We start from the raw sequence: 70,014 nt of genomic DNA, 5'->3' as shown, positions 1-70,014 counted from the left end.
CTGGCGCCGGCTGGCAGCGAAGTTGGTGGCGAACTGTATTCGGCTTCAGTCCAGAAAACCAAAGCCGAGCGGTCCCTCGGAGGGTCGCTGGGAAGGCCTTGCAGAGTATGGCCTCCGAGGACCCTTGTAGGGCCATGAGGGCCCGATAGCTCTCCAGGTGGTCGAGAGGGTCGGTCGTCCCGTTGTAGGGTTCCACCTGAGGCATTTTGAACCTCGCGGGAACCGGCCCATCCTCGATCTGGCGGGAGAAGGGGGACTTGGTGGTGAACTCAAAGTCTCCCTCTTGTCTTGCCTTCTTGCTGTGGAGCGCCGCAATCTGACGCTCCAGATGCTCAACTTTCCGGTCGAGCTCCCCCACCCGTGGGATTGTCGCTGTGGTTTGCGCCGGCTCACGGTGATCTGGGGCTGACTCTGCCTCAGAAAGTTGGGGTCTCCGATCAAAACCTTCTCCCAGTAACTCCCTCCGGGGAGAAGCTCGTTCTCCGTTGTTGGCTCTAGAAGAGCCATGCAAGTTTTGGCTTGGGAAAACCGGGCCGTTGGGGAGACACTCCGGCGGGGCCTGAGCCCGTGGGGGGAGCGTAGGTAAGGCTTCCTCGCGCCGCAGACCCTGAACGGCGGTGGCCAGGGCCTGGACTTGCTGTACCAAGGCGTCAAACTGTTCCGGCTGGACCTGAGGAACCGGGTCCGCCGGAGTTGGAGAATTCTGGACAGAGTGTCCAGGACTTTGCGGGGGACGCCGGGAGGCGTTAGAGGCTCCCTTACTTCTCAACTTCATGACTGCTACTCAGGCCCTTCCTCTAGCGCCAACTGTTGCTGGAAATTGGACCCGAGGGCAATCTTCGGTCGAGGAAAGGGAGCGGCGAGTGAGTTCTCACGGCGGGGCGGCGATCCGTCGGCGAGCGGCGTCCTCCGTCTAGGGCGGTCGGAGAGAAGGGGCGGCGGGTCCTCGTGGCGAAGCGGCGATCCGTCAGTTGGCGGCGTCCTCCGTCCGGGTGCCTGCACACGAACCGGTGGCCGGGTTTTCCGGCGCCGGCCCTCCGACGCTCAAGTCAGGGAGGGGGCAAATAGTGTAGAAAGGGAGATAAATAATGTCTGTAGAGTGTATCCATCTTCCAACCCCCTCCTGAGAGGCCAAGGCTCCCTTTTATAGGCGGGGGTTGGTTTACCTGCGATGTAACAGGGCGAAGCCGTAGTACGGCTCGGCATGTTGTTCAGGTCGGCGCATGGTCAGGCGAATCATTGCCCTGATGTCGGCGGTGAGGGCGTCGTATAACCCGAACTAGCACGCTGTCAGACGAATTATTGCATTGGTGTCGGAGGTATGGCCGAGATCGGAGACTTATCATAGTTGACTAGACTCTGCTGGGCTGATTTGCCGTGGAGAGCTGAGAGTCCGTAGATGACAGGAGCCATGCGCATTTATGGTGGAGTAAGCTGGAGATCCGCATTTATTGTGGAGTAAGCCGGAGATCCGCATTTATTGTGGAGTAAGCTGGAGGTCCGCATTTATTGTGGAGTAAGCCGGAGATCCGCATTTATTGTGGAGTAAGCCAGAGATCCGCATTTATAGTGGAGTATGCCGGAGGGTTACAGCGACCATGCGCAATAAATGCCAGAGGGGCGTCAGGGTATGGTCCTCGGCCAGACCTCTGAGGCGCACGGCCGTAGTAGGTGGCTGACGAGAGTAGACCTCGAACATCGGGGTTTTTCTTAGGCCGGAGGTCTCGAGGTCGGGCGTTCCGAAGTCGGACGCCGACTACGGCCGTCCGGGGTCGGAAGTTGTACGGCTTCTTAGGGGCATTTATGTTATTTGGGAAAAAATCTTATTCCCCCCAACATCTACTAATGTATTCTGCTTTAATAAAATGTGATACCGCTTGTCACTCAGTGATTACACAATCAAGTTATTTTTCCAAAAGATACTGAGCCTTCAAGCGTTCATTGAGATAAAAGTATAAAAGAAAATATAGAAAAGAAATAAGATATAAAAAAAGCAAGCTTCAAAGAGAAGATTTTGCAAGGCCAATCCACAAGAAGGAAGAACTATAAAAAGAAAAAAAAATCCACATCAACCCAACATAGGGAATAGTATGCTCTGTATGCCTTCCAATCATTCGTCTAGGTAAATCATAAAGAAGAAAAATAGCACTTTAAATGAGCTCTAAGCCTTAAACTCTAAATCCTAAACCACAAATCACTTGTAGCTGATGCTGACTATATAATCCCACCCTAGCATCCGTCTGTCACACAATCAAGTTGCCAAAATGTGTGAACTACGCACTACAGGAAAAAGGACCTTACCCGACGCTTTTGTGGAGCTTTGCCGACGCTAATTAGCGTCGGCTAAAATACCCCCGACGCAAAGCCAAGCGTTGGCAAAGCGTCGGATATACCAGAGTGGCAAAAGTTTTTGCCGACGCTTGAGTAAAGCGTCGGCAAAAATATGGCTTTACCGACGCTTATATAGCGTCGGCGATAAACCGACAGAGCGGTTTCCCCGATGCCTTTTTGCGTCGGCAATTCCTGATTTACCGACGCTTGTATAGCGTCGTCGGTATTAACCTTTTCCCGACGCTTTTAAGCGTCGGAAAGTGCTCAATTGCCGGTGGTGCCACGACCTTTTTTACCGACGCTTAAAAGCGTCGGGAATTTTCGATCGCCGATCGAGGCTAGGGATGGAGGTGAGATCAGTTTGCAAGCCCTGAAAACAAAGAAGAGGAGGAGGACGAGAAGGAGAAGGAGGAGGAGGAGGAGGAGGAGAAGGAGGAGGCTTACCTCAGAGAAGGAGGAGGAAGACGGCAGCGGGGAAGCCACGGATCGCGATGGAGCTGAGAAGTCGGCGATGGAGCTAGGGCATCGATTGATAGAAAGGGCCTCGACCGATAGAAAATGGAGGAGACGGGGCCGGTTGGGGGGTTTAATGTTTCCTAACGACGCTTTTAAGCGTCGTAGATTCTAAATCTTTGACCGACGCTTCAACGCGTCGTCGTTTCTTTGGATTTACCGATGCTTACTAAAAGCGTCGGCAAAGGTTGGGCTGGGCCAAACTTTCCCGACGCTTTCCCTTAGCGTCGGGAAAACACAGTCGCCAAAACTCCCATTCGTTGTAGTGACGATTTGTTCTCACTCAAAAATAGAAAGCGTCGGGAAAACACAGTCGCCAAAACTCCCATTCGTTGTAGTGACGATTTGCTCTCACTCAAAAATATCATCTTGAAGTCACTAAGTTCTGAAATAATAGATTAAAATCTATAGCAAAACCTCCATGTTGCAAGCATGTTTGGATTCTCAATGTGTGATCTACTTCATAACAATGCTTAATAAAAATAAATGTGAAAGAAATGTTTAAGAGAAACTTTCAGTGCATCTTGTCCCTAAACATTACAATAATTTATTTTAATAAAAAAATTATTACGTACCAAAAAAATAAAAATAATTTATTATACTTTTATAAAATAGATTGTTTTGAATTAGGGAAGGGACTCCCATCCTGTAGGTCCTAATTAATCCAGAACTGTACATTAAAAATTCTTGTTGAGATCAAAATCTTGAGAGATGACACCTTTAAAGCTAATAAATTCGCATATGCTTCTAGGGATATGATACCCCTAAATTTCACCTTTATACGAATCAACAATATCAGGCAACAGATGAATCAAGAATACGTGGTCGAGCACGTGGAGGAGGCACTCATTTGCTCGCCTGGGAGGTTCTTTGTCAGCCAACAAGCAGTGGGGGATTGGGTATACATTCTCTCATTACTAGGAGGGAGGCAATGGCTACCAGACATGTGGCTAGATATCTTTTGGAGCCAGATGGACTATAGAGCAGATTGATGAGAGCTAAGTATGGGGGGCGGATTAGAGGAGATGTTTTCAGACCTAGGCGACAGTGCTCTTACATCTGGCAAGAGATGTGTCACGCCCCCGACCCGAGATCGCGAGCCGGGGGTCGCGCCAACCGCCGCACACCCGTAGGAAACTCTCCCCACGAGCATGCAAGGCATCTAAACCAAATATCTCAAATATATATAACTAAAATAATTCAGCTGAAATAAATGCAATCTTATTCCATTGACTGACACAAATTATAAAGTTTCACAGTTCTCAATGCGCAGCGGAACAATAAAGATAGAACATTAACTTAAATAAAACCTAATCTAAGATAACTTGTGTCATAATTCTTGTATTCGCTCTCCCATATTGTAAAACCCCCGGATCGAGCTAATTCTTCGGATCTGTAAAAACAGTAAGAAATCGTATAATGAGCTAGACAGCCCAGTAAGTAATAAACACCTTAACTAATCAATTCATATAATAACATAAAATATAAATACAAATTACGATGAATCAACATAATAACATGATCAATTTCTTTTCAAGCACAAATTCATTGAAATCCGTATCTTTCAAATATCCACATACATAATCATAAATCTGATTCGAAACAAATCACATTCATCTCATCAGCCTTTAGCTACGACCACACTTATACCCTGTGGCTAGGCCAGAAACAGAACCGCACTTATACCCTGCGGAGTGGGCCAGAATACCGCACTTATACCCTGCGGAGTGGGCCAGAATACCATACTTATACCCTGTGGTGGGGCCAAAATTGCCAATGCATAACCCCCTATTGGCAGGGTCCAGAACATAGCCAGGCTGAGAGTTCTAAATCTGATGCACATCAAAATTCTTTTGTAACATAATAGATATATCATAATCCGATCTAAATATGCACATACGATGCAAGAACAGTAATATAACAATAGTCCGAAAAAATATTATTCTAATTCACATATCCATTTTTCATTCAAAGCATCATCTCATAAAATTCATAAATCATATATAAATTCATTAACAATTTACTTGATGCAAAAATAATATTATATAAATGAAGAGTCTAGAGAAGACAGTTCATTACTTACATTGAACGCGATCCACAGTAAATCCAATTAATCTCACAAATTTCTCGCAGAACCTAATATCCAAAAATCATATTTTCTTTTAAAATTCATCACAATATATATTTATAAAACTTAAATTTTAACATTCGCCCAGGGCCGACCCTGCAGAAGTGTCTAGCGCCCCGGATTCGGGTTCGGGTTCGGTTTCGGGTTCATACTCGTAAACCACCCTCTCCCTTTATTTATTTATTTATTATTTTTTTTCTTTTCTTTTTCTTTTCTTTTCTTTCCTTCCCTTCCCTTTTCTTTTTCTTTTGTCCTTCTTCTCCCGAAGCTTCCTCTGACTTCTTTTCCTCCTTCCCCCCTTTCTTTCTTCTTTCTTTTTCTTTCTCCTCCTCCTCTTCTCCCGACTTCTTCTCCTTCCCCCCCTTTCTCTCTTCTTCTTTCTTCTCCCACGAAGGGAGGTCGGCGAGCTCGGGAGACATCCGGCTCTCTCCTTCTTCCCATGGAGGAGAAAGAGAACTCAAGAGAGGAAGAGCCCGCGGCGGGGACCCGCAGCATCGGTGGTGCTCGCGGCCGCACACGGGTAAGTCTCCTCTTCCCTCTCTTCTTCTTTCTTTCTTTCTTTCTTTCTTTCTTTCTTTCTTTTTTCAAATGGTACATAAAGACATAAAGGGTAGAAACCCTTACCTCAGCCCCGGCGAAGATCCGGCGGCTCCTTTCCGGCAGCAACGGAGAAAGAGGAAGACCGGTGTCGTGGCTTCTCGGCTCTCTCTCTCTCCCTCTCTGTGTGTCTCTCTCTCTCTCTTGGGCAACACGAAGAAGAATTTCTCCCTTCTCCCTCTTCTTGGTGTGGCGGCTCTTCTCGGTGGTCTTAAGGAGGAGAGGAAGCCCTAAAAACAGGGCTTCCTTCTTCTTCGGATGGAACCAGTCCATCCCGTCGCCTCACGTGCGTCGCACGTGAGGCTGGGGTTTTGGGACTGGGCCGGTCATTTGGACCGGGCCCAGTTCCGGGGTCTTACAAGATGTGTGCACGAGCCTCACTAGTACACCCTCGGCTTTGCTGGGCAGTGGGGGATGGCCGCTGCATTGATGCTGTAGAGGACAGATGGCTGACAGGACTACCTTTATCTAGATGGCCAACATTTTTCGACCCAGTTGTGTTGGATGGGACCAGAGTGAGTGATCTCCTCACCTTAGGGGAGAGAAGATGGGATGAGGACCGAGTTCATAGGCTTTTCGGTAATGCTTTGGCTGAAAGGGTATTGGCTACCCCCCTACCACATATGGGGATGGTTGATAGGAGGGTATGGAGTTTAACAGGTTGGGCGAGAGCCACAGCTAGTGATCTCCAGGCTATAGTGGACCTGGGGTCAACCCGCCAGCTGGAGGGGCGGTGGATTTGGAGGCTACGGGTACATCCGCAGGTGGCCCTCTTCTTGTGGAAGGTGGAGTGGGGCATTCTACCGACCAGGGGGACTCTGGCTAGGAGAGGGGTTCGGATTCCGGCTAATTGTGAGGGGTGCCCGGGGGAGGAGGAGACTATCAGTCATGTCTTGTTTACATGCCTGTGGGCGCTTTAGGTATGGGGTCTGGCTTCTCCCCACCGGTGGACTTTCACTTCCCCAGACGCATTTCTGAGCCAGTTGAGAGACTAAGGAAGGAGACCAGGCGGAGCAGATAGGGGGACTGTATAGGCTTACATGGCATACCACATCTGATTGGATAGGAATGCGAGGATATTCGAGGACAGAAGATTTTATCCGAGATCAATGATGGACAAAGCATTTGCACATGTAACTGAGCTGGCGAGCGCTGCGGTAGAGTTTTCACCTGGAGAGGACAGGGACATCTGGGGCCCCCTTTTGGCTCTTGTAATGCTCAGACATACTATGGTACCTATGGTATCCTGAGAGCCCTCACCTTCTGGTTTTCTCAAGGTGAACTTTGACGGCAATATTTCAGAGGGCGGTAATAGATGTGGTGTGGGCTTCATGATCAAAGACCAGGAGCTCAGGTTAATTAGGAGCTCAGGTTAATTACGGCAGGGGGACGACGCATATTCGATGAGTCCATCTTAATGGCAAAGCTGAGCACGGCGTGGGAGGGTTTTGTATATGCTAGCGTACACTTGGGGGCCCAGCGGATATTCTTGGAGGGTAATTCTTCCACAGTGATTGAGTGGATTAGGTGCGGACGTGCCAGGCCAGATCTACACCTACTAGTTAGGGATGTCTGCCATCTTCTGACAATTTTGATTCTTTATGGGTCGCACATATTTTTCGGGAGGCGAACAGTACAGCGGAGTGGGTCGCTTCCTCCGCAGCTCATCACTTCGGGGTTTTCATATGTGATGGCACTGGCTCCATCTTGCAGGGCCTCAATTGTATTTTGTATTTTTGATTTCTCATGGCGTACTCACATCTATATATAAGTGAGATATCGGTTTACCAAAGAAAGAAGAAGAAGAAAAAAGAAAGAAAGAAAGAAGAGGCTACTTTGGGACGGTCCAGATGATCTTATTCCGATGGATCCGTTGATTTGTTCTTCGCTTTCCTTGTTCCGACATTCGCTTGCTTTTCTCTCGCTGTCTGCGCCGGTCCTACTCGTTTTCCTTTCTTTTCTCGCCGGAGCTCTTCCTCTTCGGACCCTTGAGAGTGCGAAGAAGATGAGATGGGCAATGGAGGCGGAGGAGATGGAGGTGGTGCTGGAGAGGATCTGGGACCTCCACGACAAGATCAGCGACGCAATACACGCCATCTCGAGGGCCCATTTCCTCAAATCCATCCGAACCCTCGCCAAATCCTCGCAGGATAAGGTCTACCCGGAGGTGGAGGTCGCTCGAGGTGGCGGCGAAGGAGGAGGGGGAGACGGTGAACGCGGCGGATGCTTCGTGTTCGTGAAGGGCTTCAGGGCGGAGAACGACGAGGCAGCGATAGCGGAGGCGAAGGGCCTCAACGCCATCAGGACCGCTCTGGAGAACCTCGAGGACCGGCTTGAGTACTTCCACGTGAGTTCATCTCATCCTTTATTTCATCCCTATCCTTTCAACAAAATCTCTCTCTTTTTTTCGCCTTTCAATTTGTGTTCCACGGCTTCATCCTCCTGTCCTTTGAATTGTTATGATTGCTTTCTTTTGGTGCTTCATTAATTCTTTATTGGATCGCTCAAAGCTCAACTGCTCAAGCCTATCGCTGTCTCTGTTATTCTTGTTCTTTAGGTTAACATAGTATGTTTAGACCTCCAAAATGTTGGATTTTGATTAGATCATAATAGTTGTGCTGTTGAGATGATTAATTAAATGGAATACTAGAAATTCTTGCACGATAAATGACAAATTTTCTTTTTTTTTTCTCCTGAATATATTGGTCGTATCCTTCAATCATTCACTATGCTTGCATACCATCTTCGAATTTATCTGAATTAGTGACACGCAGGACTAAGCATTCCCGTTGGTATAATGTGCAATACATGTTTCTCAATCGACTCCCTTTTTTTGTTTATGGAAGGGGAGGCTAAAAGCCACCCAGTTTATTGAAGGGAATGAAACTGATGGTACGAGAGAAATAGAAGTGGCTGAAAGTTCAGCTTATTACAATGAAGGAGAAAAAAAAATAAAAGGTTAAAACGAGAATATCCAGAATATGGAGCTCAACTACTATGGCCCAATATTATGATGTTAACAATGTTTCTGGCCTAGCACATTCGGAGCATTTTTAAAGCTCTTATTTTTTGAATGCACCATTTGATGTCGCCTATCTATTTGTTAATCAAAGGATACAAAAAGAAAAATGTTAGGGAGCTTAGCTAAACTTCATATTAAACCATTGATGAAACATTTTGAGGAAATTTGGATTTGGCCAGGTGACGTTTTTATCTCAAAGGAGCCTGTCACATGTCTTAGTAAGATATTAAGCCAAATTTGTTGAAGGAGGTTTGATTGAGTGACAAAACAGGTTCTAGAGTCCTTGGTTGGTGGAAGAAATTTAAATGAAAGTGGGATTACAAATGCCTATGGTCTTGATCGAAATGACAGCCTGATGGCCTGGGCTTTTATTGGTTGAGGTACTTATACAATATTGTGGCTAGGGCTAATAGAGAAGCTGATCAGGCAGGACAGGAAAATGGACAAAACATAAATGCTTCTCGTGGATCTGGACCCTCATATATAATGCATAAGAGATTATAGTCATAGATAAGCATGTTGTTTGATAATTTGCTGAATAACAATAGTGATTATGATGATGTATCTTCTTAGTTTGTTTGCTTTACTTTGTCTATCTATTTGTAACAAATTGACTTAAAAGAAGGTTTGCAGATCAGCTTTCTCCCATTTGGTTGAAAAGATTGCACTTACAAAGTAGATTATAATCACACAACTGTTTTTGTCTCTTTAACTGATTTTTCTTTCTTAAATGACTAAATCATATATTCTCTATTTTCTCTGTCTGTGTGTCTGTCTATCTGAATTAGATTCTCTGTTTGTGTGTCTGTCTTTCTGAATTTAGATGCTCTCTTTCTATTTTGCCCTCCACTATTCTTTTGTACATGGAAAATTATGAGAGGTGCACAGGCTACTCCAGTACAAAATAAATAAAATCATGTTACAAGACGTGCTGTTTTTATTGTTTCTTCTTGCAATATACCCAATAGTATGTTTTCCTTGTCCAAAAAATGATTTTCTTCTGAAGTATTCTGAATTTCTGGAAAACAAAAAGGAGAGATCAGGTTCGCATGAAGTCTGATTAAAGTTGGAGAACTGTAAATTCAGTTAATAATGACTAGATTGCAAACTGTCTACTTGTTCAGAAGATATTTTTTACTTACATCATATGTTTTAAACACTTCTCATGAGGCCAAAGTATGAGGAACTTGTGTAATTTTATGTGCTATGCACTAGTAATCTTGCCTGTGTTCTGGTGTAATTTTGATGAAATTTTCATGCTTCACATCACATCTATGAAGGTGGATACAAAAGATATCTATATTTTAAAAGTAATTATAGCCTGCAGTATCTTGCATTCATGGTTTAACCTTTTCTTTTTCCCTCATTTTAAAAGCCTATAGTTTTGAAAGTAATGTGATATCTGGATATAGTTTTTGCTGTTAGAGGCATGTATGAATTAATGTATATCATGGCTCCACAGACTGTACAATCTCAACAGCAAGCAGAAAGAGATGCTGCTTTAGCACGATTGGAGCAAAGTCGAATTATGCTAGCAATGAGACTGGCTGATTATCATGGTAAGAAATACAAAGTCATTGAGGATGCTATGGCTTTTGTTGGCAATGTACATGACACATACCATTTCATTGTACCTGAAAACCTCTTCAATATGGCAAGACGTCAACTTGGTGAGAATTTGGAAAACTGTGAGGGGAAAAGATCGAATGCCCTCATGCATATGTTGATATCTGTTTTCAAATTGGCCAAAAATACTGTCAAAATAGAGAATATTGGTAGTATATTAGGGAATGCTGCTCTCTTTGCCATCAGCATGCTTTCTTTACTGCAGCTGCATCAGGTGGCTTGTGACAGTGAAACTCCACATGTTTATGATACTGCTACTTACAGGAAGAGCAATCAAAAGAATACTTCCTGGCTGGATTGTTCTCAGGGTAATCAGATGAAGCCTTTCAATGTAATGTCAGCTAGAGGCTAAGGGGAAGAAGTTGATGTCTTGGAATGAGGTTTGTAGATGCTAACTGAAATTGTTGCACAATAAGTAAAGCTGTTCTTTGAGTTGTGAGTGGAAGCATGTTACAGCTGTTGTACCACGATATCAGCCAATGTTTTTTTCTGCCCCTTTTCTTTTGGGGGGCTCTGATAATGATTTGTTTTTTTTGCTTTCAAGTAGCATGAATATTACTTTATTGTTCTCAGTATGATTACCACATGTTCATAGTAAAAACTAAGGGTTGGATATGCCAAATATATGAATTCTTGAACTATACATAAGCCAAAAAATTTGACACGTGTTCCGATAAAAGGAGTTTGGATAAAATCCCAATCAAAAATCTCTAATATATATATATATATATATATGATTGAACGAGAGGATGTGCCACCCTTTGTTTTAGTAAATAAAAATTATGTACATATTGGATTGCTTCATCAGCAATATGATGCTGGCCGAACCCATAGATATTGAGAGATGATGTAAGAACCTAGGTAGGGATTAGAAAAGGACTAATCCCGAAGACACGAGTTTGTAGATTTATGACTTCATCCATCTCGTTCTGAGTAGTATGCTTTGTTGTGTTTTGTTTTGCATATCATGGAAGTCATGCATGTAGGCTTTCCTCTGTTGTTCTTGTAACAATATTATAAATTTTCATGGTCGTTTCTTTTGTTGCGCTATTGTAAAAGAATGTCCAATCTTGGAAAAAGGGGTATTGCCTTCTGAGTCACAAGTCCTGGAAATGTAGCTTGAAATTCAAAAATTCTTTTGTTTCTCTCTTTCTATAGGCACCAACAAACTGTGGAGAACACAATAGTCCCATCCTATTTTTTTCTCTTTACCTTTTATTCTTATTCTCCTTGTATTCCATCATTCTTCCATTGTTGGAGGGAGTGGGGGCACTGAAACTTCATTGGTGATTTGTTGCCAAACCATTGCTGTGAAGGAATACTTCAGAAATAGGTGGTTAGTCGTTTCATCTTCTTTGCTGCAGAGAAGGCAACCTAGTGGGGCAGTCCAACTCCTTTTCCGTAAATTCTCAGTTGTCAAAATTATGTTGTTATAGCTTAACCAGTTGAAGATTTTAATTTTTTCCAGGTGTGGGAGCTTCCAATTGAGGGTTGCAAAGTGGGATGTTATCCCTCTATGGCTCAAGAATTGGTAGCAGCTTTCCAACATGCGGTATCTTCTTTAAGGGCAAGCATTATCCTGTCCAGAAGGTCTCCCAGTTGATTCATTTCATTCCTAGCCAGTGTTTAAAATGGGTCTTTCTGAGAGCCAGTGTGCTGAATCTTGAACAAAAGCAGCAATTGAAGAGTCTGGTCTGTTGGTGAGGAGAATCAAGGTGGGAAGAAGGGTCTTTAGGGGCTCTTCTGATGACCAATAATCATGCCAAAATGCAATTTGATCACCCTTTTTTTGGTTGAGTGAGACACTGGCGAAAAACCAAGAGCCTGTTCTCGTTATACTTGTCCATGGTGGGGATGCTTTCTGACTTGTATCTTTTATAGCCTGGCTTGGTGGTTTGCGAGAATAGTGCAGATCATGAATGAGCTTTTTCCAGGGTCTGAAAGGTTCACCATAATATCTCCACCACCACTTTGTTAAGAAGCATTGGTTTAGCAATCTAATGTTGATAACTCCTAGTCCTCCCAGAAGCTTAGGTCGGCATACTTTCTCGCAACTGATCAAACAATGCTACCCTTCTTGAGGAATTGTCTCCTTCTAGAATCAATTCGCTCGATGATGTTTAAAGGCAACTGGAAGGTTGATATCCAATAGGTTGGGAATGCACTCAAAACTGTATTCACTAGCGCCAATCTCTATGCAAACGTTAATAATCTGCCTTTCCATGCAGCTAGTTTTTTTTTTAATACTTTTTCCTCCAAGAATGCCCAATCTGATTTTCTTGGTTTGTTGTAATGAAGGAGAAATCCTAGATATTTTATCGGCAAACTAGTGTTTGAGCATCCAAGCAGCCTGGCTTAGTTGTGGCTGGTATTTTCATCAATGCTTAGTCCAAGGAGGGAGCTGCTCATAAAATTGATCTTTAGCATAGTCATTAACTCAAAAGAATAAATGATGAACTCAAGATACTTAATATACTACATTGAGGTGCCGCAAAAGATTAGGGTATCATCAGCATATTGTAGACAGAGAGTGTCTCCAGTGGCCTGTGGCGAATGGCGATCCGATGCCTGCGATGGGATAGTTGGATGCAGCAAAACTGAGCATTCGGTTTAACACATCTACTACTAGGGTGAAAAGCAGTGGGGATAATAGGTCCCCTTGCTTGGGACCTCTGCTTGTTTTTGTCGCGCCCCACCTGCGCAGAGCACGTCAGGCACCCAATGCCCACATGGGAGCCACATGAGGGAGGAACACGAGGCTTCCCTACCAGATATTGTCCGGTTCCAAGGCACGCGCGCGCACATGCGCCGCTTAGACCCCTCCTCGGTTTTATTTTCCACTTAAAACGCGTCTGCAGGATTTAGAAACACTCGCCTCATATGCCCATGCTCTGAAATGAGTCTAGCCGATGTAGGATTTTTCATTCACCCATTTTCGGACTAGAGCCGTCCTCGGCTCTGATACCAAATATCATGCCCCTGCCTGCGTGGGGCACATGAGGCACCCAGTGCCCACGTAGGGGGCCACCTGAGGGAGGAACATGAAGCTCTCCTGCCATATATTGTTTGAATCCGAGGCCCGCACGTGCGCACACGCACCGTTCAGACCCCTTTCTGATTTTATTTTCGACCCAAAACACATCTGCAGGATTTGGAGACACCCGCCTTATATGCCCAAGCTCTGAAATGAGTATAGCCGATGTGAGATCTTTTAGTTTTGATCCACCTTGCAGGCTTGTTGTTAATAATTGAGCCATCTTATTGGAGTGGAGCAGATTTGCAATCCATGCTGGTACTGAATCCCCTTGCTTTTAGGAGCTCTAGAAGGAAATTCTAGTCGACATAGTCAAACGCCTTCTCTAATATTTTTACTTACTATTATAACACAAATTAATTGGTTTGGTCGATTGACTAACATGTCTTCACTCTCTCAAACATCTATGGATGTTTTAAACTATGTAAATACATCATGATGGGGGGCATAATGGATCGTCCTGCTCACTATAGCAGGGCAACCCAATTTTAGCCAAATAAACCCCAACACCGATTGAGCCGAGCTCGGACTTCGTCGAGCGCTCAGCCAACCTCAGATGGGTCTCTCCGCTGCTACAACTTGCGTCAACTTATTTCTGATGCTTATAGCAACGACCTGAGCTTGAGCTCGAGGCGCCCAACTGATCGGAATATCGGATTACAATCCCAAGGGCTCAGACCACATATATATTCGCCGACGCATCCTGGCCAAGCCTGGGACACCCTTATATTCGTCAACGCGCCCTGGCCGAGCCTGGAGCACCCTTTATATTCGCCGATACGCCCCGACCGAGCCCAGGGCGCCTTATTCAATAACGCACCCGGACCCTCGGGCTCGAGGCGCTCTACCGAACACATCTCGGAACCAGGGGTGCTAGGCCGACCTCAACACCCGACAAGCCGATCTTGCTAAATATATGATGTGACCTCTCACCGAGCTCGATCTTGCCTATGGCTACATCCACGAGCCTGCCTACGCTCGCCTACGTGGCTGTACATTGCAATGCCTCCGCACCATGCTTTGCTTGCTAGCCAACGACAGTCAAGGACAATGTTCTACTGCCCAGCCATACCCTGCTACAACTGTTAACGTCCTATCGTTCACAAGAACGGACTGCGTCGTGCGCCTCAAGCAGGCTCTAGCTACGTGCCATCTAGCTTGAAGCCATCTCCTCTCATGATGAGAACGGGCCATCCCTCCGCCACCTGGGCACCTCTATAGAGACTATAAATAGCCCCGTCAGGTAACGCCTAGAGGACTTTTGATCCATCTGAGATCTACTCTAACTTGGGCGTCGGAGGGTCCTCACCGGAACCACCGGCAAGGCTTTGTGCAGGTACACCGTCGCGCGGAAGGTAGCTCACCCTCTTTCTCAACCTTTCGGCAGCTTGTTCGACTTCTCCAGCGTGGTCACCCTCATGCCAAATTTGAACCACAACACATCAATTGAATCCTCTATCTTTTTTTTCCGGAGGATGTAAACAAGAAAAGTGTAGCGGCTAAAAGTAAACATATTTATTCCATTAAAAATCATATTCATGTATGCTTCTTTTCACTGCAGAGTGACTAGCGGTTGTTGTTGGACAACTTAATTTAATATTTACTATGTTTTTGTTTGATTATTTAACAAATAATTTTTGCACACACATAGAAAATAAAAATAAGTTATAGATGTTACCTGATTGATGGAAGGGAGAGAAACAACCAAACTTTATCCACTTAACAAACTAAGTTATTTTGGTATCTAGGAAAATATTTATATTTAAGCAGGTATTTGTTTAGTTTTATATTCAATATAAAAGTATTTTTAAAACTGCATAATTTTAAATTATTTAATTAATAAACCAATAGTTGTACCATAATTTCTAATTAATGCATGATTCAGTAACTAATTAACATGAATAGCTAGTTGGAAGTTGAGGCAAAAATGCATTTAAAAATTATTTTAAGACGGTGCCAAAGATGTGAACATTAAAAATTATGAAGGAAGGACTAAGTCTAAAACTCACATAAAACTTCAAAAAATAGCAAAAAATCTCTTAAAAAAGAAGAGATATCGGTCCAACTTGGCCTGCATTCACTTCATGAGCTTTTATAAAATAAAACCGACTTGCTTTTGCTAGATATCACTTCTTTTTTCCATTCTTCTTTTATATGGGCTAGGTTCTTAAGGATTGTTTTGGTGACGAGGAAGTTCAAAAAAAAGGTTTGTTTGGTAGGTTAAAAAAAAAATCAAGAGAGATGTTGAAAGTAGAACAAAAGGTCAAGACTTTTTTTTCTATCAACTTTTGTTTCTCCAAATGATGGTGGTTTCAAGAGAAGATAACAAAAAAAATTTGGTTCAAGATAACTTGATCATTTCTTAATTAATTTCTTAATAACTTCCTTTTGTAATACTTTCATATGAATCCAGCCCAAGAAAATGCCTAACTTTTTCCTTCTTTTCCTTTAGTTTATTTTTTATATTCTATTAATTTTATTTCTTCTTTTGTTGACAAAAAGAAAACAAAGCAATTGAGAAAAAAAATAAAATCTCAAAGATTAAGTTTTGAAACCACATCACTGCAATCCGTTATTAGATGACACTTATATGGGATCGGATATGGTCAAAAATCTGCTAATCTAAATCAATCTATTTATTAAATAAATTAAATGTATATAATCAAATTTGATTATTTTATTAAATAAATAATTTTGTTAGATATATATACTAGATTCAAATAAGTTAAATAGATTAAACAGTATTGCCATCGTAGGCGCCACGAGAGTTGACAGAGCAGACGGGTTTCACGCGGGAGCCCCACGGCATCATGTGAAACCATTAACTGAGGGATTTACACGTAGATCTTTGAAAACGTGAATCCTACCCGGACAAGGACTCGAGTGATAGGCCGGTGGTGGTGACGCCTCGTTGCGGTCGGCGACTTGCCCTTATATATAACGCGTAACATTCCATGGGCCGGTGGGGCAATCGAAACGATCGTTGGAGCAAGGCGCCGAGACCGAAACCCTAGATGGCGTCCGCTTCCCTTCTCCGCCACCGCGATTGCTGCCGGCGGTTGCTATCTCCCCTCCGTATCAACGGCGCGGTCTCCAGACCTTGCTCTCTCCTCCCCGTCGCTTCAAGCCTCATCGCCTCGGACGATCGGGGATCCGTAGTACCACAGGCACGATAGAAAACCCTGCCAAATATGGGCACGCCTTCTACAAAACATCGCCACAATAAGGTCTATTTCTCCTCCTCCCTCTCTCTCTTTTTTCTGTTCTTTCTCCGTGGTTCTTGGGTGTTCGATTGATCCAAGGGTTCTTGGCACAGTTCTTTAGAGATCGTCGCTATATGACGCTACTTCTTGGTCAGTGCAATCAACTTTTAAGCATCCTTTCTTTGTTACTTTAGATTCTTGGATTCTAATAATTTTAGGATTTTTCTTGTTTTATGCAGCCATCCGGTGAGAACGGCCAGGCTTCTGCGCATCCTATGGTCGTATTGCAGGTAAGTACATGGAATTTTAGGTTGTCGTGAGGCCCCGGGGGGGGGGGGGGGGGGGATTTCTTACTAGATACTGCAGATGACGTACTAGTCCTCCAAAAGATGCAATTTTTTGACCAAATGTATTTTTTATGAAAGACCCTGATTTGATTTAGGTGTGAACGAGGGATGAGTTGATGTGGCGAGTATAATATGTTAATATGACCTAATTGCAGGGATTTTTTACATGTATACTTTGTGCTTTGTACCGTTGGGTGTTTGTTTGTCTACCAAACTACAAACATCACCAGAATAAGGTCTATTTCTCCCCCTCCCTCTCTCTCTCTCTCTCTCTTTCTTTTCTTTCTCCGTGATTCTTGGGTGTTCGATTGATCCAAGGGTTCTTGGTACAGTTCTTTAAAGATCGTCACTATTTGACGCCACTTCTTGGTCAGTGCAATCAACTTGTAAGTATCCTTTCTTTGTTACTTTAGATTCTCGGATTCTAATATTTTTAGGATTTTTCTTGTTTTATCCAGCCATCCGGTGAGAAAGGCCAGGCTTCTGCTCATCCTATGGTTGTATTGCAGGTAAGTAAATGAAATTTTAGATTCTTGTGAGACTGTGCGCATCTTGATTTGGTGCCTTGAAATGCAGAGCCTTTTCAAGATCGTTACGCCATCGGCCTTCTTTTCTTTTTTTCCTTTCTTTTGGTGGAATTCTTACTAGATGCTGCAGATAACGTGTTAGTCCTCCAAAAGATGCAATTTTTTGACCAAATATTTTTTTTATGAAATACCCTGATTTGATTTAGGTGTGAACGAGGGATGAATCTTGGAATATTTGATGCGGCGAGTATAATATGTTAATATAACCTAATTGCAGGGATTTTTTACGTGGATACCCTGTGCTTTATACCATTGGGTGTTTGTTTGGAGATTTTTCTAATATTTGGTTGTATGTTCTCTTGTGGATTGGATAAATTTATGTTTTCTGCATCTTCTCGATTTGTCTTTCATGTTGTTTATTTATTTTAAAAAGGGGTATATTTAGTAGAACTGAGGCCCTTAGCATGTGCTTATTTGTTTCAGCAATTATTGATATTGCATAATTGTTTTCCTTAATTTGAAGCATGTGACTAGTGGAGCCCTACCAACTTGCGCCCCACTCGTGCTTCCACCACCAGCAAAGGCCACTACTTCTTCGCCTATAAAGAGATTGACTTGCGACGAGGTGCAACGAAGATGTGCACAAGGGCTTTGTTTTAATTGTAATGATAGGTTTATGGCAGGACATAAATGCCAGGGACCTCAAATATTGCTGCTAGAGAGCCACACTGAAGCCAACGGAATTGTTTGTGAGGAGATTACCGAGGAGAACCCAATAGAAGATAAGCCAGAGGAGCTGCCTAAACCAGAGATCTCTCTCTACGCTCTAACAGGATATTTTCATCCAAATCTGTCTTATGGTTCATTCTCACCCCAAGAGAATTCTTATTATCCGCGATTGTCAACAAGGCTACTGATTGGGACCTATCTTGGGGTGAGAATGAACCACAGGACAGATTTGGATGAAAATATCCTCCCTTTTCCATTGATGTCCATAGACTATAAATAAGACAAACCTCCTAACAAACCTTCAGCATATGCAGCCGAAATTAAAGGTTCTTGAAGATACAAATTAATGTAAACATGCAACAGAATAACGTAACAGAATGCTAAATAATCTCAACAAAATGCAATGGCTGCCTTATATCTTCTACAACTACTAGGACTCGGTCATGTAGCACGTGAACGTTAAAGCTGCCCAATATCTGGAGCTTGACTAGTTCTCTCCTTGGACTAACTCAACAAATCCACCCTTTGCATGTGTATGTGAATGTGTCCTCATGCAAGATACTTGGGGTTCCTCTTGATTACATGTTGAGGACATCGTGGCCTTGTATCATTACCCCCTCCTCCAAGTGGATGCTTGTCCGCAAGGTCCAAGTTTGGATACTGCTGCAGGAGCTCGTTGGTGCTCTCTCACGTGGCGTCTTCTGCAGCCAACCGACGCCACTTGACAAAACTTTCTTCAATGAACTTAGCTCTGCGTTTCACCCATCGTGTGTCCAAGATAGCTTCAGGTTCGACCACAATTGCACCATCATCTGTGATAGGTGGAAGCTCCGAGCTGACTATTGTGTTATCACCTATCTTCTTTCTCAGCAGCGAAACATGGAAAATAAGATGTAGTCGTGCACCCTCCGGAAGCTTGAGTTTGTAGGCCACTGCACCGATCTTTCTTTCAATTATATATGGCCCATAAAATTTGCTCGCAAGCTTCTGATGGGCACGCTTAAAAGCAGAGTGCTGCCGATAAGGTTGGAGTTTGAGGAAAACCATCTCACCTTCCACAAAAGAAATGTCCTGCCGACCACGATCTGCAAATTGCTTTATTCTATTTCTCGCGGCTTCTAAATTTTTCTTGAGGTGTTTGAGCAACACATCCTAGGCCGCGAGGCTCTGATCAACTTCACCAACAGGTGAAGAACCAGTCGGATATAAGGGAATCGCAGGTGGAAGTCGCCCATACAGTGCCTGGAATAGCGTCGTACCCATAGAGGAATGATAGGCAGTATTGTACCATAGCTCTGCCGAGGGAAGGAAAGAACTCCATTGGCGTGGCTGTTGGTAGACAAAACAATACATATATTGTTCCACGCATCTATTAACAACTTCGGATTGACCATCCGTTTGAGGATGATAGGCAGAGCTCATTTTCAATTGGGTACCTGATAGCTTGAAGAATTCTTGCCAAACTTTAATGATGAAAATAGGGTCCCTATCACTAACAATCGATCTTGGCATGCCATGCAATTTTACCACGCCCTCCATAAATTTTTCTGCCACTACCTTTTCTGTAAATGGATGAGTCAGAGGTAGGAAATGGGCATATTTGCTCAGGTGGTCCACCACCACCAGAATTGAGTCCCTACCGTGAGAGGATGGTAAACCTTCAATAAAATCTATCGTAATGTTGTCCCACACCTGGCAAGGAATCGGAAGAGACTGGAGGAGTCATGCTGGAGAAAGATTGTCAACCTTGTTTTTCTAGCAAGTCTCACAAGATTGAACATACTCCTTAACTGTTCGGTGCATGGATGGCCAATAAAATTGCTGTGCCAGATGCTTGAACATCCTTAAAACACCTGAATGACCTCCCATACGAGTATCATGGAATTCCTGGAGCAATTGAGTAACCAATGGCATGTTGGGTGGCACCACTACCTAAGTTTTGTAGAAGACCAGCCCGTCTCGCCATGTGTATGGTTTTCAGCAACACATCCCAGGCCGCAAGGCTCTGATCAACTTCACCAACCAGTGAAGAACCAGTCGGATATAAGGGAATCGCAGGTGGAAGTCGCCCATACAGCGCCTGGAATAGCGTCATACCCATAGAGGAATGATAGGCAGTATTATATCATAGCTCTGCCCAGGGAAGGAAAGAACTCCATTGGCGTGGCTGTTGGTAGACAAAACAACGTAGATATTGTTCCACGCACCTATTAACAACTTCGGACTGACCATCCGTTTGAGGATGATAGGCAGAGCTCATTTTCAATTGGGTACTTGACAGCTTGAAGAATTCTTGCCAAAACTTACTGATGAAAATAGGGTCCCTATCACTGACAATGGTTCTTGGCATGCCATGCAATTTTACCACGCCCTCCACAAATTTTTCTGCCACTACCTTTGCTGAAAATGGATGAGACAGAGGTAGGAAATGGGCATATTTGCTCAGGTGGTCCACCACTACCAGAATTGAGTTCCTGCCGTAAGAGGATGGTAAACCTTCAATAAAATCCATCGTAATGTTGTCCCACACTTGGCAAGGAATCGGAAGAGGCTGGAGGAGTCCTACTGGAGAAAGATTGTCAATCTTGTTTTTCTGGCAAGTCTCACGAGATTGAACATACTCCTTAACTGTTCGGTGCATGGATGGCCAATAAAATTGCTGTGCCAGATGCTTGAACGTCCTTAAAACACCCGAATGACCTCCCATATGAGTATCATGGAATTCCTGGAGCAATTGAGTAACCAATCACATGTTGGGTGGCACCACTACTCGAGTTTTGTAAAAGACCAGCCCGTCTAGCCATGTGTATGGTTTTCCCAGATTATTCTGAGCATGGTGATAGATATGCTCCATATATGGGTGGCTTTTGGAAGGCGCCTTGATGTCCTCCCATAGCCCAACCTGCGGCACAGATAAAGTATTAAGTATAGGACTCCCCGATACTCGGGATAATGTATCCGCCGCGAAATTCTCACGTCTTGGGCAATACACGATCTCATAGTCGTACCCTAACAGTTTGGCCACCCATTTTTGTTGTTATGGGATCATAATCCTTTGCTCCAATAAGTAGTTAAGACTCCGTTGGTCTGTTTGGATGAAGAACTTTTTGTCGAGTAAATATGGTCTCCAAGTTTGTACCGCCTGTAGTATGGCCAACATCTCTTTGGCATAGGTGAACCAAGATAGTTTGGTAACCCCTAGGGCCCGGCTCATGAAGGCAATCGGCTAGCCTTGTTGAGTGAGTACCGCACCTATTCCGTCACTAGAAGCATCTGTTTCAATTGTAAATGGTTCATTAAAATTTGGCATTACCAAAATAGGTGTTGTGGTCATAGCGTGCTTGAGCCCAAGGAAGGCCTCCTCGGCCTCATTATTCCACCCAAATTGGCCCTTCTTCAGTAGGTTGGTGAGGGGTCTTGCTCGGAGCCAATAGTTTCAAACAAACTTCTGATAGTAACCTGTAAGGCCCAAAAACCCACGTAATTCCGAAATATTATTAGGCCGTGGCCAATTGACCATTACCTCAATTGTGGGAATGGAAAACCTATGCTTAATAGTCACAGCATTAAGTGCCCTATAATCGGTGCAAAAACGCCAAGTCCCGTCTTTTTTTTTTAACTAGTAAAACAGGTGAAGAAAAAGGACTAGTGCTTGGTTTTATAAGCTCCAATTTAAGCATGTCATGAACTTGTTTCTCAATTTCAGCTTTTTGAAAATGGGCATACCTGTAGGGCCTAACATTGATGGGCTCCGTAATAGGTCCCAATCAGTAGCCTTGTTGACAATCGCGGATGCTTTAATAATTTGATTTATCTGATTATTTTATATAACTGTTTTTTGTAATATGTGCATTGTCGATAAAGTTACATTCTGATATTTTTGATACCTCTTGTTATGTTTGTTGTAGATTATATTAAACTTTAACTTACTACTTCACAATTTCATTTAATGCATTGTACTTTTCAGATGTAGAAAAGGAGAAAGATATTAAAAACAATAAAAAAGGGACTAAGATAAAATGAGTACATCTAAAGATATAAATCATATTATACTCTATAAAATTTCAGTTTTGAGATTCCACTTGTCAGAGATTCTACGGAAAAAACCATTAGATTTTAAGTAAGAAAAATTATAGTTTTAATAAAAGAAGCTTTCAGTAAGGTTAGCTTTCTTATATTTGAACTCCGCATGCATGATCCATGACTACATAATGATTTCGTTGATGTTGCAATCTTATAATCTGATGATATGTTACTTAGCTCATGTAATGCACATAAATCATGATTTTTTCTTGTTTAATTTATTTTCTTTTGTTTTTTTATTCATTTCCGTATATTTAGTTTTGATTTAAGAGTAGTGTTACATTGGTACCTCTTAGTCACGCAATAAGTTCCTTGCACCACATGGCAGGGTGGATTGGTTTGATTTTTGAGGGGTTGTTTAAATGAAAATGTGCTAGCGCTACAGTGGCATGGGCCACTTTTTGTGTGACGAAATGGTGCCCTTAGCATTTTTTTTTCCCAAATTCAGTTATTTATTTTCTTTTATATATTATTGTGCTTCCATCTTTATTATTCCTTCATGAATTCAGCTCTGTATATTTTGTTTCTGTTTCTTTTTCATGTTTTTTGTTTTGTTTTCTTTTTATTCTTTTGCATATATTCAATGTTATATTTTGTTTTGCTTTTTTCTTGTTTTATAATCTGGTTTTATATGTATATGATTTCAATTATTTGTTTTGTTTTACTTTATTATTTTTTGAAAGAGAATGCTTTGGGTTTCGCCCCATCATAGAAAAATTTCCTTATGCCACATGATAGAGGGTAACTCGTGCAATTCATGGAGGCTGGTGCAATTTCTATGGGTTTGGTCAAATGTGGATATGCCATGCCAATGCCATGTTTGTGCAAGGAATGATGTGATAGAGTGCATGCCCTGTAGCATTTCTCTTTTTAAGTCTTTGGTTTTTTACTTCTTATTCTGTTTTATTTGAATTTTCTATTTATCTTTTGCCTTTATTCTTTTAGTTTTACTAGCTCAGTTTATTTTCTTTTGTTTCTATTATCTGTTTCCTTATATTCAGCTTTCCATTTTTTTTTTGTTATTTAGCCATGTAATTAGATTTCTTGTACTCATCTGTTATCTCATTTGCTCTTATCTTATGAAAGAGTAATGCTGTGGGGACCCACACTGTAATAGAAAAGTTCTTTTTGCTGTCTTGTAGATAGGAATTGGCGCAAGTCAGGGAGGCTGGTTCAAGTAGTAAGGGCTGGTCAAATAATGATATGTCATGCCAATTTCATGTTGGTGCAAATGAACTTTTGTGTGGCAGAGTTGCACTATGTAGCTATTCTTTTTAAGAATTTGATTTTATGTTTCCTTTTTATTCTGCTGTCTTTGTATTTTCTATTTATATTTTCCCTTTATTTGTTACTTTCACAAGTTCATTTTAGTTATCTTCATTTTATATTATCTCATTTTGTATATCCTCTTTCCAATTTGTTTTATTTTATTTTTGGTTTTTAAAATTCTGATCCGGTTCCATACACTTTTGTTATTTCATTCTATTTTATCTTGCAAAAAGAGTAATGCCATGTGGCTTGCTCAATATGACAAAAAGTTCCTCCTGCCGCGTGGTTAAGAGGATTAGCATAATTTTTGCAGATATTAGATTGGTGCAATTTGTGAGTGATTGGTCGAATAATGACATCCCATGCCTGTGCTACATTGGCACAAGAAACTTTTGTGTGATAGTTTGGTGTCACTTCTTTTTTTCGGAGATAATGTCACATAGCATTCCTCTTGTTGAAGATTTGGTTCTGTATTTCTTTTTTTTATATTTTGTTTCTTTTCTTTTGTTGATTTTCATATTTGTTTTTACTTTGCATTTGGTCTGCATTTCTGTTCTTTAGCTTTTTTTTTTTTTTTTCTATTTCAATTGCAATCTTTAGTTTATTTTGTTATTTAGTTCCATAATCTGCTTCTATACATTTGTTTCGAATTTCATTTTATTTTTGTTTATTGAGAGAGTAATGCCATGGATAGCAGCTTGGTCGCACAAAACATCCTCGTCCTATGTGGTAGAAAGGATTGGTGTGGATTCATGGGGCTGATGCTGTTCGAAAGGGGTCAGTCAAATAATGTTGTTCCATGCTGGTGGTATGTCAGATAGGGAAACTTTTATGTGACACATGGCACTTCATAGCATTTTCTTCTTGAAATTTTGTTTTTATAGCTGCCTTCTAGTTGTATTTTGCTTCTGTATCCTGTTCACTTTATATTTTCCTTTATTCTTGTTGTCATTTTTCTATATATTCAGTTTTTTCAGTTTGTTTCATTTTCTCTTTGACTTTTGTAACCTGGTTGAAATTTCATTTTATCTCTTATTTTCTTTTTGAAAGGAATGTTGACTATTGCTGCTCTGGCACGTGTAGAGGGGTTGTGGTGCTTCAAGGGGGCTGCTTCAGTTCCTGAGGGATTGGTTCATGTTAGCGTCATGTCAATGTACGGAACTTTTGGTGTGATGGTGCACACCCTCCAACAATTTTCATTTTGAATTTGGGTTTTATATTTTCTTTTCTATTCAATTTTGTTTGTAGTTTCTGTTTATTTTTCTTTGTTTTAGCTTTTACAAATTCTGTTTTGTATTTTCCTTTTTTGTTGATGTTCTTTTATTCCTCTTATTAGTTTTTATATATTCAGTTCTTCATTCTTTTCGTTTGTTTTATTTAGTCTTCTGAACTGGTTTTACATATTTGTTTGAAATTTCATTTTATTTTTACATTTTGAAAGAGGAGTGCTACGGGGAACCATTTAATCACATGACAAGTTCCTGGTGCCACATGGTTGAGGAAATTGGCGTGCTTTATAGGAGCTGGTGCTATTAAGATTGGCCAAATAATGATGTGCAACACCAAAGCAATGTCAAGTCCATGAAACTTCTTGTGTGAGAGTGGTACCCAGAGCATTTTTCATTTGAAATTCAAGTGCTATATTTCCTTTCATATTCAATTTTGTTTATATTTTCTGTCTATTTTACTTTTTAAATTTCACTTTCATGAATTTAATTTCGTGTTTCCTGTTAGTTATTTTTTATTTTTATTATCTTTCTTTATAATTTAGTTTTTTCAGTTTATTTTAGTTTAAGATTTGTTATTAGTTTATTATCTGGTGTTGTCTATCTGTTTTTATATATTTTTTGGTATTTCGTTTCTTAAAGAGTAATGTAACAGGCTGCCACTTAACCACAAAGCATTTCTTGTTTCATGTTTTAGAGAGATTGTGGGCACAGGTGCAATCAATTGGTTGGTAGCAATGTGCCATGCCAGTGTCACATTGGCATGGAAAACTTGCTGTGGCAGGGTGGCTCCTGTAGCATTTTTTTGCTCTTGAAAATTCAGTTTTGTTTTTATTTTGTCTCTTTCTTCTTATTTTCCAATCTGCATTTCACTTTCGCAAGTTTAATTTTGCATTTTCTGTTTTTTGGTTTATTTTCTTTTATTTTATTTGTGTTATCTATATGCATATGTTTAGTTTTTCATTTCATTTCATTTTATTTTTCATTTAGTTTTGTAATCTTGTTAGATTTTCCTTTATAGCTGTCCCCTTATATGATGGGAAGACACTTGGATCATGATGATGGTGATACGTCATACCATGTTTCGATATTTGCTTAAGAATATGCCATAGGAAGCAGTGAATGTTGTAGCAATGCTTGCAAATGCCATAGGAAGCTGTGAATGTTGTAGCAATGCTTGCAAATGCCATCTTTCCTTTCATTTCACTGAAGACTTCCTATACGATAGCAATAAACTAATAATAAGAAATTATACCCTTCTGCAACTGATTGAATGGGTGTGTTTCATTATAGTATTCAATCTTTTTAACATGACTTGGCCTTGGATTGGAATTAATGGTGAAGTAGGACCTCTATCCATCCTAAAAGTGATGGAATAAGGCCTCATTTTAATGCCTTAATGTGTCAAAACTAGCATTAAGCATGTATTAATATATATGCTATCATATGGTGGCTATCATTAAATTAAGGTTATTGTGGTCCTATTGAGGGTTTCTAAAAGATAAATTTCTCTCTCATTGGATGTGCATTTAGCATGGCGACCTCTTTCAAAATATATAATATGATAACCTAATAGAATGGTTGCATGGCGTAGAGATGGTTGCACAGTTGTACCCCATTTTTTGGTTTATAATAGTTGAGTTTTTCAATGCTTTTGTAGTAATACCTCTGCTTGTTATTTGTGTGTGTCAGGTTGATGTTACGTCATTCCACCTTGGTTGCAGAGATGGATACACTCTCTTCCCACTTGTAGTTTTTCATGCATGCTTGTCATTTCTCACACCTCTTGCAATTGCATTTGGTAAAGGCATGTCTTTGCTAATACTGGATATAGAGACTTGGTCTCTTTAATAAAGTTGGAGCCTTGGAAGGATCTTTCAGCGACTTAAATTGTAGACTGGATCTTTTTGTCCTTTTCTTTCCTTTTATTTTTGTATTTGTGATTTTCTACTCTTTTGTAACTATTATATTTGACTTGAATGTGTCTGATAGAACTATTGAATGCCTTCAAGCTTGTAATCTGATGACATGTAACATAGTTGGTGCAAGGTACATGAAGTATGTATAAAATATTTTGATGAGTTGTTGATCTATCTGAATATGCTTTTATAACTCTTTTTGCCTTTAACTCTAGGAATAATGCTAATCATGATCTATCAAATGGCTCTCTTACCACATTGTTGACCAGTTTGAATCAGGATCTCTCACACACACACTCTCACCTTGCGTTTTTTATCTTCTGCTTGTTTTAGCAAGATATATAGGGGTTACTCATTTATATTGCTTGGTAGGCTCACCGGTTGAGCTGATTAATTCCAATCAATTCCAATGTCATTCTTGAAGGAGATGAGTACACATTTATATGAACTACCAAGTTCACGAGGTGTATACAGTTGTAATGCAATTAAGATTGGCATGAAATCTCAATATTGCATGCAATGGTTCTGAAGATTCAGTAAACAATATTATGAATAGCATAATATTTTCAAAGTATTGAAAATACAGTTGGTACATGAGAGTTAGCATAGCTTGTGATTACAATGGCCTGATTCCTGTTAGAATCTTGTGGTTTCTAAATTGACAGGAACATGGAGCTTTTTTAAATCTGATCGGTTGCATGCTTTTCTTTGTGATGATGTCATAATGGATGATTTGCAAGATATTTATGGTAGTATATTTCTGCAGCAGTAATTAACAGCTAGTTGACATTGATTTCGTTCATACTTTGGGCACCTCTAGGGTATATTCTCAGCCACTGAACAGAAAGTTTCTGTTCAGCCCTTCTTTTAGTTATATCTTTGTTTATTTATCCATCTAAGCCAGGGTTTCTGCTTAAATTGCAGCCCAGGTCTCTAAAAATCACATTGGTTTTAAGAAATATTTCCTTTATTTGCTTGAGTGGTTATCAGCACATGCTTATTTATTAAAACAGAGACCTTTGTAATAACTGTATCAAGTCAGCATTCTCTACCAAATGGCATGTGCTTTTTATAGAGGTGAAGTTGCAGCTTCTTAGTAGGTTTAGATTATGTGGAAACACTGGAGAGAGGGATGTCAATCATTTTACCTTGAGTTATATGTCGGCTGGAGTGTGGTGTTGATATGTGTTTTGGCTTCGTACAACAGGAGTTTGTAGTGACCTTTGCCACATTTGAAGAACAGTTATCTATACGATTACATTAATCATCTGGAAAGAGCAAGATAAAAACATCTCTACAAGAACTTTTTGGTCAAAACTACTTGAGTGATTTGCTTTACTGTATGGTTAGTTCATTTCTAGATTATGGGACTTATCACAGGAAATGTCAAATAAGTCTTAGATAAAGACATGCTTATTTTGGCTAAAGGGACGTTACCCAGGTACAGTCCCGACAATTCAGGATCCTAGGAGGGGCAGACAGGGGGCATACTTATCTTTGGCCATTTTTTTTGGGTACAAAGTGGCTATCCTAGGACTTGAACTCACGCCATTGCCCTTTCTGCCCAATCTTTTGCGATTGCACCAATCATATGTGCTTATTTTGTCTATTTCATTTTTCCAATTGCTTTTTTGATCTTAGTACTTTTATGTGGCATTTCCTAGTCTTCCTTCGTCTTCTTGTATGATGCTTTTGAGTTGTCAGATTTATCAAGCCTTCAGCATGACAATTTCAAAAGCACCAAAACGAATATGTTTTGATATAAGAATACATAATTTTTTTGCGTAAATATTTAGCAATGAATTTTGGTGGATTTTATATCTTGTGAGATTGTGAATTATCATGTGATGCTATTGGAGAACCAGCAACATTGCTTGTAGGACTGGAGTTAATAGAAGAAGTTTTCCAATCAAATAGTGGTCCTGTCCATTTGAGGCAAACCTTGCATAAAATCAGTGCTTAAAATTCTTAATCCAAGCTCAACTGGTATGTAATGTCAGTATGCACCTTTTTCATGAAAAAAAATGATTCTGTGTGTGTTCCATCACATTTGGCATGCCAACCAGATCCTTGTCTTATTTCTTATTATTATGTCATTTCCTGTTTGGGAGTGACAGCTTAAGCATCTTGTCATAATTGTTGTTATCAAAATTAAACCTTCTGCTTAATTGTTCCAATCTAGTATTCACTCATCCCCTCTCTTTTATATTGTGGGGGTGTATATGTGGTGTGATGACTGTGTGGATGACCACTTGACGCATAATAGATTGTTATATTATCTGCATTGTCTCCAATTGAAGATGCCTTTGTCATTACAGAACATGAAAAATATTATTATGGTGGGTATTTCACTGTTATTAAAGAAGGGGTACGTATCTTGCAAGTTTCATGCTTACCTCTTCTAGTTTGTATAGGCGCAGTTTCATGGCTTTCATTATTTTCCAGCCAAAGTGGAATCTTGCTTTTCTGAGATTATACCAGGGGGGATTTTGCTCAATGCTCAAGTAAGTGTCATGATTATTTTCTCTAATCTATTTAGATTTTTGTAATTGACATGGGTGGATGATGTTTATTTGTTATTTAGTGTCGGTGTTCTGTCCGCTCTCTGTAATTTTTTTAAATCAAAATGATCAACTATTGTGGTAATGGTTGCTTGTGCATAAATACTACTAAGCTTGTTATAAAATATAAAATAGGTCCTTGTACACGAGTTACCACAGTTTCATTGCCTAAATGGAAATTTTAATTGGCTTCAGCAATAATTTGTAGTCTTTTTTGAAAAAAGTTGGTCTAACTCTACTATATGCCTTTTTGTATGTTAACATCAAAAGCATGTGATTATTGATTAGTAGTTCTGCTAGAGACAGCGAGTCTCTTAATTGCATAATAACGAATTGCTTTTCCTGATTTCTAACACTTTGAACAAGCCTCTTCAGTCTATGATGTGTTGTTTCACTTGCTTGTATATGCATCTTATTTCTTCTAGCACCGCAGGCTCCCTAACTTGGATCTTCTTGACATTCAAAAAGTTTATTTTAAATTTTTTCTTGTCTATAGCTGCCCTTAAGTGAGGTTTAAAACCATAGTGAAGCAGGGTCATGAAGTTGTCTGGAACATTGTGGTTAAGGCACTGAGTCCTGCTTATTTATTAATTTTTACAAAGACGAAGTCCAAAGTCATGCACTAAGGAAAGACAGATTTTTTGTGTGAAAGTTATACATAATATATTACAATACATATATTTATATATGTATGAGTGTATGTATACATGGGTATAAGTATACATGAATGTATATGTATACATTGATTCTCCAATACTACTAAAATCTCCTTCATAGACGACTGTGTAACTGTCATGCTTTTGAAAATATAATGCTCTATCATTTTTGAGGAGGAAAGCAGGATAAAATGGAATCCTGTAACTTGTATGAGCTCACTTGACTATGCATTTTATATGTTTCGGGTATATTTTAAAGAAAAGCAACCGTATCGAGTTAGCTCCTAAAGGGAATGAAGCAAAAGGGATCAAGGATAACCACGGGTATCGAGTAATTGAGTTTGCTCCAGAGGTTATCTGGTTGTAGATTTGCTTCCTCCCCTGCATTTTTATCCACCAGACCTATCCTCCTATCTTGAAGCCTTAAGAAACAAATGGAAGGCCCTTCCTTTTTGTACCGCCACAGCCCACAGAAGAGTCTTGCATCATGGATTCAATCTGATCCGCCACCCTCAAAGGTACCCGGCAATGTGCGAGCAAAATAAACAGGGATGGCAATAAAAAATTTCGAGTGAAACTACCCAACTCAACAATGCAAGAGTTTTCCAACACCACCCTTGTAATCTCTCCCTAATTGTCTGAAGAAGAGGCTTAAGATTAAGAGTCTACAAGCGGATATAGGAACACCAAGATAGGTCCAGCCTCCATCTCTAACAGACACTACACAAGAAAACCAGCAAGCTCTGTGTTCCTTGTGGTGTCCGGGGACTGAAAAGGACAGATGATTTGGATACATTCATGCTCTACCCTGATTCCATAAAGCAATAGCCACAACCTCCTTTAGGGCCATAAAATCCTTACAAAGTGATTTTGAGGGGAAGTTTACCATACCTATCCAGTTGTTTTGGCTGAACGATTCACAGTCTGTTTGCGGTATACACTGGCTTCTGCAGTGCTGAAGCCATTTCTTCAAAGGAGGATAATAAATGAATCTTCAAAGAAGTAAACAAAAGCAAACTGTAATCACCATACCAGAACATTAGAAGAGGATGCAATCAATACCAGAAGAAATATTACCATGAAATGAGTCACCAGACAACAAACTACCCATAGTGCCATCACCTCAGACATGTAAGTTATTGTTAATTATCAGACCAGGACAGATGATGAATGTCTTTCTGTATGTGTGAACACAAATACATAACAAGCATAAAAAGTAAATGCTGAAGAAACAAGATATCTGGAGAATAGAATGAAAGGTCAAGCTATTGTAGCTCAAGACCTGAGCATTATTATTTATTAGCATTGCTGAATATTCTGAAATTTAATAACCAAACAACAGTTGTTAGGTTATTGGTGCAATACAACTGACACACGTGAATCAAGAAGTCAAAAAATTCCACATGTTCGTGACAATTTTGATGCAATATTTTTGTTCTTCAATTCTCTGATTTGTGGACTGAAACGAAGCAATGGAATCTTGAGCTAGGTTGGGCTATATCCTATGGCAATGGAATCTCGAGTCAACTGTTTAGGGATAACCTAGCTAGAACTATAGCGTTGGTTCCAATTCTAAGAGGTCAATGGGAGGACAGGTTAGGTTGGGCTATGTCGCCGGTTTGAAATGATTTGCAGCATTTGATTGGACCCTTGAAGGAGGACCCAACTCTGAAATCAAAACTACGGTAATCTATGCTGGCTGATTGCTCTGGAATGCCTGGAAATGAATTAAACTTTTTCAGACTTGGAGGACAATGCCTCGACTCATTGCAGAGAAGGCTATGGGCTACGCATCAGAATCTATGGTTGCTGTTCAGTGCACAGTACGGTCTGTCTGGTCGCTGCATTCATCTGGACTTTGATGATCAGCTTCATTTTAGTGCCACAACCAATGTTGCTGGAGCTGGTTTTGTCATCCGGGGTTGCAGAGGCTGTCATCTGCGCCAATTGCACCAAGGCTGTTCTCTTGAATATTATGTCTGTTTCACAACAAGAGCTTCTGTTAGCCTGGTGGGCAATCACCTCTGCTATTAACACTGCAAGCAGACCAATCTCTACGTCAAGGGTGAGCTGCCTTGTCCAATGGTTTGTTTGCCGCTCCCCAGCTTTGATGTCATATTTCACCTTGTTTCATGGATGTCTGCGTGACCTCTTACAAAACCTTCGGTCCTTCAGTCTCACACCTTTCGCAGAAGGCAAATCGCGTAGCAGATCCTCTCTGATCTATGCAGGCGGCAATTTAAGCCGCCAAGCTGGCCTAATCCCCATGGGATGGATTTTACTCGACCTGTCTAGAATCAGCGGTGGTGATGGGTTTTGATTCTAAAACCTGCAACCGATTCAGGGCGGTGCAGGTGATGGTAATGCTCGTCCCGAACCCAACCCAATTCTATAACCCTAAACTATTCGTCGAATTTCCCAACCATCCACTTTTCACTAAACCATAACTTTACTGACTCAAGAGTTTATTTTTCTTCATTTTTTTCAGATTAATCCACACCACCTTCGGATTATCCTTGATGATTATAATGAAAATGGAGAAGAAATTTTCGCGATCCATTGTGACAAAGGTTAATGAAGTGAAGAGTTAAGAGTTTAACATAGTTGTTCATTTCTTTGGATTGATTGCTTTCTTACTTTTAAGAAAGATTTGAGTTGCTAAAGAATAATATATCTGTTTGTTGGATTTATATTATTGAAATACTTTTTTCAACAAGGTGTTTTGATGTCAAACATTTATAGATGCTTTGATCCTTGATAAACACATTGATGTCAAACATTTTATAGATGTTTTCAACAAGGTGTTTTGATGTCAAAGGAAGACTTCAATATGCCACATGTAAACAATCGATCAACTCACAATGTAAAATATCTGATATCTGTTTTGAGAAAAAGAATTGGTCAAAAGCACAATCTGAAAATCTCTCTTTTTAAAAAAATATTTATTTAGTTTTTCTTGAGGATAAATATACTTATTCACTGTTACTATGCGTACTCATGGGCTTGGATAATTGACTGCACCCGTCTCCACTCTCACACATTTATAGATGTTTTGATCCTTGATAAACACATTGATTCAATCATATCTGTTCTGAACGGAGGTAGACAAGAAAAGTACAGTGACAAAAAATGAGCATATTTATAGAAGAATCTCAGCCGTCTAAGCTTACAACAAGTGACTAGCGGTAGTAAGGAAAGTTTCATTGAGCGATTCACAAGACTGCTTTCCACGGAATAGCCAGTCGAAAGTCACGGCAAAAAATGCAGGTAAAAATCCAAAACCCAGTGAAGTGGTGCTAAAGTTTCGTGAAGCCAACAAAGCTGCAGATTGGATAGCCGCCTATGTGGCCAGTCATGCGGATAGCACCTTATGGGCTGGGATAAAGAGTTACTTCGGGCATTCCGAAATATTCTATTTTTGATTTTATTGGATTCACTCGTACTCGTGAGGTATGACTTGCCCGTCCTAGCAAAAAAATAAAAAATAAAAGTGGTGCCAAAGTTAACCAACTACAGATTGTGAAAGAAGGATCGATTAAGGTTTAAAACCAACACAAAACTTCAGATCAGTCAAAAAGCCCCTTAAAAAGAGGAGATATTCGCCAAAGATAACGTGCATCCACTTCATGGACTTCCATGAAACTAAAAAAGTGACCCCAGAACAATAGCACTTTTCTTTTCTTATGGGCTAGCCTCTCAAGTCTTTACGTCGGTACACAGAAGAAGCCCAAGGGTTTGATTTTAAAAAAATGAGAACAAAATGAAGCTCATCGTTTAAAGTTCCTGTGAGCACATCACTGCGACCCCTCGTGGGAGTTCAAAAAAAAAAAAAAGGAATAAGCTTCACGTGGGACGAGCGGTGTCGTCGCCTGCAGGCCCCGTGAGACGTAGCCACGCGCTGGCCCGTAAAGCGTCCCCTGAGACCATGTGCATGTGGCCATTTGCTTGGATGCCACATGCCCTTCACGTCATATATAAAAATAGGAAAGGAATTCGCAATTGAGTACTCTAATACAAAAAATACTGACCCAGCTTACGGCAGTGGAGCTTCTCTATTGCTCCACGTCCGTCGCAACATCAATCTTACTTTTATAACTCCTTGAAGGGAATAAAATTATATATTCAGAAAAAAATATTGATGGAAAAAAAATATCGGACATTTTGACCTCGACTGGAATCCACTTTTTTTTCCGCTCATATCCAAAAAAAAGTAAAACTGCAGTTAATGCATGATCGGCGTAATTGCTATCGGATGATGCTAGCATGGGACGGTTATCATGTTGTTAACGTATAGCCGACTATTGTTACACAGTGTACATAGCGCCAAATTAGGTAATCCTATATATATAACAGGGTAATCATGGGATTCTCTTCATTCAAAGACTCCTCTCGATGCATTTACTTTCTTCCATTATTGTTCTAGTATTCTGACTTAAGTATCGGAGAGTTCTGTTAGAAATTTTCCGCCCAACGGACTTCTTACAAATTAGCCTCAGTAGCAACCAGTTTCTGTTCTCCTTAGTCTCACCCGACTTTAATTCTTCTTACTTCTCATTGACCTCAGCTTAGAATCTATCAACAACAAATGGCATGACACTGGCTAGTCACACAAGGTTATGATCGCTCATGCGAACATTTTTACCAAATAAAAAAAAATACCTCCTACTTATAGACTGCTAACTTGACATGGGTAACCTCTTGTGTATATTATGCCAATTCCATTAACCGTGCTATCTTTTTCATGCCATATAAATTTGGAAAAAGTATTTTGTATTTATTAGTTCGCTATTTTTTAGGATCAATCCTCATATAAGAATCAGTCAAGTGTAGAAGTTTTGGTGCCCAACAACTAAAAGTTATCTAATCATATATGGCATCATGATATTTGGACATCCTTGTTTCATACATGTGACACCATACATGGAAGGCAAGATGACTTCTCTTGCACAAATGCACGACAGATTCAGTTTCCACATAAGAATTATGATGCCCCACATCTGAAAGAAAGTGTTATCTTTATTAACACATTTTGCCAAATATGCGTGTCCTACTTAGATGTTGCTTTTCCTTGAAAACAACATAGCATACAACACAACAAACAAAGAAATATCATATAAATGCAATTGATAGCAATCCCATGCATGCATACAGACCTCTTTAAGCCATTTTAGCTTCTTCTTAAATATGAAAGAATTATCTTTTTAACCAACAAGCTGAACTTTCAAAAAATGTCACAAACTTAGCTTATTGCTATCATGACATAGAAATGGATAGCATTCGAAGGCATATATTAGACAGTAGATTAGTTCCAGCATATACGTTATAACTGAGTTCAACAAAAACTCGAACTTGTAAAACGGCTAACTCGAAAACACATCAAAATTTTAGTACAGGAAAGACAAATAAAACGAAGGTGACGAAAGAACAGAAGCAACCCCGTTGCGTTTTCCCTCCGCCGCAACAAAATCGGCAAAGAAGTCGGCGTCGTCGAACAACGAATCGACACTTGTTATATTATAGCGGGAAGGGGATCGAGCGGGAATAAATCGCCGATCTCTCGGAAATAATCGTCGCCCTGCCACGGCGCCGATCCGAAGTCCCACGCCGATCCGAGCACGACCTCGTTCGCTTCGTCCGCGGAAAACCCGATCCCCGCCGCGTCCCCCAAAATCCTTGGCTCCGACACCCCCAAGTCCAAAAAGTCGCTATAGAGCGGCACGTCCTCGAACGCTAAGAACTCCTCCAAGTTCTCCGGTAACCTCACCGCCGGGGTCTGGTCACCGCCATTCTTCTCCGACGAGGACGCCGCCGAAGAGAATCCCCGGAGAACGGAGGTCGGCGAGGACACACCGTGGGACTCGTCGCCGGACTCGTAGCCGCCGGAGACCGAGGCGGGGTTGGCCTCCGGAGAGGTCTGGACGGCCGAGGCGACGATGGCGGAGGGGAAGTTGGTGGTGGCGCCGGGGCCGCGGAGCTGGATGGCGGCGGAGTCGTAGACCATGGCGGCCTCCTCGGCGGTGTCGTAAGTGCCGAGCCACACCCGGACTCCCCGCCACGGGTCGCGGATCTCCGCCGCGTACTTCCCCCACGGCCTCCGTCGCACGCCGCGGAACTTCGTGCCCCCCGCCGCCGCCCCCTTACCCACCGCCGCTGCGGCCTTCTTCCTCACTCCACCCTTTCCCGGGAGGCTCCGGCACGGTGGCGGCGCCCCCTCTCCGTTGCCGGCGCTGGTATCAGAGCAAGGGTCCGCTGCAATCTCCCTCACGAGCCGCGCAAGTCGGCGGCCGGAGAACCAGCACTCCTCGTCACCGGAGGAGTCGGTGCCCTCCGGGTCGTTCCAGAAGATCCTCAAAGTTCGCGGCTTTGTCATCTCTTCGTGTCTTTGGAGAGGTATCTCCACTACCGGTGACGGAAAGGCAGAAGCTTGACGATGGATTCGACTCAATCCCTGCTCCCCTGCACCTTTAACTATCCCTGGGTATAAAACCCGGTAACAAGATCATTTTTTTTTCCGCGGACAAAGAGTATAAATGAAGGTAAGAAAGAGGGATTCCTCTGAGATTTGGCAGGCGAATAAAGACTAAAGTGCGAGGGGTTTAAAAAGGAGAATAGAAATGTAACAGTAAATTTTTCCAAGGGGGAAATTCGGGAGAACGTGGGAGGGAAAAGGGAACAAAGATATACGGAATACGGAGTGGAGACAGGGGATAAGGAGCAGAGGATCGAGCGGTAGACGTGGGAGGAGGAGTAAGAGGAGAAATTTCCAGGAAAGTGAGAGAGTTAAAAGGAGTAGATAGAGCAGAGAAATAGAGGAGTTGGCCCAAATAGAATAGAAAGGATAAAAGAGATAACGGCTATGATCTTCGCAGGGAGAAGATAAGATATCAGCAGAGTACTTACTACTCTCCTGGTGAAGAAAGGAATGGAACAACAGCACAAACTTCCTTGCGAGAGAGAGAGAGAGAGAGAGAGAGTCAGCAGAGGCAGAGTACTTACTACTCTGCTGGTGGAGAAAGGAATGGAACAGCTGCACAAACTTCCTTGCTAGAGAGAGAGAGAGAGAGAGAGAGAGAGAGAGAGAGAGAGTAGCTGCGGAGACTGGTTTGAGAGGGACGAAGAGTAGAAGGATGCAGTGGTGTGTCTTATAGGATCTCCCAACGGCCGAAATCGGACCGCACGCTCGATGAGATTTTGTATTTTAGTCATGTATTTTATTCACTCGTTGTATGAAGTGGCTGTCTCCTAGAACACATCAAACAGCGTTTTTATGAGCAAAAACAAACAAAAAAAAAAAAAACTTATGTGCTGCACCTAAACTGCTGTTTTTGTTTCAGTTAAAAGATGGCTACTGTTTAAAGACTCAGGTTATCTTTTAAGACAGAGGTTATCTTTAGTGGGATAATCGAATATAAAAAAGGTTGGTAACTTGATGGCTTTCTAAAATATTGGGCTCGCAAGCTTTTTATTTTACATGCCTTCTAAAAGATTGGTAGGCGTGTTATTTAGAGATAACAAGCACGAAATTTGTGATGATATAAGAAAGATTAGTATTTAAAATTAAAAACACAAAAGCCATAAAAGTAATAAAAATAAAAGCTGGATAATAAAATAAAAAATAAAGAATATATAATAACAAAAGGAACACCACCATATTCAAATAAGGCTTCAATAGCCCGTGAATAAAATTATATTAAACAAAATATTAAATATAGTTTTATAAACTAAAGTTTTCAAATTTATTAATGTAATTTTGATGACGCTCGATTTTTATGTTTTATTTTTTTTAAAAACGAGAGAGAGAGAGAGAGAGAGAGAGAGAGATCATAACTTGGATTGCTGTTATATAGGATCTCTCAACTGCCGAATTGGACACGCCGCGGGATTAGATTTTATGATCGACACCTTTTAACCACCTCGTTTGCCTCCTCTTTTTTAAACCTATTATTTTGTTTGCTCCCTATCCATCCGAGCAGCTGTCTCATTGAGAACAGCAAACAGAGACGCAAACGTCGGAAACATGGGACCCACGTAATAGATTTACCCGGTCCCACCGTCTCTAGCCAACCAGATTCTGAAGCGTCGGCAAAGAGTAATGTTTGCTGTTTGGAAGGCCACAGCTCTTTCGCCGCGACGATGTGCTCTAAATGGCGGGAAGGAAGCCGGCCGACCTGACCTCGGGGCCCGCGGCCGAGCCAATGGGAAGGCGACGCGCGCGCAGACTCGGACCCCGGCTCGCCCTCGGGTCTCGAGACCACGAGAGGACGGTGTGGTGCGGTCACGTGACGAAGGGTCCCGGCTCCATCACCGCCTGGGTTAAATAATAACGGTCAAATCCTTGGGTTAGGCACCGCGTCAGTGCCGTTTGACCGTAACGTAATTTAGCTTCTTCTCACTCTCTCTCTCTCTCACTGCAAATTTGTGCATTAACTCGTCTGTGGGGATACTTAGGTTAAAGCCTTCCCCTCTTTATAACTTTTTTTCCTTCAGCACAGGGAGTGGATTAGTTTATTATAGGTGTAACTAATGTTCAAGGGGGTGTGGTGACGAGGCTTCTTGTATGAAATTAAACATCACATGGGAATGGGTCATCACAAAATATATAGGACTGTCATGTTACTGAGCCCTGCATTTATTCATGACAAGTTTTATGTCTTCTTTAATTAATAGAACTTATCTTGACTTCACATTAAAATTGATGCTTCATGATGACAGGTGCTAGATTAGTAGTAAGATGGAATCATTTTAACTATTTGCAAAGAAAGTTGGGTAGTCGCTTGGTGTGCTTGCGCTAACTAAATTTGATTTGGATGTTGCATGACTCAAGGGGTATGTATGTGAGTGCATTTGATATGCTTGGGTAGCTAAAGCGCTATCGTTGGAACAATTTTAGAATGTATAAAGTTTGGCAAAGAAGGTAAACTATTTTATGCTCAAGAAGAAAAGTAGAATGTGAATATTATTGGGCTATCGGATGTGGTTCACCAATTGGTGGTAGCTCTATGTCACATTCAACAAATGGCCATTCAGGGTAACTGCCCCGGTTCCATGGATGACTTGAGGTGGTAGGTCCCACGCACAAAAAAAAAGCCTAAAAATGGACCCACCGGCAGGCCCAGCTAATCCACTGGGTGCTGCCCACATGTGGACCTTACAAAAGCCATGCCATCTACTCCACCAACCACTCAGATTTTTATCTTCGGAGGTCCAAATGGGTTGGGTTAGACCAAGTCATAAGTGACCCCGACTCAACCAATTTTTTGTTCGGGTTCTAATATTAAACCCAGATTCAATCCAATAAAAGATCAGGTCGGATCCATGACTAAAATTTTTGACCTAACGGATCATTTGGGTTGGGTTGGGTTCATATATAATCCGATCTCAATCCAAAAAATTTGATCTAGATCGTGTATGGTTCAGATCCAGATCAACTTTGTCCAATCTAGCTGGGGTCTCTGCAGCTTAACTAGCTACCTATACCATATTGGCCAAAGCTACAAACACTGGTGCTCGTTGCAGAAGTTCAGACATTATGTTTATAGATTTGCAAAATATGTAATTATACAAAGTAAAGTAACCCAAAGAGAATGATTGCATAAGATTCGTGGATCTTATGGTATCTAGTTTGCAGAACAAGATATAATTTACCCATAAAACAATTTAAAAATGGCATTTGAACCTTGCATCTCTCTAAGGCGAGTGACATATAACTAAACGGCCCATGCCACAAGATCCAATCCAAAGGATAAGACTGTTCTTCTTAACATATAAGATAACATTGTTCTTTATTTTCTTGACGAAGTGTGTGATTTTAATAGATTTGGGCAGATAAGGATCTGCTTTCTTGCACTAATCAGTAATCATACAAGATGGAGAAGGACATGGGAATATTAAGCTTTTAATTTCTCCTGGCTATCTTGCTTCTCGTTAGAGCCAATAATTTCTACTACTGAACATGATGACGCGATTTGAGTCGTGGGAAGTCGATGCATGGATGGCAGGAACATGAGCATGGTGATGGGTCTCCAGCCAGGGAGATGGTCTGGGAGAGTTATCTTGTAGTCACTAATCAGAGGCTATACGATGCGTCGGTCACTGGTTTCTTTTTTTTTTTTTTTGGTGTTAAAATGTGAGAATGAGGAAGCAGGAGGTGAGACATTGACTTGGATGGTGAGACCTGTGCTTCAAGAATCAAGATTGACTGATTTTAATAAATCTCCAATATATTCCAACACAATCTTTGGATTATGTTTTAGCATTTTGATGGACGACGGACCGCAAGAGTTTTAAAATCTTCATGCTCCAAATGCATGAGAAGTAGTCGAAAAGCTTCACCAAAAGCTCTTGATGGCCTATCCTTTGCATTTAATACTATTTTCACGTGCAGTTCAAGGAATTCTAGCTGCATTAAGAAAAAACCCTAACCTAAAATCTTCATGTGGGCCCTAAAGGTATATCCGGATTCTGATCGGATTAGATCGGGCCATTGAGTAAACGACCCAAAATTGATCCAAAAAATAACGTGTTGGGTTAGATCACAATTCAGTAAATCCAGATCCGATCCAAAAAATGGAATGGATCCAATTTTAGAATCCGACATTACCCCATGACTCAACCCGACCCATTAGCAGCCTTACTTGTCTTATAGGGGCATCTGGCTTTATGACTCATGATTCGATTCGATCTATCTGTAACCTTACTTGTCTTGCTGGAGCATTCGGCTTTATGGCTCCTTAAACTTTTTTTTTTGTTTGTTTGTTTGTTTTTGGCCTTCTGTGCAAGGCAAATGGCGACCTCTCAAAGAAGTCGTGGCATACTTAAGAATGTGGGAGCCTGTTTTCAGGCTTTTAGGTCCCCACTCATGTAAAATAGTTCAAGCATAGTACGGAAACCGGTAGAGCAATTCAGAATTACTTTACCTCTAGACCGTTAAAGTTTCAATTTAATTGGAAAGCTGTTATACCATTTGAGATTTTAATTAATATTGTATCAGGTAACGTCATGAGAAAAAGTGATGGCTAGCCATGCCGTTTTGAGGATGCTAACCAGTTGAGTTAATAAAATAACAGGTATTGAATACCAGATATCTAGTGATCTAGATTTGGTCCCACCCTCACCTCGATTCTAAGGAGCTTCTTCTTGTCCTAGTTTTCAAAGAAAAGGAGAAAAAAAAAAAACTTATTTGCAATTTATTTGGTTGTTAATTGTGGACAGTTTAGGCCATTTGAGATTAATAAGGTATAAAAAATAAAATAAAAGATATAATAACAGATGGTTGGCAACGATAGTGCTTATCCAACTTGTCATCAACTTATCAATGATAGTTTTCCGTGCAGAGGAAACTGCTATCAACTTGCCATCCGTAGGATAGCAGATTCCAAACCACAGGATTGATGACCAAACTGAACTAATTAACTCCTCTTTCTTTCTTCTTAAAATATAATAACCAGAATCGGGCTAAGGTATCCCAAAGTCTCCCACACCTACGGCTTCACACAATTAACTTTTATTCATGCTCGGAAAGTGAGCCCGGCCAGACAAAAATATGAGGATGATATTAGTAGATTACAGCGAACTTTGAAGTTATAATAACGTATTAGAGAGGCCTCCTCTCGGGGATTCTTTGTCTGGATTTGGTACATGGAGGTTAAGATAATGTGGAACAGGACATCAGTCTCTTTCCTCGAACCAAGTAATAATAAAAATCGCATCTCAAAAGCTTGGGGACATTGGTTTTAGGTGGCGAACATAGAGGTCCTTAAAAGCAACGGCAGCGGCAATCCTGTAGGTGGCGCCGTGTCCATGCGCCTTGGTTTCCGGAGTTGGACGCCCAAAAGCTCCGCTGTCGCCGTTTAGCCGGGGGGTGACGGGCGCAGAACGGTCCCGTTGCAAGCGTCTTGGGAGGCAGCGGATGGTGTAGTAGTTGTGTATTATTACCATCTTTACAGATCATTGGAATTTTTCAGTCTATGACTTGTTTGATAGTTGTTGAAGATGGCCATCCTTTAGCCATATAATGCTCTTCATAGATGAGAAATACGAGTATATTCTTATATAACGTTCATATCTTATTTTAGTTTGTATTATTTTGTTGTACTTTTAGGGAGAAAAAAATAGGAATAAGCTAAGAATACGTTCTAATATCAGTTGTTCGCATAAAGTAGCTCTTTCAATCCCTCGTTAACATTTTCTTATTAATGAATTGACACAAGCTCCTTATGCACGTTCCTCCAAAGCCCAAAAGGACCACATGTATTTAATATTTATGAGTCCTCCTTATTCCTGGTAAGGTCTTAAGAGTCCCATCCCAGGCCAACCTTTGGCGTACTAAAGGCATTCATCGGACACTCCTCGATAAATAATAATTAGAAAAGACTACAAACTAAAATAAGAACATATAAAATGAATTTATTTCCAGCAGCTGATTGGATCATAACCATCCATCAATTGCAACTGGAATATATCGCATGCAGTGTATTTATCATCTAGTGTTACGAAAGGACGGCACTGTTTTTGTTGACTGCATTAATTTTCTTTCTTTTAAAATAGCGATAAACATATACATTTATTTAACATATAACCGTGTACCATATAGTTGTTTTGTTAAGTATCACACATGTGACATATAGCTAGGAGCCAGTATTATAAATAAACTCATCATGGCCTTTTTTTTTTTAAACAGATAGCTGGCTTGCTCAGTGGTCCAACAAGTGAAGACTAGTTCTCATAAATCAGCTCAACCTAATAAGTAGAATCCTACTTAAAACAAGACGCGAGTTTTCAGCTGGCTTGGTCATACCTCGCATTAGATTGTACTGTAAAGAGACACACCCCCCAGGAATCTCACCTACTCACCAGTTTGAAGGTGGTATAGAACCAATCAAATGCATAGCGAGACTAAGAGCTCTGCAACTTAGAAAAATCCCATATTTATGTTTTTGTTTTTCTACAAATTAGTACGATCCCAAAACGGAGAGAACATTCTCCCAAAACTTCTGCTACTCCTTCCGTCCATCCATTTTTGCTCGTTTCTGGAAGCAACAAATTTTCGCTTCCCAAGCTTCCAAAGATTTCCACATAAACAATACTACTTGAGTTTGTTGAAAACAAAAATATAAAGCAAAAGCTTTAAAGTAGCTCAGCTGCCTAGGATACTGAATGGACGGGAAAAAAAAACAAAAAGCAAGAGCAAGGCTAATTGCAGATAAAAAATTAAAACAAGACTGCATGTACGCATGTAGTAAAATTTAAATGCAAATTTGCCAAACTGGACGCAAGCCATGATATTAGGATTTCTAATCGGCGCTGCAGCAATGCGCATGAGTTCACATCCCTTTATTGGCCTATCAGTACTGTCTCTGAGGACGATCATGAAGCCCAGATTATCTGCACAAACCACAGGCAGCTTTAATAATTCATAAATCTAAGCAAACAAGGAGAAATGAGGGGTTACAGGATCCGTTATCAAATTGTCATGCAAACAATCAGATACGCAAATGTTTCGTCTCTTGGGAGAGCTTGTCGAGGCTTTCCTTCCTAGACTTCCAGTAGGTCAAGGGAGAAACACAAGACAACTTCATTTTACATATAACAGATGATACAGCCACCAAATGTAATTAACAACAGACAGACAAATGACCTCAACAACCTCCCACTGCCACCAATGCTAGCCCATTGCATACTTCTGGGTCCAGCTCCTCGCAGTTGCCTCATACTTCGCCCGATCGGTTTTGTACATGTGTGCAATCTCTGGAACCAATGGATCATCTGGGTTTGGATCCGTTAACAGGGAACAAATTGACAGCAGTACCTGAAAGTGGACAGAAGAAACCCCTTCCCATTTGCTTAAACAAAAAGTACTCAGAGAGACAGAATAGGCAGGGTAGAGAATTGACAATAAATGCATGAAATATGCACTCGTTTCTGCACCTCATTAGGATCGACCAATCGATAACTCCTGAAGTGGGCTACAGAAACGAGTCACTGTCTGGAGATGGTCTAATCTACCAATCGTAGGCCTATCCTTGAGAGCTTCCTAGATTGCAGAACCAAAATTACTTCTAAGCTTATAGTTAATTAGGTAATTTTACCAAACTAGTGCAAGTCCTTGTAGTTATTCTTTCTAGATCACTGCATGTGTGACACACAAGGATGACTGAATACTCTCAGTTTTGGGACGTGCGCTGCCTTTGTTACAAGAACTGAACTAGGTAGGATGCATTTACCCAATATGGGAGTAGTTATACTTATAGCATGTGGAGCCTCATGGGAGTAAATGCACATGACTGATTGAAGAGAGTGAACCATTTCTTAGTTGTGATTCTAACATTATGCAAAGATAAATTATTTGAGAGTTGATAAACGCACACTCCCAGTCTCCCACTTATCACTGATGCACTACAGTGTTCCTCTAAGAAGAGAGGAAGTTGAGAGTGTACATTAACAAAAGGGGTACCTGTGAAGGGAAAAAATGGAGCAGCTGTGATGGGACACGGGTTTCACAGCCTTAAAGGCTCTGAGAACCATGGAGTCGAACGAACTCACAGTCCAAAGTTTTGGTTTAATTTCCTTGTAGATAATGAACTTGTGATGAGCATCAAATTGAGTAAAAGACAGCGTACAACCAAAGAAAAAGGAATAACCTTGGAAATGGTAAGCGCAGGACTCCATTGCTCCTTTAAGATATCAAGGCAAATGCTTCCATTGCTGTTAATATTCGGATGGAAAACCTTTGTCCTGAATGCCACCTGCAAAACACATTGGAGAAATCACACCATCAATTCTTCGAAATAGCCATTTAAACAGAAGTTAGTATCGTTTTACACTGCTCAAGTCAACCAGAAATTCTTTGAAAAATAATTGCGACAAGAGCTCAACACACCCACACCCCCAAGCACCACTTGGCATCTTAATTTAAGAGGTGATGGAATCTAATTAAGCAGTTTCTTGGTAACACCAGACAACAGTAGATGGATGGCTCAGATTTTGTGTGCAAACACTCCGTCCATGGTTTGCAAACAGCAGCTAGAGAATTTTGTAAATATTAGACAAAAAAGTAGTGATTGTTGTCACTCTGGTAGTTTATGAGTAATGTCAGATGCAGTGTTGCAAATAGAGAAACTACCAAGGAGACTCTCTATAAAATTAGAATGAAAGGCTTTGACATTGGAGTACAACAATGCACCAAATGCCAAAAAAGTTGTACTCTGATGTCCTATAAGCAACCATCTTGAATAGGCAGGCATGAATTTGCTTACAGGGCCAGATAATTGAAATTCACTACACCTAGGAGAGCTTAAACCAATATTGTAAAAAAGGATTTGCACGAAGAGAATCATGGATTCAAAAACTCCTGAAACAGGGTGGTATGACAGATGCCGTACTGTCTCAGCATGAAATCGGCACCAATACAGGCACTTAGGCACTGAAATAGCTGTACCAGTACCATACCAGCAATACCAGTCTGTACCACTCTGTATTGGTGGTACCATAGCTATTGGTACCGATGGTTTTTTGATTTTTTAGAATCTTTCAGTTTCAGTATCTACCAGATGTACAGGTACCATAGGTACCATACTAACACCATAGCGCTATGATGAAAAAAAAGTACGGAGTTCGATACTGCTATTTGAAACCTTGAAAAAAATATTTGGCCCTTAGTAGAATCCAAATGTGAAACATGAACAATAAGACAAACAAGATAATTGGATAAAGCAGAAATGATTGATTATGTTACTGACAGAAGCAAGTTATAATCATTGTAATAGTTTGCCACAAAGAATCTCATCCAGTAGCACCAACAGTTTGCTTCTAGACTTATATAATTCGAGAACAAGGACTCACTCTATTAGTATGCATTATACAAGCTGAGATTGAAGCTAAAGATACAGTGCTCAAAATACTTAACATCAGAGCGTAATAATGATTTGGCTTACTTGTTTTCAACTGGATTAAGCTTTGTATACTATTTAAACTTATACACCAAAGTGTTACATAGTTTAGTAACCTCAGTTACTATTTATTTGTACAAAGTTACTATTTATGTCTAAAAGTTACTATTTATTTTAAAAGTTACTACTTAATTCTGAAAACATCCTCCGTTTCAAATAAAGAAGAATTTTGCAAACATTAGGTATCAATTTAATGGTTCCAAAATGTTTAATTGCCAATAAAACATAACAGTTGTTAAAATGAGATTTAATGACACTGCAAATAGCTCAATTAGGGTCTCATCAATCCTTGAACAAGCTGTTCGGAAAACTAAAGTTCAGCTCAAAGTTGCAGTAGTCAAGTCTAAGCTTGAGATATGGGCTTGAACTATGATTTAGATGGTGCTGCACAGTTTCTGAGTATGGCCTAACTCACTCAAGTTCCACTAGATTATATTCCTAAAAATCACCCAAGAATACAGACATCAAAATTAGCATCATGCAAACAAAGCAGAATGTGAATATAGGGCATTTTGGTTCCAACAACCACCATAAGTTGTAGGAATTCGCTTGGACAGCTAGAGTTCGATCACAGGTAGAAAGTATAGAACAAAATATTTCTTCATATTACAAGGCATCAACAAGTAGCTCCATCACCAGCCTATGCTTGAAACGTTAGCAGCGGTAATACCTTTGGTGGCTTAAATGGATAATCTGGAGGGAAATGGATGGTGACTAGAAAGACTCCACCTGCATAAGGACTGTCAGGTGGGCCCATTATTGTTGCTTGCCAATGAAACATGTCTTCAGCCACAGGGCCTGTCATGGTCAATACATGCACACGTAATATAAGCTAAAGATTTCATTTGAAAATTTATTTGCAAGTAGGTCCATATTTACAACAACAGTGTAATTGTAAACTTGATACATTGACCCACAAATCAATTGAGTCTGTAAAGTATGATAGCAAGTCCCTATCCAGCCAGAAGCATTTGATCATTGGCAGGGTAGCAGGTGTTAGGAACACATGAGAATATTCACAAGGCCATTAAAGTTGAAATGCAAAACTGCTGGACGGCAGCATATAAATGTTCAAATTTGTTCAAAACCATGAAAAACATTAGTGTGCCAATTCATACTATAAAAATCCGTACTACAATTAATTTATCATGTGGAGAAAGTGTTAAAAGTGCTTATCTTGTTTTCATCAAGCTTGCTGGAACACTAATGCAGCTGACTAAATGAACAAAACAAGATTAAGAAAAATAGAACAAAATGCAAGCCAACTACTGATTATATTTTAAATCTGTCAAAGATTTCAAATGGGGCACAAGAAAAAAAGGAAAGCATTGTGTCTCAGACATCATTTCAGCAGAGATTGCCTAACAGCGGCAGTTTGCATGCAAATCATCAATTACCAAAGAAAATATGAAACCAAATGTTTTTACCATGATGTTACTAATATGTTCATGTTTCCCTAAAGCATTAATATAGCACAGGCATGCTACATTGCAGATTAACTTATAGATTTATAGAATGCATTTGCAACCATCCACCTTAACATAAGTAGACGAACTAACTCAAAGCAATAGGTCCTCTCAAGCAAGCCATAAGACCACACAGGATAGAACATAAACTTATTGCAGAAGCTCCTGAATCCCAATACTGTATATATATGCATGTGCACGCGCACGTGCTAATCTGCAAAACATCTGGACAGACCTTATAGACTTATAGTCCAGATGAATTTAAATACTCGCACTCTTACCCTGAGATAAGCAAAATGGAAGACCAAATGATGCTAAAAGATACCCTTATATCTCCAGGTCAAGTATCATTGACACCACTAACTTGTAGTACCTTATAATCCTTCTTCTACAATGTTATAAAAATCTTCATTTTCCTCAAAAGCTAATTTGGAGGGAAAAACATGCTACATGAAACTGTTCAAGTGAATTTATACAAATTAACTTAATCACATAATACATGAATAATTTTAGATCACAGAGAAAGATACTGAATCCTAAGGATGAATATTAGATTAGAGTCTGGAAGGAAAATAATACACAAAGGATTGCAAAAACATAACTCAGATTCAGAAAGACTGAAGACTATTTATCTACAATAGAGTCTCAATTAGGTAAAAAACAAGGGCAGATTTTACCTCAGAACTTGATTTTCTGCAAACAACACATTGTTCATGGAAAAATCTACTTCACACTAAAGGACTATTGAGCATCAGTTTGAAAAATACCTCACATCAAGCAGGTACCTAGAAGAATCGCAATTTATGCTGAACATACTGACCAACTGCTACGAGAAGTGAGCCATCTTACTATGAACTGACTATACCATATACAAAGAAATCATGTCCATAGACCTTGATATGTGATCAGATGGCAGATTTGGAGCCAACTTCATTCCATTGGATAATTCACATGGACTATCATATCATTACCTTTGTGATCAATGCATGAAATTTTAAAGTAAAACCTAACTGAGGATGGACATCCATAGGACTTAAACTTGATCTGACAAGTCGAAGTTACTTAAACATCACCCTGTAAGTGATAAACTTACAGTATCATATCTGATGGGGGGGGGGGGGGGGGGGGGGGCGAAATGGATCGTCCAAGCCCACAGATAAAAAGCCGCCCAGTTTTGGCCCAATAAACGCCAACGCCACCCGGTTGAATTCTCAGTCCGGCCCAGAACCAGTTCAGCTTCGGACTCCACCAAAAGCTCCATCGACTTCAGATATTCGCCGACTCCCCCAACCAAGTTCGGGGTGTCTCCAATGTACACCGACCTGCCCCGACCAAGCTCGGGGCGCCTACTTCAGTAGTACGCCCCGACCCTCGAGCTCGGAGCGCTCCACCGAAAACACCTCGGAATCCGGAAAACCGAGCTACCCCCAGCGCTCGTCTAGCCGACCTCGTCAAACGCATGATGCGACCTCTCAACGAGCTTGGCCTCGCCAACAACCACACCCATGTGCGCGCCTACGTCCTCCTCCATGGTCGTATTGCAACACCATCGTGCCATGCCTTCATAGCTGACCCTCGACAGTCAAAAGACGACATCAAGACTACTCCGGCCATACCATGCTGTAACTGTCAACACCTTACCGTTCTCAAGAACGGACAGCACCACACGCTACCAACCAGCCTAAGCTGCGCACCATTCGGCTCAAAGCCACGCCCCCTCATGATGGGGGCGACAGTGCCTCTGCCACCTGGGCCTCTCCACGGGGACTATAAATAGCCCGATCAGGTAACTTCTAAGAAACTTTTTGGCTGGACCAAATTTATCCCATTCTAACTTGATCGTCGGAGGGCCCTCACGGAAAACACCGATAAGGCTTTGTGCAGGTCCGCCGCCGTCACGCAGGAGGTGGCCCCCGTCTTCTTCTTCCAACCACCGGCGGCTCCCTCAACTCCTCCGGCGTGGTCACCCCCAGACCAAATTTGAACCACAACAATCCTAGCGCTAGAGAAAAGGCCTGAGCCGTGACCGCGAGGATAATGAGCCAGGGAGCCCCAAACGCGTCGAGCAGCCAGAAATCAGCGCCCGACTGCTCCCTCCAAAGCCCACCCACTGCACCGCATGTACCGGCAGATCAAACTTCTCAAATCCAACCAGAACAGTTTTATTTGTTCGCCCAGCAAGTTCAAGCTCTGGTTGTGGTTATTCAAACCCTTCATCCCGCCGGAGCATCATCAATCGCTGAACTCGATAGGAAAGCCGAGGAAGCGGGGCGACAAATCCAGATGCTTTGGGACCAGGTTGCGGAACTCCGCGAAGAGTGCTATCGATTGAGGAGCAGATCCCCTCGGAGGTCTGTAAGACATGTCTCCTATCGAAGTTTTGAGGAGTACACTCCTCTCACGTCCTTCCGGACCGAGATCCTCACGAAAATTGAGGATTGCGGCTACCTCCAATCTCCTCCGAAGATGCGACCATCCAAGTCGCGGAAGCGTTTGGGCAAATACTGCCGCTTCCATAGGGATCACGGTCACGACACGGAGGATTGTTACCAGCTTCGTGATAAGATCGAAGTGATCGTCCGCCAAGGCCTCCTGAGCCGGTTCGTCGGTGGATCGACCAACATAGCGTAGCTCAATGTACAGACTTCGAGACCATCTGACGGGCGCGACGACGGACGCCCCGACGTGGGTACTATCAACGCCCCGTCTACGCATCTTATGCGTTAACGCCGCCTTGGCCCCAAAGGGCCGAGAAGAGTCTACACTCATCGGCCCGGGACTGGCGACTCGAGATGTAAATTACTTTCCCAGAAAAGGACCTTAGTCTCTTCAGGTCAGGGCTTTTTTTTTTACAGGCCATGTAAATTAATGAAGTTATCCTCCGAGACTTTCCCAAGGCGTCTTTGAAACCCCCGTGGGCTTGACGCGCTCTAGATGCCCTGGCGACATGAGTGATATGCCAAAAAATCTATAAAGTCGCACCTGGAGCTCGCCTCGGAGCGCCCTGCAAGACTTAGCGAGAGCCCGAGGGCCTCGCAACTGCAGGTTCTATCTATAAAGTCGCCCCTGGAGCTCACCTCGGGGCCCCCTGCAGGACTTGGCGAGAGCCCGAGGACCTCGCAACTGCAGGTTCTATCTATAAAGTCGCCCCTGGAGCTCACCTCAGGGCGCCCTGCAAGACTTGGCAAGAGCCCGAGGGCCTCGCAACTGCAGGTTCTATCTATAAAGTCGCCCCTGGAGCTCGCCTCGGGGCATCCTGCAGGACTTGGCGAGAGCACGAGGGCCTCGCAACTGCAGGTTTTATTTATAAAGTTGCCCCTAGAGCTCGTCTCGGGGCGCCCGGCAAGACTTAACGAGAGCTCGAAAACTTCGGAACTGCAGGTTCTATTTATAAAGTCGCCCCTGGAGCTCGCCTCGGGGCGCCCCGCAAGACTTAGCGAAAGCCCGAGGGCCTCGCAACTGCAGGTGCCATCTACAAAGTCATCCCTCGAGCTCGGCTCAGGATGCCCCGCGGCGTCAACGGAGAGCCAAGGAAGAGCACCCCTGTCCGCAGGATTCTACAAATATGCCTCTGATCTGAGTGGAAGGCATCTACAAAGTCATCCCTCGAGCTCGGCTCAGGATGCCCTGCGGCGTCAACGGGGAGCCAAGGAAGAGCACCCCCGTCCGCAAGATTCTACAAATATGCCTCTGATCTGAGTGGGAACATCTACAAAGTCATCCCTCGAGCTCGGCTCGGGATGCCCTGCGGCGTCAACGGGGAGCGCCAAGAAAGAGCACCCCTGTTCGCAGGATTCTACAAGTACGCCTCTGATCTGAGTAAGGGGGCAATTGCAGGGTTCGTTTAAATCTCGAGTTGGCATTAGCCCTCGAGTGGATTTTTTACTCTCAGGTAGATGTTTATCCCTAAGCTCATTATTATTTCCGAGTTGGCGTTGTCCCTCGGGCGGACTTCTAATCTCGAGTTGGCATTAGCCCTCGAATGAATTTTTATTCTCGAATAGATGCTTATCCCCGAGCTCATTATTATTTTCGAGTGGGCGTTGTCCCTCGGGTGGACTTCTAATCTCGAATTGGCATTAGCTCTCGAGTGAATTTTTACTCTCGGGTAGATGCTTATCCCCGAGCTCATTATTATTTTCGAGTTGGCGTTGTCCCTCGAGTGGACTTCTAATCTCAAGTTGGCATTAGCTCTCAAGTACATTTTTACTCTCGGATAGATGCTTATCCCCGAGCTCATTATTATTTCCGAGTTGGCGTTGTCCCTCGGGCGGACTTCTAATCTCGAGTTGGCATTAACTCTCGAGTAGATTTCTACGCTCGGAAGGATGCTTATCCCCGAGCTCACCTGTATTTCCGAGTTGGCGTTGGCCCTCGGGCGGGCTTCTATCCTTAAGTTAATTTTCAGTCAGTTTCTTCCTCCTCCGATTTCGCTCTCCTGGGCAAGGCTTAAAGCGGCCCGCACTATTAAACAAAGAGCTACAAGCTCACTCGATGTAAGGTTTATCTTCGAATCGGAGGTATATGCCGAGCCAGAAGACTTCTGCAAATGCCAAATGTGGCTCCTGCTATGTGAGATAGGCCTAGACCTAAGTTATACAGTTCGGATCTCGACATTCGAGCATAAAGCGGGATGAGCTCAAATACTTGATCCAGGGCAAAACATATTGAAAGAAATATGAACTTCATTGATAAAGGCCGAAGGCCAAATACAAGGGTGCCCGACCTTGAGATCGGATTAACTACAAAGGGCCCAAACGGCCGACTTCACAAAAATAAAAACAAAAAAAATCAATCAACATGGACGACTTCCACATTGGCGTCAGTTGCGGCCTACGTCCTAGTCGGGACCTCGGAAGCGTCGTCTTCGCTAGCCTCAGAGGCGGCTTCAGCTCCAATGCCGGCACCAGGAATTGCTACTGATTCCATCCCGTCGGCAGCTTCGGGGGCGATCTCTAGCCTGACCTCAGCATTGACCTCTGCAGCATCCCCGTCCGCCTCGGCAGCCCCGTCTAGGTTTGGCTCAAGGCTGCTAGGATCAACTCCAGGGCAGAACTGCTAGAATTGAAGGTGACAATTATCGAAGCCTTGAACCATTGCAGCAGCAGCCCCTTCCGCCAGTTCGGCGAAGTACTACGACCGGCGAAACTTCTCGATGGCCTTACGGGCGGACGACTCCACTAAACTCTCGAGCCGCCCGATTTTCAGCTCCCGTTCCTCCACTTCGCCCTGAAGGCTAATCAGGGCGGCTTCAAGCTCGAAAATGCAGCTTGCAGCAAATGAGCAAGCCCGGGAATGCTCGGCCTCCATGTCTTGGATTTGGGCGAGCCTGTCCTTTATCAGGACTTCGGTAGCCCGCACTTTCTTCTTGGCCTTCCGAAGCCGCTGCGCGGTGGCTGCAGCCTTCTCTTCGGCCTCACGTCGCTGCTGCTCAACGGCCGCCGCCCGATCTTCGGCCTCTTGCTGCCGCTGCATAACAGTTGTCGCCCAGGCTTTGGCCTCCTGCTCTTGGAGCTCGGCACACTCCATCCTCGGCCTGAGCGCCCTTAGCTCCCTCCGGTCAACGAGCATACTGAACATTAGCACGTCGATCATGTGAAGAGACTGGCACGAAAAGATAAAGTGTCAACAAAAATCGAGCATTCACAAAGAAAATAAATAAGAAACAGAAGGGAAGCATCACTCACCCGCACGCTCGCCGAGTAGACGTGATAGACGAGGTCGCCAAGGTTCCCCTCCATCAGTGCGCGGTCGCGCGGGAGCATGATGCTGCGCACGAGCCCGCAAGCAACATCTTCAAATTCGAGGGCCGAATCGCCCTCAGGTGCGCGACGTTGATGCCGCGATTGTTCCCCGCCGGACTCGGGAAACATTGGCTCAACTCTTGCCAAGGCCGGAACCTCGGAAAAGGTCGCAGCCTCGGCGCGCGACGGGACCATGGAGGGGACTGAAGTCCCGGGCCTACACCCCAGCTCGAGATCTGATCCGAACGGCTGGGTGATTGCTCCGACCTTCGGGACTTGATCGGCGAGTGCAACCGCCGCTCAGTCGGAAGGATCCCTCCCATCCCTCGACCGGGGCACCTCAGCCTACAAGCCCCTGGCTGGGTTCGACCTGGGCAGGGGCGATGGCCTCAAGCTCTCCCCGCTCAGTCTCGAGGCTAGGGGTGACTCTTGTTTTCTTCGGCCTCCCCTCAGGCCGGACCCCTTTGGAGACGGCCCTCTTCTTCCTATATACGGCCATCAGCATCTCGGTATTGAAGATCATCCATGCAATGTCTGGAGACAAAAGGTCTTATCAGAATCCGACATAAAAAGGAAGAAAAAGCTAAACTACTCTTACCCTCGAGACGAGCTGGGCTCAGACCAAAATTCACTAAGGCCTCCTCGCTGAGCAGGTCAGGGAGCCAAGGAGTTTCTTTCAGTCCGAGCAAACTATCTAAGGTCCCCTGCTTGGACTGCGACAATTGCGGGAGCCTATTGTTCGCTGAAGCCAGCGAAAAGCTCCAAATCGGATTAAATCCCCACGGCTGCTCGGAGGAAATAAAGAAAAAATTATCCTTCCATCCGTGGATGGAAGTGGGCATGCCCCAAACAGCTTGCAGCCTCCTCGAGGGGAGAAGTACCACCACCCTTTGTCCACAGGGTTGCCTTTTAATATAAAGCAACTCTTGAAGACATTCATTAAGGGGGACAGACCATGTGCCAGGCAAAGGGCGAAGAAGCCAATGATTATTCTCCATGAATTTGGGGCGAGCTGCGTAGGCACCAGGCCATAGACCGTCAAAAGCTCCTCCACGAATCCGTGCAGAGGGAACCTCAGCCCTACTTGGACCGTATCTACGTATGCTCCGACCCAACCACTAGGTGGGTTGGTAACTCGTCCCCTGAGGTCCGGGAACTTAAGGACGAACTCCAGAGGAATAAAGAATTGGGCTTGAACCGAGCCCAGATCCTCGTCGCTCATGAGCAAGCCAGTTCCATACGGGCTCGGGCCCACCTCGAGCTTAACCTCCCCCACATCGGAAGAGGCCTAAGCTCGCAATGGACCTACATCGAACATTGATGCCCTCGTCGGCGAGTCCATTACCTTGGTCTTAAGATTATAAGAGAGGGGAAGATGAAAGACTCTCCGAGCGACCGAAAGAAGGGATAAAATCAAGGTCCGCCGTACCGGTACCGGTCGGCGTACCGGTGGCCGGCCGGACTGGTCTGGTCCGGTACGTACCGACCGGTACGCGGTGGTTTCAAAAACCACAACGCGCGACACTGTGGTTCTTAAAAAAAAATCGTACCGGTTCGCACCGGTACGAGGCCGGTACGGGCTTCTTAAAAAAAAAATCGTACCGGTTCGCACCGGTACGGGCGGCCGGTTCGGATAAAAAATCGGAAAATACCGATTTTTTTGTCGTTCCGGTACCGGTCTAGGACCGGACCGGTACGTACCGATACGGCATTCCATGGATAAAATGCTTATCCGAAAGCTCGCCGAAAAGGGTGGTCAGGAAAAGAAAGAGAATATCCGTCGGGAAGTGAAAGTAACACCCGATACGAACGTTGACGGAAAGCTCCTAGAGCGCTTGGAGGAAAGCTCGAACACCACGGTAATGGCGGCTGAAGGAAGAAGACCAGGAGCAGGGAAGGGTCAAGCAACGATCCTAGGGCCCCCCTTTTCAGGCCTTATATAGCCCACTGCAGCGGCTTCGATCAGGTAGCCTAAACGATCAGACAAGCCGGGGTTCGCCACGTGGCGGGCCTTAAGACGGCCTCAACAAATCTTTCCGAATCGCCACACTAAATGTTGATCATTATGGAGGGCACTCCGGAGCTCGAAACATTGATGGCTGGCCTTTTGCATTCCATCAGGCGAGACGCTTTGGAGAAGGGAGCATTAATGGCCGGCTTCTTGCATTCCGCCAGACGGGATGCTTCAGGGGGTAGGGTATTAATGGTCGAAACCCTCCTCGTCCTATTCCAGCAACCCCTCAGAAAAGAATGCCCACATGGAACACCGAAAAATTCCTACAGCGGATTCTACTCAGGAAAATGTGGCGGCTTAAGCCTCCCAAGTCCGACGCCAAGCTTCCAGCTATAAAATGTGCCGAGGTATATCTAGCTTGGTATGCACCTCTTCCTAAACACTTGACTAAAGCATTGGACGATCAATGGTCCGGCTACTTCCATCGCCCGAGCTGAAGGGCAACTCGACCTTGGAAGGGGGGGCAAATGATGGGGGGGCGAAATGGATCATCCAAGCCACAGCTAAAAGGCCGCCCAGTTTTGGCCCAATAAACGCCAACGCCGCCCGATTGAATTCTCAGTCCGGCCAAGAACAAGCTCGGCTTCAGACTCCGCCAAAAGCTCCATCGACTTCAGATATTCGCCGACTCCTCCGATCAAGTTTGGGGTGTCTCTAATGTACGCCGCCCCGCCCCGACCAAGCTTGGGGCGCCTACTTCAGTAATACGCTCCGACCCTCGAGCTTGGGGTGCTCCACCGAGCATACCTCGGAACCCGGAAAGCCGAGCTACCCCCAGCGCTCATCTAGCCAACTTCGTCAAACGCATGATGCGACCTCTTAACGAGCTCGGCCTCGCCAACAACTGCACCTGTGTGCACACCTACGCCCTCCTACATGGTCTACATTGCAACACCACCGTGCCATGCCTCCATAGCTGACCCTCGACAGTCAAAAGACGGCATCAAGACTACTCCGGCCATACCATGTTGTAATTGTCAGCACCCTACTGTTCTCAAGAACGGACAGTACCACACGCTACCAACCAGCCTAAGCGCCCGCCATTCGGCTTAAAGCCACGCCCCCTCATGATGAGGGGTGACAGTGCCTCTGCCACCTGGGCCTCTCCACGGGAACTATAAATAGCCCGATCAGGTAACTTCTAAGGAACTTTTTGGCTGGACCAAATTTATCCCACTCTAACTTGATCGTCGGAGGGCCCTCACCGAAAACACCAGTGAGGCTTTGTGCAGGTCCGCCGCCGTCACGCAGGAGGTGGCCCCCGTCTTCTTCTTCCAACCACCGGCGGCTCCCTCGACTCCTCCGGCGTGGTCACCCCCAGGCCAAATTTGAACCACAACAATATCATTATGGTAGCACTGATGGTTCCACTTTGATTAATGATAATAGCATAACAAATTATGTCAGAAGTTTCACATTCTTTTGCAATATGACAAGTCAGCCTAATGACAAACAACCATACATAAACATATAATTTTCCAAAAAAAATCTACTCTTTCCATCTCCCTCATGAGCAGTGCTTCTAAATGGATTGCCACACACAACTTTTTTCCTAAGAGGCGTTTTTGCAAGAAAAAGGTGCCCCCATTATCCATGTTTCCTCCACACATAACTTGACCCATACATTAAACCATAAGAAAAAGGGGTTGGCCCATGCATGTTCTAACTGAACAACAGGCACATACAATCTGAACATCTATGGTTGATTGTTGCCTACTATAAACATATAAAAAACTCTCTCTCTCCAGCCTTGAACTATGTGCATCAGTCTACTTGCAGGTCGTGGGAAATGAATCTAATGTGACATCTGTATGAATGGATATCATATATACTGTGCATGATGCTATGCGATGACATCATTTCCAAATATGGACACATCTGAACAGGTGATATCAAAATCGTACAAACCTGCTCCTAACAGAAAGAATCTAATGTCTTGATTCAATCAGCAATCATACACGAGAAAGAGCTAAAATATTTGAAAATGGCTAAACCTAAAAACCACACGTATCAACTGCATCACTTGAAAGACCCTTACAGACATTTCCAAACGAACCTAGAAAATGGGCCCTGTATATCTATCATTGTACACAACATACTAATCAACAAGCAACCAGGCTTTCGGGGTAAAGGCAGCCTCAAATTCTATTTGTCTTTTTTTAAAAAATCTTTTTTTCTCTTATGGAAACCCATCTGCTTCCACCCATCTATGGAACGATTGACACCAAGAATCTAGATAGTCAAGCAAATAGAACCGCCCTTCGAGCGCCTATTCTATATACATAAAGAGGGGAAAAAAGAAATCCAAGACACTTGTTTCACAATATTCTAAAAATACAACACCAAAATCCAGAAAATTTACATCTCTGATCAGAAAACAATGACGGATTGTTTAGATCCAGGTCTCATACCAATGAAAACCTCATAACACGGCGGAATCATGAAGAAAAGCAGCGCAAAATGGAGGGTTTTGAATCTGGGATACCTGCGCTGCAAGACGTGGGGGGATCTTTCTGGAGATCCTTCAGCTCCTTCAGGATCCGCTTGGAAGCCATGGTCGCAGACCTAATCCCTTCAATACCAAATAGATCAGAACGACAGAAGAAGAGAGGAGGAGAAAGAGATCAAAGCTAGCAGGGAGGAGGGAGGGAGAGATGGAGTACCGTAGGGCTGGGGATTTCTTGGATCCTTCGCTCTCTATCCCTTCCTGAACGCGGTTTGCGAGGAACGAAAAAGGGGAAAGGCGAAGAAGGGAGAGTTTTATAGGGAGTGCTTTTGTTTTCCCCTACTGAATTTTTTACAAGCACCAGGGAGAGGAAAGGAATCGTGTTCCAAGGGTATTAACGGTGATGGCGACGGTGATCATCGCAACGGAAGGCATGCGTGCTTTTGACGGGGCCTTATATAGCATAGGTTCCATTCCTACAACAATCATTGCCTGGCACGTGATCGAATTATAAATTTATTGTGTTCGAGGATACGGTTTAATCAATTAAGACACCAAATTATACTGGTTTCTTCGTTTTTAAATTTAATCAACGAGAAATTTGCTTTGTTAGCCAAAAGTGTTGGTACCTTGACTTACATCAACTTGTTAACCATTTTGAAGGGAAGCCGCATTTACCGGCCAACTTCCAAACTTACTAACACAAATTAAAAAAAAATCAAATAATCAAATGATTCATGAAAAAATTTTAATCCTATATAAATATCTAAAATTTTCTCAATAAACAACCGATGTGAGACTAAATACACGACCGCACGAGACCTCACTCAAAAAGGTTAGCCAAAAGATATTTTTTACATTTCTTAGTCCTATATAAGTATTTAAAATCTCCTCGGCAATTAATCGTTGTGGAACTAAACACGCTTCCACACGAATCCTCACATACAGAGATTATACAAATAAAAATTAAATAATAAAATGATCCAACTATTTATGCTTTGATTGCTTTCACTTTCTAGTCGAGACCTCTCATCACAAATATATCTTTCAGGAAAAAGTTTCAACAATTTTGACAAAGGGGACTCAGGCAGCTAATTAGGCTTGCTGAGGCTGCTGGAATTGGCTAGATTAGTTCACAAACTGGTAGGTCTCCCATGAAACGGCACAGGAAGTTGGCGCGTGAATGAAGGAAAAAAGAAGAGACTGATAAGAGATTGAAGAAACAATTTTTTCAGTTCACCAGAAAAAAAAAAAAAGAAACAAATTTTAAAAGCAGATTTGTGTACAGAAAATTGATCCAAGCAAAGTAGTGACCCTCTGTAATTTGTATTATTGCCATCATTAAATAGAAAAAGAAGTATTTCATCTGCAAGAAAATATAGATAAGGAGGAAATTATCTAAATAAATTGTTAAATGACAGCATTCATGTCTTTGCGCAAATCAGAAATACTATAGCAACCAAACAGCTGCATTTTTAATAAGCCAATCCCTGGTAGTATCTAATTCAACCAAAACAATTATATTAAAGTTGAGCAAGAGTGGCAATCCTTAACCATTTAGTCTATTTGAATTGTTTCAACAGGTTGTAGATCGGATTAAATTATCCATTTAATGAAATAGTTAGGTACGTTTAATAAAGAAATCAAATTCGAATTGATAGGTTTTTAATATAACTTGTATCTGACCTGACTCGTATCTTGTCCAACCTGTTCCAATTGAGCATAAAATAATGTCGTCCCCACAATAGAGCCATAATGTAAGCTAGGAAAGGAATAAAAGTTACAACTCATACGATAGTGGCCGGCACCTTGATGCCCTCTTTAAGAATTAGTGTGTAAACCTCTAATCCAGCTAACATGAATCAAGGATCAGGTGTTCCAAAATCAAACGAGTGTGGTGTTCATTTGCACATTTTAACAGCTACCACACACAGCAACAAGTGGCAACTATAATGAAGCCTAAAATTCAAACGAACCTGGTCCCCAAAAACCAGCAAGCACTGAGCTCACTCAGACTACAGTCTGGCCTTTTTTCGATATTCTGAGGAATGAGATATGGACTTGTATACATGTTCCTTGGATTTAAAGCATCAACAAATTATACTCTGCAAACGGCTACTCATACACACTTTATTCATCAATCTGATAAACAAAATATAAAATGTGAAGATTTTTGAGGATTAGGAATTTGGTTGGTAAATGGGAATGATCAACCATCTGTCGGGAAACAGGATATGTATAATTTAAGCAGAGAATTTCACTCCTTCATCATCTGTTGAAGTCCCCTTGAAAATTGCTGCTTTACCCTTCTGTTCAAGTAACCTCAGGGCACGCATCAGCACACAACGATCAATCCCCGCAAGCTCTGGAAGCATAGGAAGTAAATGTCACAGAAAAAAGTTGAGGATCGACATTCGAGCAGAAGTTCAGTTATATGCTAAGATGCATCGTGGTGTAACCAACAGGAATCCTAGATATGGGATGTCAGCTAGATTTAGATGAATGTCAAGAGAACAGAGTTACCAATAAGTGAGACCACAATAATCAAAATATTTGAAAGTTTTAAGCAAATAATGCTATCAGGTGCATGCCAAAAAAAAAAGTCAATAAAATTGTTGCATTTAAAAGACAATTCAAACATTGAGGGATTTGGGATTACCGGTCCCACGAGTTTCAATTCCTGATCGTATATCCTCGACAGTCATGACGCTGTCTTCAAATCCATTTTCTTTTACCTGATCAAATCAGAAAAAAAAACCCGGAAATGATTGGCACATGCTGAATATTGTTGTAATACTTTGGAGATTGAATTAAAGTTAACTCACAAAGTTCAAAATATAATCTGCCCAAGCTTGAATTCTTAGCCACAGAATAAGACATTTCTTATGGCTTTTGTCCATCCATTCTGCACGGCCTGCAAGAATACAAGTTAAGAAAAGCCATTTACTTTCATGATGATGTAATTATAATGCGCTCAACCTTTTTTTCAAACTTCTTCACCAAACAAATACACTATGTTTTAGCTTTCAAATAACTATCATGACAAACCTTCAGCAACCAGAGCACTTAGAAATACCTCTCTTGCCTCATGGCTTAGAGATCCTGCAAGCCCACCATGAAAATTCAGTAACAAAGTTATGAAAAAACTAAGAAACCACCAGCAAATGATAACTAAAGAACCATATGTTTAATGCAGCATGTGAGGCCAAAAAGAATAACTTGGTTATTTTCTCATATGCTAAACGAGGCCCAACCAAAAAATGTTTTAAAGAAGCAATATATATCTTATAATTTTTTTTTTATTTAACATGTTTCTGAACTGTTTGACATCTTTCCAACACTCAGAAGTATTCACATATTCCATCAAGAGACATGACTTACTTTCAATGACTGGATTAGTAAACAGGGGAAAATCTTCTTCCAGCCCAATAACAAATATTTTTTGACTTCTACAGTAATCAAGTATCAGTTCCTTCCATAGTTGCACTTGCTTCTCACGTGTTTCCCTTACTGGCTGCAAACTACAAGGACAAATATAATAAAAGTTACATGCAGGTGGCCTCCTGCTGAAGTGGAAAAGGAACAAAATTCCCATGACAAGGACAAAATCTACGATTGAACAAGTAATACATAATGTTTTTTCTTTGGTAAAAATAATACGGGGTGTTTCATTAGTATAAAAAGCCAGCAATACTTACTAAAATATGGAGTTAAGCTAAAAACTGTGAATTTATTTTCCTTAGCAATCAATAAGTTGTGTAATTAAAACAATGAAGGCATGTTTTTTATTGGTAATTTCCAGCAAAAACCCATCAGGCTGACCAAAATAAGTAGATTTCATAGGGGTTTGCATAACCAGGTTAGGTTTGGGTTTTGCTGCTCAGGAACTAACAACTTAAGAGAGGGTGGATCTGGTTTAGAAATTTAAAGCAAGGTCCAGGGCTCTCCACTCATGATTAACTCAAAGGAGGAAAGACCCTACAGAAATGATTTTTAAAAGGGCGAGTCTATATTATATACTATGTCTATGACAAACATACTTCAAGCTACAAGACTTATCCCACCTACAATCTGCTCTATAGAATATAAGGGGTGGTCCATCAAAGTTTGAGGACAATATAGCAAGTTCTTAGCTTGACATCAAACTTTCATCATTAGGGAGCAAAGTTTCAGCAGCACAACTTTTAGCACGAGAGGGGTTTACCTTGTGGGAAGTAAAACTTGTTTGTTGGCCAACCAAAGCTCATTAAATAGAGGAGAGACCCAAGGTTTTGTTATACTTGAAAAGAGGCTAGATAAAGATGATGAGGCAAGAATATAGGTATTTGTGTTTATATATGAGGAATAGGTTGTAAGGAAAAGAGCAAGTTTGGCACAAAACACCAAAAAGGTATCAGATAAGATTAGAACAAAAAAGGCTTTCCTCAATAATAATTCGCACAACTTTGCTTATGAAACTTGACAATAGAATAAACGGATATATGGTAATATTATCTGACACCGCTAAGGCTAAGAGGGAAATTTCCATGTGAAAAGAGTGCAGGTTTAAGATTGAGCATGGTGATAATCTTTGAGAAAGTAATGAATGCAAAACAGAGAGAAAAGGGAAAAAAGAACATAGGGCAATTGGTTATAAGCTAGAAGACCAAACCAATAAGACAAACATGCCTACATCCAAATCCATGTCAATAATTTCAGACCAAATAAGTCAGCTGAATGGATTATTTTGATGTGTTAGCACTTGCAGAAATTCACAATATCTAACTATAGTAAAGTCATCTTTGATAATGAGTTGTGACTATAGTCCAGTTTGGACATTAATCAGGTTTATTCTAAGATGGCCTTAATATAACACCATGCCTAAGGTCCATTCTTATGCATGGTAACAAGGCCTATTTAACAAATCAAACCATTGATATCGAATCTATTACTTACTGATCCAGGTTTAGTATAACTTGTGGCAGGGTCCAATTATATATCATTCAGTAGTAACTTTGGAACAAGACAAATAAAGTTCAAGTTTGAGAACAGATTCAATAAAAAAGTTTTTCATCTGTTGATTATTGATGCAGTCTGACTCCCCCTTCCCCATTCCTTATAAAAGGAGAAAAATCATATCAGTCAGCTAGATCGAGATCATAAGAAAGATATTTCATTCTTCTATCGCAATTTAAATTTTAAAACATATTAAAAATTTGTTAAAGTAAAACTAAAGCAGGAACTTTAGAAAGAACCACATTTAAAATGAAGAGGTTCGGTAGATTACGTGAAATAGGGTGGATAATTGAAGAAGTGGGGCAGCTTGAAGCCCCCTAATTTCTGCATCTTACCACTCTTTCACTTTCAAGCACAAAACTTTCTACTGCACTTCTGCAATCAAAACATTTATAAATGTAACTTCCAAGCAGATTTGGTTGTTGAATGGAAAAAAGGAAAAAAAAGGCATAAGAAATACATCAAAAGAAAAATTGTAGAGAATACCTGATAATATATACCAGAATAAATGTTACAAAGTGAAAATGGTCCAAATTACTAAATTCAAGGATCCCAGTACCTTTTGACAAGGTAAATAATACTTAAAAAGAGTCATGAAATTATAGCAATCAAAATTGGTGCTTTTTGAGAGATTTTTTTTTTGAACACTAAAAGTATAGTTTCCATTACATAAAAAGATATTATCTGTTCTTACATTCTTTTACTATGTACTACATTTTTTCTTGACACATTCCATTTGAATATATAATGCTTAAAAATAGGTTAGGCTAATTAGTGTCCAAAACTAGTTTTTGGAGGGACAGAAACCCCAATCCCCAAGGAAAAATCTCAATAATTAAAGCTTGAGACAAATCAGGAGGGATTCATCAATCTCTTAAGAACTAAAAAGAGGGAAAAAATCTCATGCAACTAATATGCAACAACTAGAATAAAGCAAAGCACAAGAATTCGAAGAAAATTGGGGAAATGGAAGTTCAATCCATAAGAGAAACCTAAGCTCATGACAATCTTTCTTGCAGGTCAAAACCATGGGTAAAACCCTAGTGCCAAGCCCTTTATCAGTAAGGGTCAAAAGAGAGAGTAAGATACTTTAGCCTAAAAACTGAGACCGACAAGTTCATGAAACAACTACATAATATATATATAATCACTAGGTGGACTTTATTCGTGATGCCTATTGTCGGACATAGGGGCTATTTGGATCCGTAGAACTCAACTCGCCTATAAGTTGAGTTACAATAGCAGCCAAGCATGTGTTTTGGAGGCTCACAATTTGATCGCATGCTATAGGCCAATTGCAGCATGGGACAGCTTAGGCCTAAAAGTCTACAACCTATCTGAAAGCCAAAATGACTGTGGGACAAACTACAAGGCTCAAGTTGCCTCGAGTGTTCCCCATTCACTTCCTCCTTGACTTTGTTGCCTACTCCACCTACCTCTCCTCCTACCCTTTTTCCCTCTCTTCCATCATTGTCAGCAGCCTCCTCATCTTCCTCCATCTCCTTCCCTTCCCCACCACTTCTTCAAACTCTCCACCGGCCATTCCTCTCTCTCCTCCTCCCCCCTCCACACTCCCCTAGACTCTTCCTGCACCTCCCCTTATCCCCTGCATGGATGGTTTCCTCCTCTTTATTTCCATCCCCTCCCTCACTAGTCCTCCTTCAACTTCTTTGTACACCACTCCTCCCTCCCCTCCAGCTCAGCCTTCCCCTTCGCCCTCCCCCCCTCCATGGTACTTGTCGCCTCTTCCCTCACCACTCCCTCCAACTCTTTCTCCGTCTCCTCCACCACCGATGGCCGCCTCCACCTCCGCTTTCTCCCTGGTCGTAACTTCTCCGTCTGCATTGCTCCTCCCTCTCATCCCCCTCCCTCCGCATCATCCCCTGCCCCTCCTCCAAATAATGGGGATTCATCCCCCTACAACTTAATTGCATGCTATCATGCCATAGGCGATTGAGATATAGTGCAACTTGAGTTGCACGGTTCCAAATAAGCCTTATATTATGGTACAACATAGAGATGAAACAGTCATTCTCTGCCCCCACGTATCAAGATAGGATTTTCCATATTTATCAAATACAATATAGGCCCCAAAATGTAAATGATACGGATCGTGGACGATGTTATCCAGTTAGCCAAGTGAATGAGGAAAAAAAGTTTGCTTCCTTTTGTTGTGAGCATATCAAACAAGTGTACTAGGATCAAGGTTATGAAGTGTAAAAAAATAAAAAGGAAGTCCCTCCCCCATAAAAAAGAATCTTGGTGCGGAAAGCTGTTTTTTGGTTTAGATCACCTTAGTACATTCCCATCTACTACCCTTTGATAATGATTAATGTAGTTAAGTGCTTGAAGAAGCTAATGCTTGATGCACAGCAAGAAGCAAATGCTCAACTTGCAAACCCTAGAGGTGGTGCATTTAAGCATGTTAAGTTGGAGATCTTTTACATGGCCACATAGAAGAAGTGATATTGGAGGTGGAAGTAAAAGACAAAAACCTCTAAAGACATATTTTGCTCATAAGTACAGCATTCATAAAATAAATAGGAGCACGCCATTGCTAAAATTACAAGGTGAATTATAGTGTTTGGAGACAAATGTGTATGGAGATAAAATCTAAGAGGACTAGATATCTAATTATTTAGTTGCACCTAAGATGAGTGCTTATAACCATTAGTCCAAATAACAGGGCTGTTCAGATGATGCAAGTTTTAGCCACAAATGTTTAAGGGCATTGTTTACTCTAAAAGTAGAAGAGCCTCTAAAAGTATAGGAGCCCCTATAGTACTGTCACCAGTAGCATCTGTAACAAAGTCACAGCTGGGAAGTAGAGGATGACAATATGCTTAAGAAATAATATAAGCGCACATAAAGAATAACTTAAACATAGTATATGTCTTAAGGTGTAGAGTGTGGCCTATCAACAACATATGTCATTTTGCTAAATGAAATTGGCACAATGAAACCATTATATGGTTTTGGCTTTTGAAATTCAAGTGAAATTAATAATTACAATATTGAATAACGTTGTAACAATCGAATGGAGACTCAAAAGTAATCATTGAGAACCAATTGCATATCTAAAGGTGCAAAAAAAAAAGAAAGAAAGAAAGGTTAAACCAAATGGTAATGGAAACTAGAAAACGGAAAAGCATAAAGGAAGAGCTAAAACATGATAAGTAATAAATCTCCCATCACTAGTTTTACATAACTGCATAAAGTCATGCTATCAAACTATCACAATATAGATTAGTATGAGCAAGCATCAATAAGTAACAGAAAGAACATTTGAAGTGCAACACTGTTAAGCATAGTATAAGACAAAAAAGAATAAAAAGAAAAATAAAAGATGCCCAGATTTAAGCAAAGAAAGAGAAGAATATCACTACCTTAATACCAAATCCTAGGAAAACAAGTCATGTTTTCATGTATCTGAGAATAAATCTAGAGGATCCGGACATGGAGAGCCAAACAGCCTAAATATCCTTGAAGATTAAATTGGGGTTTGTTCTTGCGGGTCTTGCGATGAAATCCTCCTCGAGGTCTCATAGAGAGAGGAAGAGAGGGAAGCGGCGGGGGGGGGGGGGGGGGGGCGCTTACCTTTACGTCGCAACGGCAGAGGAGAGCTTTCGCGCGCCGTCCGGGGAGTTGAGGCGCAGCGGCCGGCCGGTTGGGACGGCTTGGCCGGGACAACCTTCTATTGTGTATCGACGGCTATAGTGGTACTCTCTTATAGTTAGTGGGGCGTATTTAAAAAGAAGGGGAGTAACTATATAAAGTCGGCCCTCCCACCGAAATCTTTCGTTTTCTGCTCTCGCCCGATGGATCGATTCAAGGGTTCAGAAGAGACCAGAACGAATCGCCGGAAACCCCAGAAGAAAACAGAGTCCGCGGTGAGGAGGCGCCGGAAACGATAAACGGCGGCGAAGAAGGGGCCGAAGGGAGGGAAGCACCGGAGGATCCGACGCTGTTCATGGGGATGAAGGTATGGAGAATAGCCTCGATCCACGGGACTGCAAGGGGGATTACCTCGGCGTCGCTTCCGATCCCTATGTCACCGAGACAGTTCTCTGGATCGGTGGAGATCTTCCCCCCTCAAAAGAATCGTCGTCATTCTTGATTTCTGCTTCTGATTCTTTCTTTTTTTTTTTTAAAGATCTTTTGGTGATTACTTGATCGTAGATTTGGGTCGTGGACCAGATTGGGCATGGATTCATGTCAATGCACATAATATGTGGAGAATCTTGATTTATTATAGGGGTCTGGCTTCACTTGTGCGGCATAATTTAATATTTTTTTTGTGTTATATATCGAATCTTGATATTTGTTCTTATGCTTTGGGAGGGAAATTATAGGCATAATTTTCGGTTTTCGGTTTTCAGCTACGACTTTTAGCCCTTCTATGGCTGAATTTTGCTTCATATATACTTATAGGCATTATACCCTGCTTTATGATGTTATGAACATGTGATTGATCTTGATATTTCCATTGCAGCTATATGTCCTTTCACATTTGGAAATTCTCTTTGTTTCGGTGAGGCAATATTCTTTGAATAATGTGTTCTTTTGTATGGACGGAAAAGCCTTTGCAAGCAATCAGAGAAGTGATGGTTTGAATGCAACAATGTGATGATTAATTTTAAAGCTGTATTGATGATTAAAACTCTTTATTCAACTGCAATCTATCAAATGTATTTATTCTGTTTAACATCTTTCAATAGAGTTTAAAAAGAAGTCTGTCCAACTTGATCTTCATCTAAGTTTTCAGTCAATACAACATTATGCTCTATGGATTCTGTCATCTGTTGTAAAGTTATAAAATGACTAGCACTTAGGACTTCTCTAACCTACTGTGTCCCAGTCATCTTGTCTGTCCCATCATTTCCAAACTCTATGCTACCCAACAAATGAAAGAATTTTCTCATCTCTTCCACCTCATCTAGGTCTCCATCATCACCACCTTCCCCGTCGAATCCCATTACCAAGTACTTGGTCATAGTCAAAGGCCAGAAAAAGTTTTCAAGCTCACCAATCAAAATTTTTCATGAAAACTTGTATCAATGAATCCAGAATATTTAACTATTGTGTCCATGCACTAAGACATAAATCTTTTCCCAATTAATAGGTACATCAAATGTCATATTAATTCATTTTCTAGCAATGTCTTTCCATTTACATATAGCACTTTCTTGGCAAAGTTTTTGTCTCCCTAGGGAGCACATATACTCCATTTTACATGTTATGTCCATATCTAATGCATATCAGATATCAATATGCGTTGGTAAAGACTTGGATACATGTCCAATACTTCTAATAAGTATCTCATTCATTAAGGAATAGAAAAGGTCTGGATGCTTCCTAGTACATCTGGATCAAGGTCCGCCGTACCGGTACCGGTCGGCGTACCGGTGGCCGGCCGGACCGGTACGGTACCGGTCCGGTCCGGTACGTACCGGCCGGTACGCGGTGGTTTCAAAAACCACAGCGCGCGGCGCTGTGGTTCTAAAAAAAAAAAAATCGTACCGGTGCGAACCGGCCGGTTCGCACCGGTACGAGGCCGGTACCGGCCGGTACGCACCCGTACCGGCCGGTTCGGATAAAAAACCGAAAAATACCGGTTTTTTATCTGTTCCGGTACCGGTCCACGGCCGGACCGGTACGGCATTCCATGATCTGGATACTTTCCAGACTCTAGGGATAGTGGAGGAGTTTCTTTTCTTTTCTGATGTTTGTTAACATTTTGATAATAAACATGATGGATGTCATGGGATGATTAATCTTGGAATTTGTGATATTCGATGTTCTGATATCAAGCAGGAATTATATCATCATGATAACTATTTAAGCCTTTTTGATATTTTCAAAAAATATTTATATGAAAGTATGTTTATTTATTGGCATATACTAGCTGTATTATATCCTGTTTTTTCAAGATTTGTTATGTTGGCATATCCATATCATGTCATAATGTATTTTGCACGCGTGCCCATATTTCATAGTTTTCATGTTCTGTAGTCTATAAAACATTCTTTCAGAAAGTTTTTGTGTGGCCTCCTTCTTAATGCATGAATGAGCCTCCCTCAACTAACAGGGCATTGCTTTTGATTAACCAGCCTGCCCTGATGAGAAAAATGAATGATTTTGTTTCTACTTATTAATTCATGCCAAAAGAAGAAATTTTAGCATGAGTTCCCCTTTCCTTCACTGTCAGCTAATTTTTTGGCAAAAAAGTGGGGGAAGGGATGGTAGAATACCTCAACAGAAGTGCTTAGGTCTTAGAATGCACCACTTCACAGCTAGATCTGGAGAAAAAGGAGCTCCTCCACTCAATTCCCCTTCACTATTCCTCTCTCTGTGTTTTGGATGAGGAAAAAAAACAGGGGGTCGTCATTGACCAGTATTGGTGTGGGACCAGCAACTGCTGTATTGGTGTCAGTACTGGTCAATACCGAGTGATTCAGACTACTTCTGCCTGGTCCAGCCAAGAACCAGCTTCCGGATCTGGTTTTCATACCGATTCTCCACCAGGTCACTACAGTACGCTTTGTACTGTCGTGTTCAGGCCAGTATCGAAAACATCAGTCTTATTGGTTATTATCTGTTTGCACATTTATATAACCTCTCTAGCAAAAATCTGTCAGGTTGATGTTTAAGGGATTTTTATTTTATGTATTTGTTATAGTTTATCTCTTGTTATGTTGGGATTAGGAGTATTTGATATGTTTTTGATATAGATTTAGACCTATCTATTATTATGTTTCTGGTACTCTCTTCTTCACTCTTTAGTTTTTCCATCTTCATTTTAACTATTCTCCTTTCCTGTAATATGCCTGTCAGTTGTTGCACCTTAGTTGCAACAGCCTCATATGGTTGGTTTATTTTCTTTTTTCTAAAAAAAAAAATCTAGCACTAATGGTGCTCTGCCTTTATCTTGAGAAAGTATTCATTTTATTCTTCACAGATACTCCTAGTAGAGACAGAAGTTTCAGAAATCAGATTTTAAGGGTAGATTAGTTAAAATTCTGCTAGGAAGGTATGGATCATTAAGTTTTGATGACAAGCAGAAAAGGCTCAATATTCTGCCTTGATTTGCAAATCTTTCTATAATCTGGTTCACAATGACTTCAGTGTTGGTCAGGGCAGCAAAGATTTCACAAGCACACCTTTCATATTTTCTTGCTCTGAGGAACAAAGGTCTTTAACTGTAGGTGGAAGCTAGGAGTAGTCCATGTAAGTTTGGTAGGATATCAAGTATGAAAACTTAAAAGTTGTTGGGTTGATCAATGGATGAATACTTTGTAATATGAGTTAAATATGTTCACTTGTGAGCAAACTGTTTTAACATTTATGAGTTACCCATTGCGAAATCTCCATACTTGAGCCCACTTATGGTACTATTATCCTTCTTTTAAGATAGTTAGCTGACCTGTATTTTTTTGGTAAAATTAATTGACCTATATTGATGAGTTAGAATCTCTCTAAGTTACTTTCAAGCTCAGGGATCCAGTGACTCGGACAACTTATGCTCATAACAGTTCTCATACATGAAATTGACTAATTCGGATCAGCATATCCCTTGACAGTTCATTTGCTATTGATAACTATCCTTCATTTTCTTCTGTCAGTGAACTTAT

At 41.7% G+C, this 70,014-nt stretch overlaps 6 protein-coding genes and 1 long non-coding RNA gene across 25 annotated transcripts; 2 read left to right on the top strand and 5 right to left on the bottom strand.

Annotated features, from left to right (window-relative positions):
- Positions 1-4,043: 4,043 nt before the first annotated feature.
- On the bottom strand, positions 4,044-5,638 carry LOC149768808 (uncharacterized). Its single transcript, XR_016397862.1, has 2 exons — positions 5,597-5,638; positions 4,044-4,237 (listed from the first exon to the last, which is right to left on the bottom strand). It is a non-coding gene; the product is annotated as an uncharacterized LOC149768808 (long non-coding RNA).
- Positions 5,639-7,389: 1,751 nt separating this feature from the next.
- On the top strand, positions 7,390-12,053 carry LOC103713476 (plastid division protein PDV1-like). Of its 2 annotated transcripts, XM_089926282.1 has the most exons (3): positions 7,390-7,916; positions 10,054-10,150; positions 10,482-12,053. In XM_089926282.1, the coding sequence occupies exons 1-3, from the start codon at positions 7,434-7,436 to the stop codon at positions 10,535-10,537; spliced, it is 636 nt and encodes a 211-aa protein (XP_089782408.1). In that variant the 5' UTR covers positions 7,390-7,433; the 3' UTR covers positions 10,538-12,053. The 2 variants fall into 2 exon arrangements, with proteins under 2 accessions (XP_089782408.1, XP_008798642.4); XM_008800420.5 differs by having other exon boundaries at positions 7,396-7,916; positions 10,054-10,760.
- A 4,168-nt stretch (positions 12,054-16,221) lies between these two features.
- On the top strand, positions 16,222-33,423 carry LOC148715463 (uncharacterized). 16 transcript variants are annotated; one of them, XM_088708646.2, is made up of 7 exons: positions 16,222-16,478; positions 16,576-16,604; positions 16,694-16,744; positions 16,957-17,037; positions 17,134-17,187; positions 17,260-17,310; positions 17,852-25,046. In XM_088708646.2, exons 3-7 carry the CDS (start codon positions 16,730-16,732, stop codon positions 18,335-18,337), a joined length of 687 nt encoding a protein of 228 aa, XP_088564772.2. In that variant the 5' UTR covers positions 16,222-16,478; positions 16,576-16,604; positions 16,694-16,729; the 3' UTR covers positions 18,338-25,046. The 16 variants fall into 16 exon arrangements, 6 of the variants coding, with proteins under 6 accessions (XP_088564772.2, XP_088564766.2, XP_088564779.2 ...); XM_088708640.2 differs by having other exon boundaries at positions 16,568-16,604; XR_015972013.2 differs by lacking the exon at positions 17,852-25,046 and adding an exon at positions 26,328-26,744 and having other exon boundaries at positions 16,222-16,604; positions 17,134-17,170.
- A 1,617-nt stretch (positions 33,424-35,040) lies between these two features.
- Positions 35,041-36,880, bottom strand: LOC103713506 (pathogenesis-related genes transcriptional activator PTI6-like). Its single transcript, XM_008800461.6, has one exon. The coding sequence runs from the start codon at positions 36,139-36,141 to the stop codon at positions 35,281-35,283; it is 861 nt and encodes a 286-aa protein (XP_008798683.3). The 5' UTR covers positions 36,142-36,880; the 3' UTR covers positions 35,041-35,280.
- A 6,270-nt stretch (positions 36,881-43,150) lies between these two features.
- On the bottom strand, positions 43,151-57,809 carry LOC103713479 (ubiquitin-conjugating enzyme E2 28). Of its 3 annotated transcripts, XM_026807123.4 has the most exons (6): positions 57,606-57,809; positions 57,428-57,514; positions 46,389-46,516; positions 44,411-44,515; positions 44,224-44,336; positions 43,151-43,578 (listed from the first exon to the last, which is right to left on the bottom strand). In XM_026807123.4, exons 2-6 carry the CDS (start codon positions 57,495-57,497, stop codon positions 43,551-43,553), a joined length of 444 nt encoding a protein of 147 aa, XP_026662924.4. In that variant the 5' UTR covers positions 57,498-57,514; positions 57,606-57,809; the 3' UTR covers positions 43,151-43,550. The 3 variants fall into 3 exon arrangements, with proteins under 3 accessions (XP_026662924.4, XP_008798643.1, XP_008798645.1); XM_008800421.6 differs by lacking the exon at positions 44,224-44,336; XM_008800423.6 differs by lacking the exon at positions 44,224-44,336 and having other exon boundaries at positions 57,428-57,507; positions 57,606-57,757.
- LOC148715462 (uncharacterized) lies at positions 51,880-57,421 on the bottom strand. Its single transcript, XM_088708617.2, has 2 exons — positions 52,872-57,421; positions 51,880-52,788 (listed from the first exon to the last, which is right to left on the bottom strand). Exons 1-2 carry the CDS (start codon positions 53,121-53,123, stop codon positions 52,318-52,320), a joined length of 723 nt encoding a protein of 240 aa, XP_088564743.2. The 5' UTR covers positions 53,124-57,421; the 3' UTR covers positions 51,880-52,317.
- Positions 57,810-59,486: 1,677 nt separating the features above from the next.
- LOC103713480 (vacuolar protein sorting-associated protein 25-like) lies at positions 59,487-66,122 on the bottom strand. The gene is made up of 7 exons (XM_008800425.6): positions 65,981-66,122; positions 62,655-62,758; positions 60,770-60,909; positions 60,437-60,490; positions 60,214-60,302; positions 60,048-60,123; positions 59,487-59,753 (listed from the first exon to the last, which is right to left on the bottom strand). The coding sequence occupies exons 2-7, from the start codon at positions 62,711-62,713 to the stop codon at positions 59,632-59,634; spliced, it is 540 nt and encodes a 179-aa protein (XP_008798647.4). The 5' UTR covers positions 62,714-62,758; positions 65,981-66,122; the 3' UTR covers positions 59,487-59,631.
- Between the last annotated feature and the right edge of the window lie 3,892 nt (positions 66,123-70,014).

This window comes from Phoenix dactylifera, chromosome 1 (genome assembly GCF_051530095.1).
Source record: "Phoenix dactylifera cultivar Ajwa chromosome 1, Ajwa_hap1_PhDact_Kaust_v1.1, whole genome shotgun sequence".
NCBI lineage: Eukaryota > Viridiplantae > Streptophyta > Magnoliopsida > Arecales > Arecaceae > Phoenix > Phoenix dactylifera.
Note: the sequence above shows the minus strand (reverse complement) of the source record. Positions and strands in the feature narration are given on the sequence as shown.

Coding starts and splice junctions, on each gene's coding strand:
- LOC103713476 (XM_008800420.5), top strand. CDS start 7,434: ATGGATCCGTTGATTTGTTCTTCGCTTTCCTTGTTCCGACATTCGCTT. Junction 7,917..10,053: donor ACCGGCTTGAGTACTTCCAC/GTGAGTTCATCT, acceptor ATGGCTCCACAG/ACTGTACAATCTCAACAGCA.
- LOC148715463 (XM_088708637.2), top strand. CDS start 16,443: ATGGGCACGCCTTCTACAAAACATCGCCACAATAAG. Junction 16,745..16,956: donor ATCCTATGGTCGTATTGCAG/GTAAGTACATGG, acceptor ACCTAATTGCAG/GGATTTTTTACATGTATACT. Junction 17,038..17,133: donor ACAAACATCACCAGAATAAG/GTCTATTTCTCC, acceptor TTCTTGGTACAG/TTCTTTAAAGATCGTCACTA.
- LOC103713506 (XM_008800461.6), bottom strand. CDS start 36,141: ATGACAAAGCCGCGAACTTTGAGGATCTTCTGGAACGACCCGGAGGGC.
- LOC148715462 (XM_088708617.2), bottom strand. CDS start 53,123: ATGGTCCCGTCGCGCGCCGAGGCTGCGACCTTTTCCGAGGTTCCGGCC. Junction 52,789..52,871: donor TCTACTCGGCGAGCGTGCGG/GTGAGTGATGCT, acceptor TTTTCGTGCCAG/TCTCTTCACATGATCGACGT.
- LOC103713479 (XM_008800421.6), bottom strand. CDS start 57,497: ATGGCTTCCAAGCGGATCCTGAAGGAGCTGAAGGATCTCCAGAAAGAT. Junction 46,517..57,427: donor CCCCACGTCTTGCAGCGCAG/GTATCCCAGATT, acceptor TGACCATGACAG/GCCCTGTGGCTGAAGACATG. Junction 43,579..44,410: donor CTGCGCTTACCATTTCCAAG/GTTATTCCTTTT, acceptor GTCCACTTTCAG/GTACTGCTGTCAATTTGTTC.
- LOC103713480 (XM_008800425.6), bottom strand. CDS start 62,713: ATGCAGAAATTAGGGGGCTTCAAGCTGCCCCACTTCTTCAATTATCCA. Junction 60,910..62,654: donor AATTATCCACCCTATTTCAC/GTAATCTACCGA, acceptor TTGTCCTTGTAG/TTTGCAGCCAGTAAGGGAAA. Junction 60,491..60,769: donor TACTAATCCAGTCATTGAAA/GTAAGTCATGTC, acceptor GTGGGCTTGCAG/GATCTCTAAGCCATGAGGCA.